Below are 72,089 nucleotides of genomic sequence, written 5' to 3'. Positions count from 1 at the left end.
CAGTCGCAAACGAACAAAAAAAAAAAAAAATCAGAAAAAAGTCACTTTTGCCAACAGTCTGAATAAAGCCCTTAGTTTTTCTAACCATATATGACCTTTTAACCAACAGCTCCCTAAGATTTTGTTACTGCCCAATCCTATTAATGGTATTGGGTTAGTGCCTATGGAATCTTAGTCAGCAGTACACCAGCACTCTTTAACTCTGGGTCACTGAAGGGGCATGTGTACAGTCAAGTACATTAAGCAACAAACAGCAGTAAGGTTAATGCTTACAGGGCAGGACAGAGCTGAGGGAGACACACATTGAGAGGAGCTTAGCGCTAGGCAGTGGCACGCAAACATACCCAGCATACCCAAAACCATACCACCAAATCTAACAGCACAGTGCAACAGAACCACACACTGCACCCCCGCAAAAATAGGTCACGCAAAAGTGCAAACACCCCTAAAATAAACAGTGATAATGACAATGAATAGATGTAGTAGCCATAGGAAGCTGGTATAAGATGTCAGAATTAACAGAGTAAACCTAAGATTATGTGAGTATTAAGCACAAGCGGCGTAAGGAGAATGTGACCTTTCATACCTCATGCTAGAGGTGTCATGAGCAGAACAGTTTATAAGCTGGCTGTTTTGCAGTCAACGTCCAAAAAGCCCCCCCCCAAACAAAACACCAACTTGAGACTTGTTTATGTCCTGCTGAGGATACAACTGCAGGGTGAACGGGGTCTCAGACGGCTTATTGTTGCCCAAGTTGCTGACACTGAATGCTTTCTGATAAAATGACCCCTCACTGACATATTTTATCCATTTGTATTCTTAAAAAGTAGGTAAACATTTAGACAGCACAGCCACAAGTGCCACATGCCATCGAGCCAGGGAGAGATAGTGAGCAATGATTGTTTGTAAATGAGCAGACTGTAGTTGCTCATGGGATTACCATAAGTGCCAAGTGCCTCAGATTGGCACCACATGCTGAGGGCCAGAGTCCCCGCCTGAGGAAAGCAAAATATATGCTGATATCACACAGCAATAAACAGAGCGAGTACACTGTTGATTTATTAATAGTCCCAGTGCATGCATTAAAGCTACTGTTAAAGTAATTAAACCTGCCCCGGCGTAGTACACAATAACTCATCTGAATTAATGCCTTTGTGGTGAAATAAAACCAAGACCATATGTTGAAGATTGTAGTTACCAAGGGACATTACAAATTATTATGATATTGTGTTTTGTGATGTTATACTTGATATGCATTGTATATTGCATATGCATATTGTGGAAAACAATGGTTCATTTTTAACCTCCAGCTGATACATAAAAGCAAATTCAGAAAGAGAAATTTAAAGCATTGCGCCAGAGGCATTAAATGGTCATATTTTAAAGATAATTATGATATACAAAAGGTTTGCACTTAATATGATACTGGTTCATAAGTGGTTATAGTTTCAGTTTGAGAGTGCTGATTGGTTGGAGAAATATCATGTGAGGAGAGATGCATTCAAAGACTATTTTAGGCCCTGTCCACATTAATATGTTTTTTTTTTTCGAAACAGGTATTTTCCTCCTGTTTTTTTTCATTAATTCATTAATTTTCCGAACACTTTAATCCCTAAGAGGATCAATGGACATGTGGGAAGTTCATTGCAGGCCTAACATATACAGATGAACAACCATTCACTCCTACTTTCGCACCTATGGGTGATTTAGATTGACTAGTAAACCTATTAAATGGTGGGTAAGTTCTCTCTGGGTACTCTGCCTTAGTCTTTTTAATTTTTTTTTTTTTTTTTTTTAATTCTGTCCACATAACCTTCACTTTTACAATGCAGTCGTGGAAAAAGTTATTAGACCACTCCTTGTTTTCTTCAATTTCTTGGTCATTTTAATGCCTGGTAGAACTAAAGGTACATTTGTTTGGCCAAATATAATGATTACAATAAAAACAGCTCATAAGAGTTTAATTTCAGAGCTGGTATCTATCCATTTTCCATGGTTTTCTTAATAATTACTAAAATCACTTCACTTCTTACATCAATAGCTATGGCATTGTACTGCCAAAAACAGTGCTTTTAGGCATTCCATGTTTTCTTTTCTGTCTGTTTTAGTCACATGATACACACAGGAGTTAGTACTTGATTACATACCCATTGTTTTTGATGACTTTTGATGGTCTAATAATTTTTTCCGCGACTGTATATCTCTGTCCAACCTAACACACAAAAATGACTATAACCTGCTGCTAATACTCAAACAAACCATCGCTTTTGGGGGACGTTAAACTATGGATAGCTGATAATATTGGACACAACACATGCAGAGGCTAAAAAAAAATGTAGGTCAAGTATTAACTATAAATATAAAACTTAAGTTTGGATTATCAACATACATTCTTAACAAGATATACATTTTGCCACAATACTGGTATGTCTGATAGGTGCAGGTGATACACAGACTTACACATCTGTATGACCTGTATTTGACCTGTATTTGATGTTTCAGGTGTATATTCATTACACAAAGCAACAACAGGCAAGTGCAAGCTGCAATGTGACACTATTGTTTTCTAATCTCTTCGTTTTCCCTGTCCACAGAGTTACACACAAACCGGAGATTTCACTTTGCAAGGAGTTTTAAGAAAGTGACCTAAAACCTCTTCAACGCATGGACGAGAAGCTCAAGCATAGAGAACAATGTAAAATATGTGTATTAGTGTGAACAGTGCATTAATAATGTTGGGAAATTCATTAAAATGTGACTAATTCTATGTACAAATACTAATGTACTAAATTTGGTATTAGTGGTAAAACATCATGAAGAGGGGAAGTTTATTGTACAAATGTGATAATTATCATATATCTGGTAACACTGAGAACATTTGCATTCACACTAATATTCTGAATTTGACAAGTTTCATGTAAACAGCATTTTCTGATTCAGACATGTGGGCTATGCTGATTTTATTCCAGTTTTAAGAGGATACTTTGGATATGTATACAGCACATTTACAAACTGAATCTAATGTGCCTCTTTTACTGCAGGTTGTGAACCAAGATCCAAGATCAAGACCAAGACCCACTCTGGTAGAGATGTCTGCTCGAAAGGAAAAAAAAAAAATCAATATTTGTGGTCGGGAAAAAAAAAAGCACTTACAGTTAAGGTTTATGACCCAGGATATCCACAGGTTTATGGAGGATTTATGAGCAAATACCAAAAAGCCAACCTTTTTTGAGACTATGTTTGATGAAACAAAAGGAGGAGGCTGAGCTCATATAGTAGAAGATCTTTGAAAAGACATCATTTTTAACTTGGTGTGCATGGATCCATGAAAACTAGAATATCAGATGAATTCTAGTTTACAGTTTATTATATTAACCCATAAAGACCCAGTGCTACTTTTGTGGCAGTTCCCAAGTGAAATTTTCTCTACATCTAACCATTCTTAAGTGACTAATCGCCATTTATTATAAAATGATCCTCTGTATTTTGCATTTTATCAGTATAAATCATGTATTTTACTGTGTTTAATTCACTGATCATGTAGATGTTCATAAATGCTCCGATTAAAGTTGAGTTATTATGTCAAAAACTGAGAAAACTGAAGAAAAAGTGACTTTTTCAACAAAATCTATCATTAATTGACCATAAACCAAGTGTGTCCATCCACTGTCATTGATCCAACTCCATGGGTTTTACTGGTGAATCAGTGTTGTAGAAGATGAGGGTGCTTCCACATTCATTGCGGAGCCGCTGAACATCCAAATGGGTCATATCTGATGATCATGAAAAGCTGACAAACTGCATTTTACACCATGTATTGATAGGATAGGTGGATCAACAGGTATTAAACAGTTTAGATCAGTAGATGCTTTTGTTGGTGATGGATGTTTGGGTCTTTATGAGTTAATGTGCATACAAACAGTCACTGATCCAAATTCACACCCAACTAGTACTGCAGAAAACATACACTTTTTTTTATCTAACATTTGTGTACAAATATGATTATATGTTCAGCATATTTTTCTGTCAATCAGTTGTGATTTGTGTTGTGCTACTGGCTACATAAATAAAACTGGCTTGACTTGGCTTTTCAATGACTTCCCTATGCTCAGCTAAAGTCTGCTGCATTAGGATAATGCAACAAATAGATTAATAAAAGTGAATAAACATCCAGTAATATAACTACAGTTCAAAGCTCAGCACGAAGGACCAAACTCCACTGCTCACCGTCTTGGCACCATTTCTCAATTTCAAATCCAGGTTTGTTTGACCCAATGATACTGTGGTGTGTCATAACACTGCAATGTGGCTAATTTGAACATTATGTAATGTGTTGTTTTGGAGAAGAGCTATGCACCTTAAAACACACCTGGTGATAAATCAGTATATCAGGTTGCATAACGTGCACAAGAGGGTCTTATCAAGCTCTTAGATTCATACAGAATGTGACGATGTTACAGTAAACAAAGGTGACGGAGTTCAGCAGTGCGATTATGGGCGCGAACAGCCAGGGATACTGTTGAGAAAGTGTTATCAGTCAACAAGTTCAAAGAAAACAGCTAATAAGTGTGTAATGTACAGCGCTGTGTAACTGCATGGTCAATAATGGCACTTTACAGGTTGAGAAGCAACATACAGCCACGGAACAAATTATTAGACCATCAAAGGTCATCAGAAACAATGGTTATGCAATCAAATGCTAATTCCTGTGTATTGTGACTAAAACAGAGGGAAAAGAAAACATGGAATGCCTAAAAGCACTGTTTTTGGCAGTACAATGCCATAGATGTTGATGAAAGAACTGAGGTGATTTTGGTTATCAAGAAAACCATGGAAAATGGATAGATATCAGCTCTGAAATCAAACTCTTATGAGCTATTTTTGTTGTTATCATTATATTTGTCCAAACAAATGTACCTTTAGTTGTACCAGGCATTAAAATGAACAAGAAACTGAAGAAAACAAGGGTGGTCTAACAATTTCTTCTGTGACTGTAAACTGGATCAGCCCAATGGTGCAATCACATGTCTGAGGACACAGGAAACAGTTTGACCACACTACTGAGTGCATTTGAGGCAACGTCAAAATCAAGTGGCTTATATTAGAAACTGTAACAACGGATTGAAATAGTTTCCCATAGAAGGAATTCCTGTCTGCTTGTTTTCATTTAATTATTCCATAAATAACAGCATTGTTTCTGCACTTCTAAAAAGTACGTAAAGAGCTGTATGGCAATTTTTGGCTCATACATCAGTATTGTCATGTTATGTGTGTATAATAGAACCTATGCATCACACTGCACAGGCCACATTTACTAATAAAGATGTTTTCTTGGAAGGAGGCAGTATGTTCATTTTCTATCTCAGTTTACAAAATTAAATTACCCAAAGAGATTCTGATTTATGCTTTTTCCTCACTGATTCCCTCTTTCTCTGCTCTTTGAAAAGAGGATGCCACATAATCACTCGTGGAACCTTTCCAGTTTGAGCCAGTGAGACTCTGCACAAACAGTACAGATCTGACTGATGCTGAACGCCCGCTAGGATAACATGTTTACCTTGAAGACGAGTCATTCTGGTTTGTACGTGACAATGAGCTGACAGACTTGACAATGGCTCATTCAAGTTTCAAGTGTCATATATACATTATGTGCTACTTGGTAACCTACAGCAAGTGCTGGGATTATAGCAAGTGTTTCAGGCCGACGCTGCTGAGATGTAAACCTTATGATTGTAACCGATGTAATGTGAACCTTCCTATTTATCTGTCCATCTGTCTGTCAGCAGGGTTGTGTAAAAACAACTACGCCAATGTTATGAAACCTGGTGAGGGGTTTGAGTATGGGAACTTACATTTTGGAGCAGATCCATAAAAAAGGGTGAAACTGATAATGTCTTTGGTACAATGCTAATACTGTCAACATAATTAACTAATCGCCTAATTGTAATTATTGAAATTGAAACTGAAAGCTCATTCAGAACTCTGCTGCTAGAGTCCTCACTAAGGCCAGAAAAGCGGACCAAATTAGTCAAACTCTGAGGTTCTTCCACTGGCAGCCTGTCCATCAGAGGATAGACTTTAAAGTTCTGTTGCTGGTCTATAAAGCTCTGAATGGTTTAGGACCAAAATACATCAGTGACCTCCTGATCCAGTATGAACCCACCAGACCCCTCAGGTCATCTGGATCCGGTCTTTTGTCAGTTCCCAGAGTCAGAACCAGATATGGAGAAGCTGCGTTCAGCTTCTATGCTCCACATGTCTGGAACAAACTCCCAGAAAACCTCAGATCGGCTGAAACACTCATTTTATTTAAATCCAGGTTAAAGACCCAACTGTTCTCAGCTGCATTTCAATAGAGTTTGTATTCATCAGTTCAGATCTGCACTGTCCCTATTAAGCTAAAAGTTTGTATGTTTTATCTACTTGTCTGTTTTATCTATTTATCTGATTTTTTTGTTTGTTTGTTTTTCTCATGCTTATATTTATTATTCCATGCTGTGATGCTTTTAATGCTTTATGTAAAGCACTTGGAATTGTCTTGTACATGAAATGTGCTACATAAATAAACCTGCCTTGCCTTGCCTATTGAAATTATTTAACCTAATAATCAAGATAATCATATTTCCTTTCACCTGTAGAAAAACAGCTGCATGAAACAAAGAAAACTGTATTTCATCATTTCATTTCAACTTTGCGTATTTTCTGTTTTTACATGTTTGCTTTTTGGGCTTTCTATAAAAAAATGAAAAGCTTAAACAGAAATGCACTTTTTTCCCTACTTTTTGTGTTCCATTGTCAATAAATGTTCTGGCACTTCATTATCTGTACAATATATGTATAATAAAGCAGATCCTGTAAAATTGACAAAAAAAAAAAAAAAAAAAAACCTTACTGGTAAAAGTTAAAAAATGTCTAACTATGTATGATGAGCGTACTACACGAGTCAAGGCACAGAACAAGGTCATAGGGAAGCTTCTAGAAAACATGACAGAACTAAGAGCAGAGCCCTGAGGCCTACTGATACTCAGAGGAGATAAACAGTACGGTTCCCACCAGAGATCACAAAGTTTATTTATGAACAATTAGACCAAGCCAATCAAAAGCAGATCCTAATGTTGAAACTAGGACTGGATGGAAGACCAGAGAGAGAAACTTTTTCTCCAAGCAATGATAGTACTGTCACAGGAAAAAAAATACATTGCATTGATCTGCTCTAGGTCGGGCATTTTTCTCATTTGTATGTATTCTTCTGTTTCAGTTTTCTTTGGACATAATGACATCCGGGTGATATGGTGGTGCAGTGGATAGTGGATAGCAGTCGTGCCTCACAGCACGTTCGATTCCAACACCAGTCGATGGGGGTGGGACCTTTCTGTGTGGAATTTGCACGTTCTCCCCGTGTCTGCGTGGGTTCTCTCCGGGTACACCAGCTTCCTCCCACCATCCAAAGACATGCACTGATAGGTTAACTGGTTAACCCAAATTGCCCATAGCTGTGAATGTGAGAGTGGTTGTTTGTCTCTATGTCAGCCCTGCGATGAACTGGTGAAATGTTGAGGGTGTACCCTGCCTTCACCCATAAGTAGCTGGGATAGGCTCCACAGACCCCTGCAACCCTAGTGAGGATAAAGTGGGTTCAGATAATGAATGAATAATAACATCCATGAGAAGTCGTCATAGACCAGTGAAGAACTGCCTCCCTGTCAAATCATTTCAACCATAATAGGAGGGTAAATATCATGTCAGTACATATTAACTGGATATTTGTGTGGCTATGGGCAGTTGGGTTCAACAATCTAAAAGCCCTTTACATAAACTACAGTTCTACCTTTTTCTTAGATGCTCAAAATATAACCCTGACCTTCTTTTTAAGTCCATCTACCTCACATTTATTACTGTAGGGCCTGTTATCTCATGGTTTCCAGTTAAACCAAGGCCAAGGCCAAGTCAGGGTCACTGCAAGGATGACCTCTTGACACCCTTGGACTATTCTGTCACATAATATAACCAGGCAAGACTGCCACACAGGTCAGCTGCTTGTCCGGGCAGTCTGAAGCCAGAAGGACTGATGAAAACACAGAGCACTCAGGGATTTTAGTGGAATTTCAATTTCATAACAGCGGCGAGTCAGAGCAAGGGTTGTTATGACACAGCCGCTTATAACACACAGAGACAGACGGTTATTAAACAGGTATAAAAAAGAAGTCGGGGCAGGACAGAGCGTGGATTGGCAGTGATGTGTGAAGTCTATCTAATTTTAGTCGAAGGTCACTGGGTGCTGTCTAGTTTGCTCAGTTAGTTGAATAAAAGTCCAGTATAATATTTAGTATTCTTCAATTTAGGTGAACAGGATCTCCCTGTGCTCATCTCTCCTGACATTTGTGTAAGATTATGTGGTGAGGAGTTCAATCATGCCTTGAGGCAGCGGTGAATGAAAAGGCGGCTTTGGCAAGTGCGCAGCATTTTTTTTTCACTGTTTATAAAACAACTGCTGGGAACACACATTAGGCACTGTATGTGAGGGTACATACTGTACTAAAAACACAAGCTCATGCGCACATTGTGTTTATGTTTGTCAGTATGCTACGTTAGGCCACAAATCTGCAGCTGGTGCCTTGTACAACTTACAAACATGTCATTTTGCAGCATTTTGTGCTGAATTTGACACTCAGTGACATTGCATGTGTTTACTTCCTCCTGTGTTATCTAATAAGCACCATCAACAATGGTCTGAGAAACGTTATATTATCATTTTATGAGATCAATGGGAAGCCTTCTGGCAACCAGCAGGGAACAGGAAGCGTCTAGAACTGTCTCCAAAGCCACACATGATCAACAGCTCAGTCTGGACCAGGACACTGACGCACTGTTTAATCATCAGCCGTGTCGTGGGGATTTTAGGGTCTATTACTCTGCTCAGTTCACTCGTTTTCTGTCTATGCTCCAATGCCAAAATCTCACTCATCCAAACGCTAATACACTACAAACACTTTTCTCCTCCACCTCTACTCCTGCTGCTCTCTCTCTCAGTCCCGATGCGAGCTGATGCATGCCACGGAAGCAGTGACGTCAGTTGTTTACTGTCTTGACGGTCGTTGCAGTGCAGCAGCACATCCAGCAGGGCTTATGTAACTCCTCTGCCTGCTGCATGACAGTATGACAGGCTGTTTACTGCAGGCTGGTGGTATTGGCGGTAGAGCTGCACCCTGCTCAGCATCACCCACTCCCACAATTGCACACACTCATCTGAGCACAGGTGCATGCAAATACAGTACACAGACGTACAGTAGTTTCATCCAGTCAGCGTCCCCTCCGCTGCACTGAGCTGTGTGCGTGTGCAGAGGGAAAACACAGCAAGTTCAATGCAAGAGCACACAGTAGCTCCAAATGGACCTCCTCCCTCCCCACACATATCCCAGGATCCTCCACTGCAGCAGCAGCAGTAGCAGCAGCAGCAGAGAAGTAAACAACTCTAGCTGGCGTGTGACCGGGGATCCGCTAATCCTGCACAGGCAGAGGCCGCCCCCTGTCGGCAGAAGGAAGCAGCACACTTTAATGAAAAAGTGAGATGAGCAGCCCCATAGTACTTGACAGTCCCTTCATCAAGATTTGCTCTGGTTCAGTCCTCGAGCATTGTTCCCCTGTTTTCTTTTTTGCTTTCTTCTCTAAATTCTATTAGTAAATTCCTCCTTGTTTTCCCTAAAAAAGCTTAGACGTTGCAGCATCCAAACACTTTGGACAGCACCTAAACCAAATTAATGTAAAATCATGAGTGTGGGGAGCATCAAGAATTCTATTATTATTATTATTTTTTATTTTTATTTATTTTTTTTTCATTTTTTTTTTAATATACTCTATAAAAATTTTAATTGATTTTCTGTACAAAAATGAGGTAATAATGGTCCAAAATGATGCTAAGTAAGATATTTTTTACTCAAAAACTTTCTTTGCTCCACATAGACAACAATTTATGGAAAATGCAAGAACCTACACACCACCTAAGCCATCTAAGAACCTAAATACCCTGCAAATGTCATATAGTGTTTGTCTATCACCACGCTTCTGTAATTTAAAGTGAAAAAACAAAAAAAAACCCCAACACATCAATTTCATAACATGTTACCTCTAACTATAGTTGTTTTTCGCTGATTCAGTCTCTTTAAATTTCAGATGCCCAAATTATTCTTAATGGTTCTATGGTTTTAACAGTTAACTCACTGTATTATCCCTGTAGGGAAATTTTACCCATCCTAATACACACACCATCATTAGCATTTGCAATTTGCATTAGCACATGTTAATTGTTATGTTCATTTATTTTCCTCCATTGCTTTTTCTTAAGTATCCCATGTTCATTATTTGCTAAATTCATTGTACTTATTGTGACATTTTTCTGTTTTCACAGTTATACCACTATTGAGAACTTTACTGTCACTGTTACAGGAAAAATAAAAATCTGATTAGCAGTTCTGTTCTGCTCAGCAGCAGATTCTTAAAGTGCAAAAACAAAGACTGCATATAACAACTATCACACAAAACTATACTGAAAATACATATTGAAAAATACTGATGATGTACAAAACTAAAAGCAATACTGAAATATACAAAAGGCCAACTCTATACCACAGAAACAAGAAACATATTCAACATAAAAAGGACATATACAAGGTAATAAAATGTGTACAAGGCAAAATTTTAAAAAGTATTGCAATGATGGGGGAGTATAGTGTCTATATTAAATTTGTTTTAGTCCTGAGATAATGAAATAACTGAAATTAAGAATACTAATGACTCATAACAAAATAGAGTCCATTCACTTCCTGTTTCTTTTAAATATATTATCGCCTCTGGGACTTTTTCACATTTCCGTTGTACAGGATGTTTTCGTTCTTCAACTAAATTTCCAGTGATCTTTATTGATCCCTGTGGGGAAATCCTCTCTGCCACACACACACAGAGGTCAAAGGTTTATGTGTCACTGACAGAAGAGCACTAAGGGCCCGGAAAGGGATGCACAGACTTTCAATCGACAAAAGTAGTCAAAGTCAACCCGTCAAATAAATGTGGACAAATTTTTATGAGCGTGAAAAATGAGAAAGAGGCACTGGGTTCATGTTGAGGAAGGAGCGCTGCGTGGGTGAGGAATGTGACCTGTGTAATGTGGAACCTACGTTGGTACAAGCCTCAGATACTTTTGATTGAGAACAAGATGTCACTGGAATTATTTTGTATTACTTTACAAGTAAAGGCATGTACTTGGCATCAACACAACTACTGACTAATAGAGTGAACATCAAAACAAGTGTGAGATTGAAACCGACAAAAAGGTTAAAAGGTATGAAACCAATTAAGAGTGTGAGATGTTTCTGCCATCATGTATCTGCACATGCAAGAACTATCTGAATATTTGTCATAGCACATGCAAATATCCTTTGTAAAATATCACTGGTTACTGCTCGAGGGAATCCAGGTGTTTTCGACAACTCCAGTTATTTTATGAAAAATAGACAGACCTTGTTGGTAAAGAATAATCTCTGATGACTAGCCGTAGCTCTAATCATCCCCACATTTTTGCTTATCTGCTTGTTAAATACTACGGTACATGAAAATTGCAAAATCATCCTTGAATAAAATCCTTGTATACAAAAGAAACGTAACTTTTTAGTTTAGTCTGGAAATCTTTAAATATAAATTGAAATCATTTGCTATACAAGATATGATTCAGGAAACATAATTTGTATTCACAACTAACAAGTCTCATTGATCTTGGTAAAATACAGGACTTCCTTTAATGTTAATATAATAGTTTTTTCACAGAATCCATGCCATATTAAAAAGAGTAGTACCTGTCATAAGAGGAAATCTAGGTTTAGATGTAATTTATGGTTACACTTTAGATATTTTCAGTATTGTTTCTGGTCATAATTTTTGCAACACTTAAAAATGTTATGGTTTACTTGAGGATATCATACCATCAGGGTTCATTTTTTCTTGTGAAAGTCTAAATCTAATGAGAAAATCTATGATGTGTTTTTAGACTAAATGTTGTTATGATATTTGTTACTTATTACATTAAAATGCACAATCTTTTGGTCAAATAACAACATCCCCATGACTGACTGCAATGACAGAACCTCCCAGAAATCAAGGGAAAACTCTGCATGCTAAATCAACCTTGAATACAGTCCTTATTATCACATGTAATACTTAGTTTGGGAAAATATCTTTATAAATCTTTGAACTGCTTTGATTTAAGAGGTAGTGGACAAATTCTACAATAATACATCACAATCACTTACCTGGATAAAGTGTAAAGAAGCTGAAGAAAACTCAGGAAGACTGAACATGAACCTCCCACACATCTCTGAATCCCCCGGACTTATTTCATCTGCAAATTAAGACCACAGGAGATAAAATAACACAGATTAATGGACTACCTCCTGTGCAACTGTGTTATAATAGCATTACATGAGTATCTTTCAGTTCATCTCAGGTCCATCTGGTTTACCATCATAATAATCATCAGCGTCATTATTACCAGTGCAGGCAGACAACACATAAAATAATTACAGTCTGGCTAGGGAGGACTAAAGTGATAACACTGACAAATTCTGTATGTTTTATGCGATTGTGATGAAGGTCAAACATGCATTCATTTCACTACTACAGTTTACTACTTACTCACTGGCTCCAGACCCAGGACAAACCACTTGACTGTGCCTCTTCATCTTTGCAGTACTTCAATGTCTCCCTCTGCTGGTATAAAAAACAAACAAGAATATTATGGAAAGTCTGTCTTTTCGGCTGTTTTAATCTGGTATCCGTGAACTACATGTTCACTTTTGCTACCTGAAATATATTAATGAAACCCATTAGCTACAAATGGGCGATAATAATACAAACAAACTTTAGCTGAAAAGGACACAATTCCGTGGGCTATACAGCTACATAACAGTCTCAAATATTTTTTTGGAGTCAACATTCTGAAACTCACACCCTTTAATTCTATAATTTATTTTTTCCTGGTTAATATTACACTTAGCTTAAGCAGGCTAATGTTTACTTGCTTATAACGCGACCAAAAAGTAAAAGGAACAAAAGTTCTGCTTCTGTTTCCAGGGGAGAGATTATATTGAAACACACTGGACTTTAAGGAAGTGTTTTGTGAAAGCTCATTCAGAAAAATGTGACAATCCATCTCTTCCAAGGATACAAAGAGCAAGGTACTGCTTACATTTCATTTATATGAACATATTTAGCATACTAGTATCGATATTTAGCTCCAAATAGCGCTGGAAGATGACACAGTACATTTGGGTTTGTTTTCAAAATGAAAGCAGGGGTGGTTATTTAATTTACCTTTATTTTGTATAAACAGAATTTAAAAGACAAAACACATTTATTGCATGGAACACCGTTTATCGGTGATGGTCCGAGTTAATTTTAAACGCTGATGTCATTCAACAACAATGACTTATTTTGAAGCTGTAAAACAGGAGGTGGGATCCTGTGGTTTTCTGTCTTACGCCAAAATGTTTTTTCTAAGATCTGTGGAAAATGATGTGACAGTATTGTCTAGTATAGATGCAAGTCAAATAAGTGTTTACTGAATATCATATCCTCTGTAGACAGTTGTCCGTGTGCTGTCAGATATTTTTTTGTCATTCACAGACATGTCAGAACATGTTACAGCCTGACCTCATCTACAGGACATCCGGACAGTATTCAGCGGTGCATTTTTATTTTTTTTTTTAAGTTCCTTTATTCGTAGCCTTATTCCAAATCAAATTAAATTAATTTTTCCTCAAGCTCTACGCACAATACTTAATAATGACAAAGTGAAAAAGTTTGTTTGAAACTTTTACAAATGTATTAAAAATAAGAATCGAAAATATAACATGTACGTAAGTATTTAAGGCGTTTGCCCTGTACTTTGTTGACGCACCTTTGGCAGCGATTACAGCCTCAAGTCTCTGGCTGGGACATTTAAGGACGTTCACAGAGTCGTCCTGAAGCCTCTGCTTTGGTATCTTGACTGTGTAATGAATCTTCAGCCCCTTCCCAGGTCTAGAGCTCTGTGGAGCAGGTTATCATCAAGGATGTCTCTTTATGTCATCTTTCCTTCAACTTTGACTGGTTTCCCAGTTCCTGCTGTTAAAACCATCCCACAGCCTGATGCTGCCTCCACCATGCTTCACCGTAGGATGGTGTTGGGCAGGTGATAAGCGCTGTGTGGTTTCCTCCAGACATGACACTTGGCATTCAGGCCAAACAGTTCAAACTGTGTTTCATCAGATCAGAGAATTTTGTTTCTTGTGGTCTGAGAGTCCTTCAGGTGCCTTTTGTCAAACTGCAGGCAGACTGTCATGTACCTTTTACTGAGGAGGGGCTTCCATCTGGACACAGATCTCACATGGACAGGTGTATGTGTGTTTCCAAATCATGTCCAATTAACTGAATTTACTGCAGGGTTGACTCCAATCAAGTTGTGGAAACATCTGAAGTATGATGAGTGGAAACAGGATGAACCTGAGTTCAGTTTTGAGTGTCACAGCAAATGCTGTGAATACTTATGTACATGTTACAGTTTTGTTTTTTATTTTTAATACATTTGCAAAAGTTTAAAAAAACACTTTTTTCATTTTGTCATTATGAGGTGTGTGGAGAATTTTAAGGTAAAGAAATGAATTTAATCTGTTTTGGAATAAGGCTGTAACACAAGAAAGTCAGAAATTAAAATAAAAATGTAATCTGTGAATACTCTCCGAATGCACTGTACATGTGAAGATTAGGTTAAAAAAAAAAAAAGAACTTAAACTGCTAATTACTTTTCCATTTTAGTTTGATCCATTAATCAGAAACAGATTCAGCCTTAGTAATAAGATATTTTAAACTAAAAAAATGTGTCCATTGTGTATCTATTTAACAGACTGCTTTTCTTTTGTTTGGGGCTATGATTTTCATTGTCATTTCTTCCTTTGAGTCTTTTTAAGGTCTTCAAATGTATATTTCAAGATTTCTTAATCTGTTTCAAGAAAAAAAGTTTTGGGACTCTGGGCGGCAATACCATGATATAAAATATAGGTAAATGAAGGGATAATGTTTTGTTTTGTTTTTTTGTTTTTTTTACATTATTTAACTATTACATTACACATGTAATTATATTAGAAAAATCTATGTGATTTTAATCAGTGATAGAGAAATATATATTATTAAATTGCATTTACTATTCAAAATGTTGGTGATTATTACATTGTATTACTTCTGTATATAACAACAGAGCAGATCACCCGAATTTGAGTGGACAATACATTTCAATGTGGAAATTCAATACTTTACTTCTAAAATTTTAGCAAGTCAGTAAAATTACTCTGCAGTGTTGGATTAAATTTGTTTTTAGGCATTTTAACCTTCATTGACCAGGTTAAAACATTTAAGTAATCAAGAATGTATTAAATTGATGTTTCCCTATTTTAAAGTAAATAAAATAGTTGCAGTACTTTTGCATTATAAAATGGGTAACTACTAATCCATAACCTAATAGATTTACAAGTAACTGTCCAACACTGTTTATTGTTTTGCAGATTTTACCATGGAAGGGACTTCTAAAAGTGGTGCCTCTGGTCAACCATCTGTTGCTGCTCAAGTCCCTTTCCTTCACCTTTGCACCACATTAGAGAAAATCCAAAAGGCCAAAACTCGTCCAGAAAAATCCAGAATCCTTGGGGATTTCATTGAGTCATGGAGGAAGTTTCATTCTGCCCTCCACAAAGACACCCCCAAAACAACAGACTCCTTCTACCCAGCCATGCGTCTCATTGTTCCCTCTTTTGAACGAGAGCGGATGGCATATGGCATCAAAGAAAACATGTTAGCCAAACTGTACATAGACGTATTAGGCCTTCCAAAGAATGGCCCAGAGGCTAATAAACTGCTGAACTACAGAGCTCCAACCACATCACAAGGAGAAGCTGGAGACTTTGCCGGCATGGCATACTTTGTTTTGAAGAAACGTTGCAGTGGCCAAGGAAACCTTAGCATCAAAGAGGTCAATGACTTCCTGGACTCTGTCGCCATAAACAATGCTAGCAAGCAGAAGGATCTTGTAAGGAAGAGTCTGTTGCACCTCATCACCCAGAGCTCAGCTCTTGAGCAAAAATGGCTCATCAGGATGATTCTGAAGGACATGAAGCTAGGGATCAGCAAAGAAATTGTTCTTCAAGTGTTCCACCCGGATGCAGCTGAGCTCTACAATGTTAGCACAGACTTAAATAAGGTTTGCCAACAACTCCACAACCCCTCTGTGTCATTGAGTGAAGTCTCTATTGGACTTTTCTCTGCTTTCAAGCCTATGTTGGCAGCTGTGGCCAACATCCGTAATATTGAGAAACAGATGGGTAATAGCCCTTTTTACATTGAAACCAAACTCGATGGAGAACGCATACAACTGCACAAAGATGGGGATGTGTACAAGTACTTTAGCCGAAATGCCTTTGAATACACACAGCAGTTTGGAGGGTCACCACTGGAGGGCTCGCTGACACCTTACATCCACAATGTTTTCAAAAGCCATGTTGTGAATTGTATACTTGACGGTGAGATGATGGCATACAACCCGACCACAGAGAACTTCATGCAGAAAGGGAGCAAATTTGACATCAAGAGGCTGATGGATGACTCTGAGTTACAGACATGTTTCTGTGTGTTTGATGTGTTGTTAGTCAACGATCAGAAGCTTGGAAAGGAAACCCTGAAAAAGCGCTATGAGACTTTGCAGACTGTTTTCACCCCAGTCAAGGGAAGGATGCATTTGGTACCAAAAACTGAAGTCCGAAGCACACAGGAGGTGGTGAATGCCCTCAATGAAGCCATAGACGGCAGAGAAGAAGGAATCATGGTGAAGGATCCTTCGTCTATCTACAAACCCGACAAACGTGGGGAGGGATGGCTGAAAATCAAGCCAGAGTATGTAGATGGCTTGATGGATGAGCTCGACTTGCTGATTGTTGGCGGATACTGGGGTAAAGGCAGACGTGGTGGTATGATGTCCCATTTCTTATGCGCTGTTGCTGAAGCTCCCAAACCTGATGAGAAACCTTCAGTTTTTCACACTATCTGTCGAATTGGCTCAGGCTACACCATGAAAGAGTTATATGACCTGGGGTTAAAGCTAGCAAAGCACTGGAAAGTCTACAGGAAGAACGACCCACCAGCGTCCATCCTGTGTGGCACAGAGAAACCAGAAGTCTACATTGAACCCTGCAACTCGGTCATCCTCCAGGTCAAGGCGGCTGAAATTGTGGGGAGTGACATGTACAAAACAAACTGCACCCTACGCTTCCCCAGGATTGAGAAGATTCGCGAAGACAAGGAGTGGCACCAGTGCATGACTCTGGCTGAGCTGGACCAGTTTCGCAGCAAAGCATCTGGGAAACTGGCCTCGCGACACGTGCGTATTGATAATGATGAACCAGAGAAGAAGAAGCGCAAACAGGCGGTCAAACCGAAGAAGGTGGTTGGGGTTATCGATCACTTCAAGCCTCAGGACCTGTCTGGGGTTACCAAGGAGACAGACATGTTTGAAGATGTGGAATTCTGCATCCTGAACGGCACTGAGGATCATCCCAAGGCGGAGCTGGAGAAGGGCGTGGCCAGGTAAAAGATTCATATATGGAATGATGAGAGAACTGTAGTTAACATAGTGGAAATTAAAGGTTCAGTTGTGAAATTTAGGAGAGTTTTCATCTGAAATATTATATTACAGCTATTTTAGATTAAGTACAACAATGTAAGATATAAGCAGATAAGGGAAAGCCCTGATAACTTCTCCAGAGCTTGAGAATGGGGGTCCTGACACCAAGTAAAATAACAGATATAGATTGATTATGTTCGTCATGTCTTCCATTTTTTCTTGGGATCAGACAAGTAGAATTGAGGAAAGATTTTTTTTTTTTTTTTTTTTTTTACCTGGTGACAGTTTTGAGTGTAGGTTCAGCCTTCATCAGAGCTGCCAAACTCTTCACAGTGTGATGTGTCTGAAACAGCTGATCGAGACGGGAAACTTCAAGATTCCGGGAAATCTTGAAAATTTTATCTTGAACATTCCGAACATTTTCAATATTATCTTGAAAAGTTTCCCGACCCGATCAGCTGTTTTTAGACGTGTCACATCAGGAAGTGTTTGACAGCTCTGATGAAGGCTGAAGCAACAGCAAAACTGTCAGCAGGTTAAAGAAAAACAAACCCATTTTTCCTCAATTCTACTTGTCTGATCATAAGAAACATCTCTAACTAACATAAAATAACATTTGCTTACACTTCTAGGTTTTGAAGAAATATACACAGCCTAGCAAAAAAAAAGCACTTCATTAGGATTTAACACAGTAAATAGATAAGAGCCTTCCATTGGATTATTACTACAATGATTAACAGCAACAAGTTCTTTTCTAACCTTAACTGATGCAATGAGAGCATAAAGATTGCATACTACCAGGATTCATCAGGCTCAAATTGTGAGAGTAGTTCAGGGAGTATAACAGTCCACACCTGAACCACATTGAGAACCTTTGGAATGTGCTGGAGAAGACACAGTGGTCCAACTCCAAGATATTGGTGAAAAAGTAATGCAACTATGAACACAAAGCCAGTGACATTCATTGTGAGATTGACCAAGTTTTACATGGCATAAACATTCATAATAAATGCATCCTGTAATGAAAGCTAAAGGCGTTCTAACCAGACTGTATTCATGTATCTTCTAAAACTAACAAAAGACTGCAAAAGGACGAACCTAATCTAAACAGAAAACGTACATGTAACCCATGATAAATGTTTGATTACTAAATGATCCCAAGACATTTGTTCCATCAGTCTAAACTTGAGTTAAACTAAGACACAACAGACATATATGAAGAAAAGAAATAACAGTAAATGAAAATAACAGTACATTTTAAAAGGATTCCAGTTGGTGTAAAATAGTTTTTCTGTTTTATGGTGAGTATCATCCAGCATTAAGGCGCATCACTGTCACCTACCAGGTTGGAAAATGGAAAAGAGTTAATATGCCCTCAACCAAAAAGACAAAACAAACACTGTCTCTCTTGAGGGACTATGATATATTTGTGGCTACAGCAGGGGGTGGTAAGGGGGGTGTTCAGGTGTTTGCAGCATGTAAAATGAACCTTTAAAATCTGTATTAGAAAAAAAATCAATAAATATAGCTGGGTGTTTATTTTCTTTTAAAACATATTCACAGAAATCCTTATACTGAAAATTAACTTATTCCATGTGTTATCTCCATGTTAGATGCGGAGGTATTGTCGTTCAAAACCCCGGCCGAGACACCTACTGTGTCATTGCTGGTGTGGAGAACATGCGTGTGAAGAACCTGATTTCCTCCAACCAACATGATGTGGTTTGGGCAGCCTGGCTGCTGGAGTGCCTTGACCAAAAAGAAGTGGTCCCATGGCAACCGCGCCACATGATTCACATGTCTCCCTCCACCAGAGAGCACTTTGCCAAGGAGTACGACAGCTATGGCGACAGCTACTTCGTGGACACAGACGAGCAGCAGCTGCAGGAGGTGTTCGGCCGGATCGACTGCGCAAACGCTTCGACTGCTGTGAACGTGGGTCGGGTGGAGGAGCGTTACGGCTGGGAGGACCTTCCAACCAGCATGTTCCGGCCTTACAGGGTTTACCTGGACCGCTACGCTGACATTGGAGATCCCACAAGTGCCATACCTGCTAGCTGCCTGGATATCAGGGCACTGGAGTTTCGCTACCATGGAGGAACTGTGGAGCAGAAACTAGAGGAAGGAGTCTCACATGTCGTCATCACAGAGGAAACAAGACTTCTGGAATTACGCACTCTGAGGCGGTGTTTCAGGAAAAAGTTTAAGATTGTAACAGATTCATGGGTAATTGATTCAATTAAAGCAGGGTATGTGATGAATGACAGCGAGTACTTGGTATAAAGGTGAAGATATCCTGGATGAAATTGGCAGAGGAGGAAAAGCCTCATTGTACATGTTGTAGCATTAAATTTTAATTCCCCATTGAATTAGCTATTAATTATTAATAAGACATTTAAAAGCAGCTGATATCAGCACTGAAGGGGCGACAAGAGGTGTCATTTAAATGCTGTTTTAGAGGGATGTCAGAGATCAGCCATTCGATTCAACTTCTGGAATCACACACGCTGTGGGACTGCTTTAGGTGAGAGATGCTGATTGATTCAGTGAAAGCAGGGAATGGTATGAGTTGTAGTTGAAAAGCAAAAGGCAAAGTTCTACTGGAGACATAGGATTAAAGTTTTACAAGAGGAACAAATTTCTCAGCATTTTATTAATCCTAATGTTAAAATCTAGTTGTGAACTATTAATAGCACATTTTTAACAATGCCAAAATCAGCACTGATGGGGGGATGTATTTAAAGCTACTGCAGGGATGTCTACTGTATCAGGTATTACCGCTCAACTTTATGAGTGTTCTGTCCTGAGTAATTGCTGTTTTAAATGAGGCCTCAGAAAATAACCAAAAAGCACTGACTATTTTTTTAACTGTTGAATCACATTTTGTGTTATTTTTAGAGAAGATGATGCATTTCACATTTAATCTAAAATGACATTTGTAATTGTAACACACATGTCTTTGAATCTCAGAAAACAGCAGTAGTGTAAAACTGGAATGACAGTACAGAGTTTTTAAACACACTGTCCATTTTTGCAGGTCATTGTTTCAGTGTTTTTAAAATGCCAATTCTAATAAAGATATGGACGTGGATAAAAATATGGAGACTATTGTGCATGATTTATTTCTAAAGTTGGTAATTAAGATGAAATGAGTGAAATATGAAGTGATGGCCTTTGCTTTGGTTCCTCAGCATGCTCTCAGCTGACAGGGGGAGGCTGAGGGCCTTCAACAGGGGTAAAACCGGTTCAGTCAGGGCCCTCCAACAAAGAAGTCATCATGTTTTCCTGTCTTCAAAAATGCCACCCAAGTGCCTCGGGATTCATTCATATGTTATAACCTTCATTACCATCGCCTCTAGGGTGCAGGTAGCTGCCTGTGGTGTCTTGGGCATTGTTGCGAGTAAATGCCGCATGAATACATTGTCAAAGTGAAAGTGATGAGCTGCCTGTTCCTGGTGATATACTCAAGAACATCTGTCATTAAAATGTGATATTGTTTTCTGAAGGGTTTTAACTTTTGCATTTTTCATGGTTAAACAATTTAATTGGATTATTTTTTCACTTTTAAGACCTGTTTATGTAATACATGAAATTTATCAGGAGAAATATCTTCATTTCTGTGCCTCAGTAAGAAGTCTCCAACCCTCGCCCACTCTGGACTATTTCCAGGTGGTGGAGCATGAGGACATGACTGACAGTCTTTAATTAGAGGTCCTCAACTGCTGCTTATTCCTCTGTGCCTTTGTGCATGTGCTGCATTTTGTCACCGCTACTACTGCTGCTGCTGCTGCTGCACAACTGTTGCTTTTAAAGAATTTCGCTGCAGGTCCCCTGAAAGGAATTCACTACTGAGGGCTGATGGGAGGGGGGGCAGATCATCAGTCCTGAGGATCTAATAGCCTCTGAAAGCCAGCATTGCAGAAATACCATGTCCTAATGGGATAAATGCTCTAATTTGGCCAGCACTAGCTATTGGAGAGATGGTAGCAGTGAGCGTGCTGGACATAAGCAGCAACAAATGCTTTGGAATCAAGCCCCTAGACAACCAGCAGCAGCACGCACTCGGCTGAAATAAATGAGCTCCTGTAGAAAGCGAATATGCTCATGACTGCAGGGTGTTTGTCTGCAGCAATTAGCACATCCCACCTTCAATGAAGAAACGCAATCAAACACAACAAAAAAATCATGCTCCATTTGGCACCTAATGAGCAACTGGTCACAGAGTTCATAAATGAACCACACTTACCTGCAAAACACAACTGAAAAAAATGCCTGTATCTCATCACATCTTGTTTTCTAGAATGTTTTAAAAAGCATCCTTGACCTTTTGAACCCATAAAGATCCAAACATCCACTGGCGATCAAAACTATCTACTCATGTAAAATATTAAATAACTATTGATCCACTTATCCTATCAATACATGTAAATAATTGGTGTAAAATACAGTTTGTCATCTTTTCATGGTCATTGGATATGACCCATTTGGACCATTTGGAAGACAGAGAAAAAAATAATTTGAGAATGGCCACAAGAGTAGCATTGGGTCTTTATGGGTTAAGACAGTGGAGGAAATAAAAAATACAACTCAAATTATCTAGATGTAGGAAAACTGATATCAGGACTAAACAAACATATGCACTGTGTAACGTGGTTTGAATGCCTAAAGTTATGCAGAAAATGGTGGGAGGACTATAAATGTTTAAAACCTTAATTAATAAAATATATAGTGCAAATATGTGGGTAAATAGTAGTCACTGGGCAATGAAATCAGCACTTTATATACAGGGTGGGTGAAAAGTAACTAGGCATTAAAAATTGGTAATAAAATCCATATTTCTTTTACAAATGTTTGTGAAATAAGTGGTACATGTTCTTTATTACATGGGAAAATGAAAGTAAATCTTCATCTTCTATCTTCAACCAGTTTCCTCAAACAGCCAAGGATGGAATGAACAACCTTCTGAAGGACGTCTTCTGGGATATCATTGAGAAACTCCTGAATCCGTGAAGTAAGAAATCCCCATTAGTGTTGTATGTTTAAAAAATGTTTTTGTCTTGACTTCAGTCATACTAAAAATTCTACAAGCAACTTCTAACACCTATAGTTACTTTAGTTTTCACCCACCCTGTATATGTTGTTTTTGGGTTCACTTTCTAGCTGCTTTAATGTGTGCATATATTGAAGTTACTGCAGCAGATGTTTAAGGTTGAACTCATTTGAACTACTTTACAGTTCACTTTAATCTACTTATTTACGGCTTGAAAACTTTTCATGCGCTCAGAAAAACAAGCCCATTTTGACCTTTATTTACAGAGTTTAGCTTAAGAAGGAGAATTTTAAACATCTAATCCTTCAGTTGATGACAAACGTGAATATAACATGCATGGAGTTTTCACAGGAAGAGGATGACAAACAGTAACTAAATGAATACATTCAAAGTATGAATGTATGAATGGAAAAGTATTAAAATGGATATAGATGTTTTCTGACTGACGGAATTGGGTTGTGCTTTGAAGGAAAATTGTTGATTGCGCTTTTTAGTACCTTTTAAATTATTGGTGGCATTTTATTTGTATTGTCTGTATCACATTGTCAAGGTGAGGACACTCTTCCAAAAGAGATTTTTCATCTCAAATGAGTCATTTTTTTCTATTTAAATAAAGGTAAAGGTTGTCAGACACTTGAAGTGGAGCTAAATGTACCATTTTTACCTCTGATCAAGTGGAGTAGAAGAATAAACTGCAAATCACAAGTGACACTCCAACACTGGAAACAGAAAGCTGAGTATGGTTCTCTGTTTTTGGTTTTAAGCATATGTATAATATGACTACAGGGCAGTTTTGTTAATGTGCGATCCATTACAACAGAGAGAATGTGCTCTTTAAGTTTGTCTGCATTATACCGAGTAAGTCCTTGTGATATAAACATCTACATCTGCATGAAAAAATAAGGGCGGGCATGCAGCTCAGTTATGGATGGTATAAGTGTTTTCTCAAAGTATTTATCCAGTGGGAATACAACAGCAAGGCTCAGTGATTTTTAAGTGTACAATCCTTGACATTTTGGCAGTATTGTTCAACTGAAATTCAGGAATATTGAGTAGAGATGAATTAAATTACAATATAGGCAAGTAAAACTGCAGTGATGTCAGCTCTGAAATGAGCCAAAACCTGCAAAGCTCCTTTAAAGAAGAAAAAGTAGCTTCATTCTTTTCAGTAGGAACATCTGTTTTGGGGCTGAAACCAGGTAACAGTGTCAAGTCAGTTATAATGCACAGGAAAACAACTCTGCAAGAGGAAGTTTCACAATACTGCATCTGTCTCCAGCTCCTCTCAGACGATGGTTTTCAATGCGTTCACTTCACAGCTGCATAGTTTCACTGTTTGGATCCTTCTGCAGCTGTTTTCTGTGTATACTATTCTACACAGCCACGGGGTGCTATGTTTAAGTCTGTTAGCATCAGTTACTATTATTCTGAAGTGACTGTCAGCACATTCCTGGTTGAAGTCTGTCTGACTGTCTGACCGAGAGATGCGGTGACCGCGGTGCGCGCGCATAACGTCAGAGATGGAGAAAGTGAGTGAAGTGCGCATGAGTAAGATAAGCCACACCGGATGTCCAGAAAACAAAATGTTATCATTTTTGTGGGGAAATTGACACTGAACAGAAAAGTATTGAATGGGTGTCAAAGAAATCACACATTTATTTGGATTATAATATAATATCAGCACAGTTTATTTATTCAGCTTATAAAAAATGGAACATTTTCCAGTTTTGGTTGCTCTAGATGACTCTTACAGATAGGCTACACATGTGATTTTTTATTTGATGAAACAGAAACGGTAGAAAAATGCGACAAGATGCATTTCACAAGGGTGCAGCAGCTGCAACGCAAAGAAAATCCAAAGGGAAACAACAGGCTGAGCCTTTATGCTGAAGGTTCTGATCGGGTTTGCGCCTTGCTGTTGCCGTGCGCTTTACGCAGCGTTCTGCACACACATACACACACGCACCGTCTTTAGGCGAACATGGCGGCAACTTGATAACGGCAGCGAGATGAAGACGGTGAGGGCTTGAAAAAGAAAAGAGGTCTGTGACAGGCTTTTAGGCCCATCCGCCGACACAAAGGCAGACAGCTCCGCCATGCTGGAAGAGGAAAGCGCCCTTGTCCCTGCACGACCGAGGCCGGGGAAAACGTAAACGCGTCGGTGAGTGTTTCTAAAAACGGAGTCGAGGCTACGCAGAGGAGCGGAGCGGCGCGGAGCTCAGGGCGGACGGGAGGACAGCGGCTTCACCGGTCAGCCATGGAGGATGCGGCCCGTGGTCGCCAGCGTCTAATTTCCCATCCAGCCCACGCTCATTTTAATGGGAATTACCGCTGATCGCAAAAGCAAGCCGGGACAACCCACCACCCGACACTTGAGGGGAGGAAAACGCGAAGCGGACCCCACGTCAATGACTGTTGCGGCAGAGGAGCCCCCACGGTGGAGTCGGCCGGTTCCCAAAATATGACCAGGGGTGCTGGGACGTGTTGGCAGCAAGAAGATGACGACGGCTTCCAAATCTGGCTAGAGCCCCCCCGCGACAACCAAAAGCCATTCACCGACTCAGAGAGGGCGCAGAGATGGCGACTGTCCTTGGCATCCCTCTTGTTCTTAACCATCCTCCTCTCTGATCACCTGTGGTTCTGCGCCGAGGCCACACTGGCCCTGACCCGGGATAAGTTCGCATCCTCCCACCTCCTGTCACCCCAGACCCACTCAGCACAGAGCAGCCTCAGAGGAAACCCAGATGATATTTTTATAGGAAACTCTACCAAACCTTGTGGCTTGAAACTTGCCACCAGGATAGTTTATCACAAAACTGCTTTACTTTCGCAGATGCCGACCATTTGTGCAGGGGCCTTTCCGACAAAGAGGGGACGCGGGCTGTAAATATGAGCGATTTGTACCTTTCCTTTTGTAACTCCTACTCTCTGCTGGATTTGTTTTACGGGTCGACAAGTCCGGACAATTTGAACTGCAGCCTCGACGTGCTTGACGATGGCGACACGACCAGATGCAGCCTGTGCGTCCAGGCGTACCAGCGCTACGACCTGCACGCCCAAGAGAAATACGAGGACTTTGAGCTCCTGACTCAGAAATATGAGCCGGGGGCATATTCAGTGAGGACGTGCATGGAGCAGTGCAAGGTAGGCTGAAAGAGGGGGGCTGGGGGTGGGTGTATGGGTGATGTGGTGGCCATCTGTTGATTTGGGCCCGGATAGATGCCAGTTTTGGTCCTCCTCCTCCTGTCGCCATGGAGACGGATGACAGATTCAAGGAGACTCCCGGCTCCGGGCCTCATGTTCATTCATCTCCTCATTGTGTTTAGGCCCCATGCTAATGTGCAGATGGAGGCCCAGCTACTGTTTTTTTCCCCAACATCTAGAGCCATCTCTGTGTCAGCCCCATTAGTTCACGCTCTGTTCTTTGACATTGAAGACCTGCTCGCGCCTCATCAGGTCACAATCTGCCTGATCAGCCATCGATAACCTGGACAGGGCTGTTTGAGCTGCCCTATTGGCTGAGCTTCATAGCCTAGCGGGTTTAACACTTTAATGAGCAGGAAGAGGGGTGCTGGCATATGCAAACAACTCTGGGAGCCTGTGTGTCCTGTGTGTGTTGTCGCAGTCCGCCAGGTGTTCATCATGGCCGCCCCACTCCATATCGAGAGCGTTTCATTAAAGTCAAGAGGTGGTTTCCCTGCTTAATGTGGCGGAAGGCTTTTTCGCTTCGACTTGTGTTTGCCCATTAATAGGCCTTCACCTAGGCCTCATTTCGGTGCAGACAACAAGGCCCGGGCTCGCTGTTTGATTGCCATGCACTGTTTGCCAGGTTGTAATAAGCAGAGGTGGACTAAAGGAGGCTGTAATGGGTGTCCGAGAGACGCACAGGGGCCGGCCTGAGCCGCCTTGTGTCCGCTGAGCTCATGCAGCCTGCTTTCAGCACCGCGGACAGCTCCATGGTAGCGCGGAGCTGTCCGCGGTGCTGAATGGCGCTACCCGGCTCCATTCACAGAAGCCCTGGCCAATCCCAGATGGTCTCCATTCACCCAACCAGCGGCAGAGAAACAAGCTTAGGCGTCAAAACGCGGATCTAATCAGGCCATCTGCCTTTTTATACAAACCGAATGAGTTCTGAACTGGGACTAGTTTGAAAAACAAGCGTACATTTCCAGGATTTAAAAACAAAACAAAAAAAAAACACCGAATATCTGCACCTCTTTTCATCAAACAATAACTCGGTTCCTTTTATTTTCCCTTTCTTTTGTTTTTGCTGTGTGATGTCTTAATCCTGGCAAAGACAACAGAGTGCTTTTTGGCAAGATTATTTCAACATTTAAATTGTTGTGGACCTCACATTCCCACTTATATAAACACACAAAGGTACTACAGACTCTTCTACTTAATCCATACTTACTTGTAACTTCATGATTTGACATATTAAATAAGTGTTACCGTTGCAGTACAAAATCTATTTTATAAACTATGCGTACTTTCAATTATAATCTGTTCTTTAATAATTGTTGAAAGTTTTAGGTTTCATCTGCATAAATGTTCAGCTCTTTGTTTATGTCAGACTATTCATGATAATCATCATCAGTTAAGTATGATCTAATTTCTTTGTCATATTTCTTCAAGACTGGTTCACTGGGTTCACCGACCTGTTGTTTGACACACTTTAGTGTCACAGCATACCACTGACCCAAGAAAAAGATCACAACTTTTAAAAAATGCAACTCTCACTCACTTCACACTTATGGTCTGAACTGAGAATTTCTTTTACACGTTGTTAAATCCTAGTTGCCAGATTAAGAATATGTGAGAAACTGTTTGAGAGAGGTAATGGCATGGGCACATGATGAGAACACCCTCTAGTATAAGTTATTAAGGAATTCTTCTCCTAACATCCACTAAAGATGCCTTGCTATCTTGGCAATGTACATTGTCCATCTGAGATACATTCACATTCTTTCTTTTCCTCTGCTGGATTGAAGCCAATGCATGATTTCTTAGTAACTGTCAGTCTCATGCTATAATGCAAGGCCGAGGCATGCCATAGTTTCCACATTCTGTGAACATACCTCTTGGCATTTGGAGGGAAAACAGTCATTTAGTCAAGCTGCTAATTTCTTTAACAATGACCCTTTCTCCATCACCTTCTTGATTATAGGTTTGTACAGCCCTTATGTGGTCCACGGCACTAGAGAAAGAGCAGAGTGACTCAAATGATAATCTCAAGCTCTTGTTGAGTTAATGGCTACCTGCCTCTGAGAAGCCCAAGAAGTTGTGTGCAGACTCAGGCAAATGTATGTGTAATCTCTGTAAACTTGCCGTAATTGTAGTGTGCACTGAACTAACACATAAAGACATTAAACGAGGAGTTTGTGAGCACAAAATCATTGCCATACTTCAAACAGTCTTGGCAGGTATGAGTGGTGTTTGGTTACCTGCAGCTAAGAGGAAGATCTCTGACATTTCAAGTGAGGATATTTGACATGGTGAGTAGCCTTTGTTGTGCAGGACTGGCTTCTGTGATCCGCAGGTGGTGCTTTGATTGTTAGCCTAGCCTGAGGTGAAACATCACACAGTGGACATGAGCAGTGTGGCACTCCTCACAATGGGATCCTCCATCATCTGACTCTTTGAAAGCCCTCCATTCATGTTGACAGCAGGGCCGAGCTCTAAACATTTAAACCTGGGCCCAAGTGTTAATGCTGCCTTGAAAGCAATAATGTGTGTGTGTGCTTTTTAATCGCGAGTGTGAGCTGCAGTGTCAGAGTAACTTGTAGTTTCACAGTAAACAGTGAAACCAAAACAATCCTGTATGGTGACGGTCATTCATAACAAAGGGCCTGGGGTCTCAGCTCTATGATCACTTCATGTTAGCTACCAGTGATTCCAAAAGTGATAACTGGCTCCTGTTCACATGATGCATTTGGAGCACCTGTTGTTCTTTGGCAGTGGAGTGAAATGAAATTGAGTAAACAGTACATTTGTTTGGGACAAGATTTAGTAGTGAGTTAGTGCTAATTTGGACACACGTAAATGTGCAAGGAAACTAAATGATATATGAAGGAACAAGTTAAAACAACAAAGCCAAAATCTGTCATAGTATATATATGGTTTATAGCATAATACAGTGATTATTGCATGGATTAAATCAAATCATTTTCTTCCTCTAACTTCCCTCAGTGTTTTTTATGCAAATTTCCTGCCTGTATTTGCAAAGCTCCCAAATGACAAAAAACCATGCAGGACAGATTTGCAACACCAGCACAGCATTATATCAAGAAACATTATGTTTTTGCCTGTCTCACAATATATACTGTATACCATCATATTGTGCAACTCTCGCCTCCAGCAATTCATCAGAATAGGAAAATGCCACACAGTGCATCAATGGTGTTTGCTGGTGAGTAGAGATAGAGGACGGCAGAGAAAGTCAGTAGGCTTTACAAACAAGGTACCAACAGAACTTGAGATTTGTTAGAGGCTAATATTACACTGCTCATTGCAGAGTCTGAAAGAGTTGATTAAATTTGAGAAGTGTGACTAGGTTTTGACTTCAGCTTGCTTGTCCTACACTCTGCACACAATTGATAAGGTAATACACAAGTAATATTAAATGGTATGAATTTATTGGTGGTTTTATGCTTTTACTCTGCATTCCATTTACCTTAGAAGTTAAGAGTCGAAGTTGTGAATGTTGTACAAGTCATGATGAACAATATCAGTTGGTAACACAAACACTGTAGTGCAGAGGTGTCAAACATGCGGCCCGCCAAGGGTTCCAATCCGGCCTGTGGGATGAATTTGTGAAATGCAAAAATCATCATCATCATTTTAATTCAGGTTTCACGTACTGACCAGTAAAATATTATCATAATAACCTATAAATACTGAATTCCAAATATCTCTTTGTAAATGTAAACATTTTCATGTAATTTTCCTGTATTTACACTAAAACAAACTATAATTTCACAAAAAATGTAAATAATCTGAACAAACATGAACAACCTGACATGTCTTAAGAGAAGTGCAATTTTACCAATATTCTGCCGGTTATTAAATGTTTTGTGTATTTGTAGATCCACTGTGATCTGTAAGTTGTAATGAACATGTATAAATGATAAACTGAAGCAGGGTATTGTTAAAATTGCACTTATTTTTCTAAAGAAATTTGAGGTTGCTCATGTTATTCACAGTGTTTTAAAAGATAGTTTTGAGATGCAAACATTTTCATCATGTAAGGAAAGTTTGGAGTTGACATTATTTATATGTAATTGCTATTATTTTGTTGGTCCGGCCCACTTCAGACCAAATTTGGCTGAATTTGGCCTCTGAACTGAAATGAGTTTGACACCCCTGCTGTAGCGGATGTTGGACAGTGTTTTGCCTACAACTGATTTGATTAGACAAAAAATTAACAGTATACTGGTGAAGCTTTCTCTACTGTTGATGAAGCTATCTTGAATTTCAAAGTGAAGTTTAGTGGAGTTGGTTTTCTGACTTCAGAGCACATCCAAACTCGGAAATTTCAGGTTCTCAATTCAGACACAAGTCTAAATGAACTAGTTTTTTGTTGTTACTGTTAAGCTGTACAACCGTGTGGATTACATTCATAAAATTAAGTCCCTGTCTGATGATTTCACTCATCTGTGAATTTTAAAGACACAAAATCTATTCATTAACTCTACATTAGTACAACTTTTCATCCTAGTGCTTCAACTCTGTGCTTTGGCTAGTCTAAATATTTCTGCTACTTGACCAGAAATGACTCCATTAATATCCCTTCTTATTACTACGTGCTACTGATGTAAATCATAAACACAGTCACTAATTCATCTGTGCACAAATGAAGCTCCTCCATCAGCTCCTCCATTGCTCAGGTCCAATTGAATGTCTAATCTTAGCCGGTGTTGTGTGTGAGTGGAAAGGAGGACAGCAACCACAGCGTCCTCCCTCTTTAGATCCTTGTCAACCGCACACATCTGCATTGATCTGTGCTCTTTTGAGCCTGAGGGACGGGTGGCAGCGATACCAAGAGGTTGATCCCTATTGATTTGCGCTGAGCCCTCCGTGTTCACTCGTCCTTCATTTGATAGTGGGCAGCTTCTCCGACCGAAATAGGGCAGCTCAGTGAAGACATCATGTCATTTGGACCTGTTCGATTGTGTCTTAAGATCTGGTCGTGAGACTGCATGCCTGTGTTGTCAGGTTTAAGATGGTTAGAGTTAAAGTTACTCTTGTTTCATCTCTCAGTATATGACAACACAGATATTGGTTCTCAGATGGGGGGGCCTTCCCGACCACAGATGGATCACATAAGCTGATGTTTTTCTTTTTAGGTGTTTGGAAAGGCTTACGTTCTACATGTGGAGAAAAGGAAGTTGTAATCTCTATCAAATCTTATCAAAATGTTCACATTTTCTAACAATTGTGTTTAATGGGAGATGTGGAAAGATGGTAGGTTCACACCAGGAATATGACGTGATGTTGCAGTTAACATCAGCAGCTTCTTACACTAGTGCCACTGGGCTACATCAGTGTCAACGCACTCCTGTTGCAAAAAGTATTTTTTTTAATTTCATGAATACTGAACCACCAAATGAACATAAGGTTTAGTAATAAATGTGCAATTATCATTCAGCAGCAGTATGAGTACTAAAACTTTGACTAAATAAGATACTGCTAAACATATTATAATAATTTAAGCACAATTTTGTCTTGTCTTTATGGAGGTTTTTAGGGCTGTCCATTGGCAAGCATCATTATACGCCATTATATATTGTGATATACCGTGGTATAGGGCTGCATGATACTGGAAAAAACTGACATTGCGATTTTTTTTTAACCCTGCGATATATATTGCAATATGAAAAAATACTCAGGACGATATAATAGCTGCGTTACCTCTTGTTGTGGCAACAGGTGCAAGGCACTATCGACACAAACCACATTTCAAAACCATCCTCCTTTTTAGCTGAAATAATTCCAGATAACTGACGTTGCTTTTCTTTTTGGCACCAAGTCTTTGTTTTCGGTGATTTTCTCTTGTTCGTTTCTCATTTTTCAATGTTGTTACCATCGACTCACTCCAAACTGATTAAGAACGATTGCGATTTTTGGATCACTGTGTGCAGTGTGTGTCAGGTAGCCCTGAAATTAGATGAGAACACGCTGAGTTCATTTGCCTCCTACATTGCAGAACCTGCGATGTGACTATTGCACACACATACATCGCGATGTCGATGCTCAAACGACATATTGTGCAGCTCTATTGTGGTACTATCAGCACGATAATGCATTTTGATCTTGTTAAAGTAATTTTGTGGAAAAATTACCCATCACCACATGCATAAAATATTAGTAAAAAATTACTTTTTTAAGCAGGCAGAATGTCGGGATCTACATTTAGATTTATTATAATCTCTCTAACATCCACCAAACTTGCACAATAATGTCTGCTGTAAATCTTTTTGTGTAAACTGTAAAAAAAACTAGCAAGACCTTCAGCAACACCAGTCCACGATACTATTAAACTGCAAAATATGACCACTGTTTCCTCCCCTTTGTCAATAAGTGCCACTGGTTAGTTTCACTGTTAACATGATAACAAAGGTTAGTTAGATCTGAGTCGTCATTTTGTTTTTTTACTTCAACTGGTAGTCTTCTGGAACATCCAGGGTATTAACATCGCCTTCACCTCTGTGTGGCTGGTATAGGCTCCAGTACTCGAGTAACCCTCCTGAGGACAAAGTGGTTTGGAAAATGAATCAGTGAATGGTACTCCTCTAGGTTCTAAGTTAACCTGAAGCTCTCTAGTCTTAAAGGCAGCTTCCTACAATTTTTATGGATCTGCTTCAGAATTTAAGATTCATCCTTGGCTCATTCCCCACTCCTCTACTAAGTTTCATAAAAACTTGCGCAGTAGTTATTACAAACAGACTAAAAGATAGATGGATGAATGGACAAGCAGAAAAGAATGTTGCATTTCTGAAAATCCCTTTACTACCACAACTCATTGCAGTGCTCACATGTTGATATCTTTTTAAATCAGCATATTTTTACAACAAAGTTAAAGATTAAAGGTTTAAAGTAGAGGCAAAATACTGTATTACTGCAGAAAGCTGATAAAATACTGCAATAATCCTTTAATCTGCTAATATAGATTTGAAATCTTAAAAGTTGCCTTTCCATATTAAACAGAAAGAGCAAGAATAGAGTCCTGTTTGTTTCCTAATAATGAATCTAATGCAATTATTAACAGTGGTTTTTCTCTCCACCAACTCTTGAGATTGGCTAGAAAATGTTAGATTTTGTTCACTACAATAACTCTGTTATTAAGATAAGGGTAAGGAATGATTATACCAGTGGCTTTTATTGGGTATAAAATAAATTTAAGTAGTAAGAATCGAAATGAAACCAATATAGGATTATATAATTAAAGCAAAAACAATCCAACTATACTGTACATAGCATAGAGGTTGTAGTGAAATCCATTTGTATTTGTTCTTATTGACACACCATGTGTCATTGACCATCCGTATACTTAATATGCAATCAATCAGAGAGCAACGCGTCTATCATATCTGAAGGACAATATCTGATATCCTTTCCTCAGCAAAGGGCCAATAGTGGCGTCCAGATACATCAGTCATATACAATCTGATGTGATCTGCGTGTAGGGTTTCTCCTTGATATCTTAGTCCAGTGTATTTTTGCTGTAAACATCAAACCAGCAGTGATTATGACAACTTACTGAGTTGAAGAAGCTCTCATAGGGCGCTACTGTAGCTCCAATTCACTCTGCTGCTCGTCACTTGTACATAAAATACACCCTCCTTTTTTTCCCTCATCCCCAAATCTGGCAGTTATGATACAGTGCTAATATGGTTTATCTCATCTACGTGAATATCCAGTGATGGCTCTGCTTTTGAGGCCTTTGTTAGTCGTTCATTCATTATTAGCTGACACCAGGAGTCTATATGTGTGTTTGCTCCTCAGGCTCAAGTGCACTGCTCAACAACATATTGTTGCAGCGCATTACATTGTTCACCTTCCGGGTTGCACAAGAGCTGCACACATGAGCGCTCACATGTGTTTTCGCCTTTCAGTCTTCCCGCAGAGGTTGCAAATGGTGACCTTGGAGAGGATTTTGTCCCTTGAAGATGCCTGGCCCACTCCACGACAGCCTTTTATGAATGGGCAGATTCCTGAGCAGCATGACAATGAGCCAGGAAGAGGAGAGGAGGCTAGCTGCTGCAGTGCAAGGCAACCAGTGCTTCCATGTTGGATTACGAGAGAAAAGCTGCACAGAGAGCTGCTCAGATCAGATGAGATAACGGCCAAGGGGAACTGGGGGGGAAGGAAAACCTCACATCGCAGAAGGGGTTAAAGCAGGTTATGCAATTAATAGGCTTCATTTACCCTCTGACATTTCCATTATAAGTGGCATATGGAATAATTTGTCTGACGTACTGTATTGTTGTCAATCAAAGGTGAAAAGTGTAATTGAGTTAAATTATCTCTATGCTTTTGGCTACACTAGGACTGTGTGATATGACCCAAATCTCACACCAAAATCAGTCATGACTTTCATGTCCTGGTAGAAATACAGAAGAAAAATATTATTTAATATAACCAAACTGTCTTGTCTTAAGCAAAAGGCTTGGTTAGATTCTAAAACGAGAATAAATCTAGCCACTGAATGACCAAATGCCAACATTCAAGCCTTTTGTGCTTAAGACAAGTAAAATGCTTTAGGTTTTAAAATATTCAATTAAGCAAGTTATGTAGATTAAAGGGGGGAAAAAAGTTACTTTGCTGGGATATAATGCAAGCCATGACTATAGCTTGTGACCAGTTAAATGTACCTCAGTGTAAGCGGAATGTCAGATGTTTTTAACTATAATGAGATTGCTTTTCATTTCCTTAAATTTTTTGAGGTATAGTATCATTTTTTTAAAAATAAATTCAATGAATGGATATCTATTAAAATACAAAAAAAAGAAACCATGAAACGTACTGAAGTACGGCAAAGTATGGCAGCAAAATAAGACTAAAAAATGCAAATAAATCACATCATGAGCACAACAACGCTGACATTGACTTGCCAAAGTGATGAAAAATATTGCAGTTAAGAATGTGATTACCGACAACTAATACAAATGTTACAGCATAACATTAAAATTATAGACATTTTTCTATGCATCTGACACCCCTATTTTTACTGAAACACATATTCACACACTAACATATGGTGTAGTGATTTAAAAAAAAACATGTTGTCCCAAAGACGGTGCACAGATGTGTTAAAACAACACGTTCTTTTCAAAACACAAGCCTCCCTGGAGATGCATTGTATTTAGTTGCCAAGCTGCTCTTCTGTTGATGCAGTAATGGAACAACATGAAATTAATTATAGTAAAAACATTCATTACTTTCCTACATAATTGTGAGAAAATGAAGATGTTGCAAGCAGGATGTTTTTTTACTGTGAAACACCTAAGGGTCAGACTAATACCTCCATCCATTTATGGGCATGACATCAATTAGTCTAACAGTGCTATTGTCTGCATAGGTATTTGAATGGATTATTCTTACAAGGACGCATATCCCAGCAGCTATGTGCCATATTGCATTTTGTTATTTAACTAATGTAGACAAGTTTAAAGTGCCTTTTCGGAGCAGAATGGAGATGTTGTACCTTTGCTTAAGGGGTGGCTGGCCGATGTTTGCAGCCGTTGTCAGATATGAAAAATAATGACTCGGTAGCCGTGCTATCCTGTGTGCTGTCTTAAGATGATGATATCTAAATTCCCTACTACTTGGCTCTAATGGGATTATCTGCCTTTTCCCGGTTCGCCTGTAAGGAACCACTCTTCGTGTGCCCTTTTTGAAAGCTTTTTTTACTCCATCCTGGCCTGCATGTATACAGGGAAACCAGGTAAAAGGTGATGCTTGAATCTCTGTTAAGCTCCGTGTGGCCCATTAGGATGATTGAGGATGATGTTTGTCCTGTTAAATGAATTGTCAGTCACTGGACATGAGTTTTGTTTATGAGAGCACAGTATGATGGTTTGCCTAACAGCACTTTTTGTTCAAAAGCAAAGAAAACACTATGCTTACAGTTCCTTCCATTAAATTGCTCAGTGCGTGATGTATGACACTGTCTTGTGCAATAAGTTGATGTACAGTATGACTGAGTGTACTCACTGCAAAAACAGTGTTTAGAAATGAAAATGCATCCCTCAGTAAACTATATTCTCTGCACCGACATAATGCATAAGACTATGGTTAAGAAACCATCAGTTTTCATGCAGTGTTTTCAGATTTACACACTGCAAATTTTAGTCTGCCAGAGTTAAGATGCAAGAAAGGATTGTGATTATGAAAAGATAATAAGAACAGAAGGTCAACAAAGTAGCCTCAAGGTTTTTCAATTGTATTTTTTTCTGTGTATGGGACTGTCATCTTCAGCTATTTTGTCTTCTTTCATCACATTTTTCAATCTTTGCATTTGAGGCACATTAAATGGGTGTGAAAGCTGTTTTAGGGAAACATCTGGACAAACATTTTCTCTGTACGCTATCCAAAACAGTGCAGGCCATTCATTTTAATTAAAGCTGCCAATTTTAACCAAAAATAAATAATTAAAAAAAAAAAAAATCTTGGCTCATATGAGTTTTTGCTTTTGATTTCAGTCTGCTGCAGAGCACAGTTATGTCACAGTCAAAAGTACAAGGTACCTGAGTTGAACCCTGGTGGAGGTTTTTAGCAGTGTTCTCGTTGCATTTGGACTTTTGATCTGCAGTGTACTGTGGCTCCAGCTGAGATAAGTAGATGTGACACTAAACCTAGTTGACAGAAACATGCAATTTCCTACAAATTATACCAGTCAATTTCAGATAACCCATAATAGCGATCAACTTCCTTTGACCTGTCGTTGATGCATTGATGTAAAGGTTGATAAACATGATCAGGACCAGCAATGTGTATGACGGTATATGAAGATTCTGGACATATGACTGTACACGACCAGTCAAAAGTTTGGACACACCTTCTCATTTAAATGACATGAGGTGGACCACAGATGGCCAACAAGTGCTCAGCATCACTGGGAACTCCTTCAAGACTGTTGGAAAACATTTCAGGTGACTACCTCATGAAGCTCATTGAGAGAATGCCAAGAATGTGCAAAGCAGTAATAAAAGCAAAGGGGGGCTATTTTGAAGAATCTAAAATATAAAACATGTTTTGAGTTATGCCACACTTTTTTAACTACATAATTCCATATGCGTTCGTTCATAGTTTTGATGCCTTCAGTGAAAATCTACAACGTAAATAGTCATGAAAATAAAGAAAAACCAGGTGTGTCTAAAGTTTTGACGGGTAGTGTATGTGTTTTTGTATTATTCTGTTTACAATTTAAGCGAAACCAGCTGCTAGCTATCATGCTTCTGATGTTATTTTCCAGAGGAATTAACATGGCACTCTTGAAAGTCAGTCAGCCCTAGTCGACACTAATATGGAGATCTCACAATACCTCACTAGCTGGGTTTCCATTATCCTCAGACATGCCACAATGTAAAGTGCGCAATAGAAAACTGGTAATGGAAACACCAAAATGTTGCAAAAACTGTCAAAGTTCACAATAAAGTATTTACGCTCTCATGAGGTGGTTTTTGAGACGTTTCGATATAGAAGTACAATCGAGGAAAAAATTATTAGACCATCAAAAGTCATCAGAAACAATGGTTATGCAATCAAGTACGAACTCCTGTGTGTACCATGTGACTAAAACAGACAGAAAAGAAAACATGGAATGCCTAAAAGCACTGATAGATACTGATGTAAGAACTGAAGTGATTTTGGTTATTACCAAGAAAACATAGAAAATGGATAGATATCAGCTCTGAAATTAAACAACTATGAGCTATTTTTGTTGTTATCATTATATTTGTCCAAACAAATGTACCTTTAGTTGTACCAGGCATTAAAATGAACAAGAAATTGAAGAAAATAAGGGTGGTCTAATAAGTTTTTCCGCGACTGTATAGTGCAAAAGTGTAATGGAAACACATTTTGTGCATTTTCACACATCTGTGCATGGTGGTTCTGCTCAGGCCAAATGTCTCACCCATGACCCTGTACTCAGAACAGGTGGTTCTAGTTTGTGTAGGGCAATAGACACTGGCTTTTGTGTAGGTGTGACAAGTCAGGTGCCATGAGAGGTTCAATAGTATCACACAGTTCATTAAAAGTTGCCCAGGTCGTTTGGAAATTCTGGATCCACTACTCGTTGGTGAATTCCTGATGTACAGTTCTCTCCCAGAAATCCATGCGTGGCCGCTGCCATAAATAAGGACTTTGCCTTGGGACAATTCTACGTTCCCTTCTTTTATTTAAGACAGTCACTGGAATAGCAGTAGATGAACCCACACTACAGCGCCAACACTGTGGAGGGTTTGCATGAAACTCAGTGCATCCATCTTCCTTAAGTGAGCGTCTTGTGAGCATAATACAGTATTTTACGAGAATTACAACTTTACTAGAATCATGCATTCGAAGCTAAACACTCTTCAATGGAAACACCTACAGAGTGGCAATTGTACTTAGTCAAAATTGTACAAATATCGCTTTTATTTTGTGGAAAACTGTAATGGAAACCCAGCTTATAACACTATTTCTGAACAAAAAAAGACTGCAAATACTTACACTGTGGTGCCAGATAATATTGGATGTAGGAGAAGCAGAGGTTTTTACACATACAAACATACCCGCATCAGTAGGATGTTTTAGAAAACAACAGTTTTATTAGAACATGACACCAGTCGTGGCTGAAGATTAATATTAGATTTCAAAACAATGGAGAAATGGGGGAAATAATACCTCAGAAGATAAAAATCACTACCACCTACATTTATTTTATGGTTTGTTTGATGATCAGTTTGATGTGCATCGATTATTACGCTGAATATGATGCGCAGTGATCCAAATTAATGTTTTTTAGGCCTTTATTATTTTGACTTAAATGTTCAGGATATCTTGTCTAATTCTACGTTCAGACAGCAGGTCTTAAGGCACAATTTGGATATTTGGTGAAATCCGAATTTTGTGTGTGCTCCTTCATATTACACATTAAATGCGACTTCTATCAGTTTTAAGTATGAGCTGAATGTGACCCTGAAGTAACCCGCATGCGCAAAAGAGGTCTTGATGTAATACATGACCACAGTGGCATGAACTGTGTTTACGGAAGTATGTTTTTCCTGCCGCTTCTCCTCCTGGGATGCAGAATTGCGATGTTTGTTGCATTTCAGTGACGTCAAGGTCGGATAAATGTAACCTGGCTGTTCAGACTGAAGTTGCATTGCAAAATATCAGCTACATATTGGATTTAGGACCACATATGAAAGTGGCCCGGGTCGGATTTAAAAAGATTTGAAAAAAATTGCATTTGTGCTCTTCAAACTGTCTTTAACAGATCAGATACAGGTCACACATGGGTGAAAAAAAATCAAATTTGGGCCACATTTGCCTGCAGTCTGAATGTAGCCTTAGGTACATGGCTTTAATGCAATGAATAGCTGCTCATATGTTAAACACCCATCAGTTTGTTATAGAGCATAAATACTGGACCATGTTTCAATGGTAAAAAATCATGTGGTCTGATGAGTCCAGATTGACCCTGTTCCACAGTGATGGTCACATCAGGGTGAGAAGAGGTGGATGAAGGGATTACCCATCATGCCTAGTGCCTACAGTACAAACCTGTGGGGGCAGTGTTATGATCAGGGGTTGATTCAGTTTTTCAGGTTTAGCAGTGTTTTGTGCCCATAAAATGATGGAAATTAATGATGTGACATGACTAAAAATACTGCGAATGTGTGCTGTAATCCAAGTAGATTTGTGCAGTTCAAACCAACTTTAACAGATCGGATTCAAGACGCAATAGGGGCAAAAAAAAAAAAAAAAAAAAAAAAATCGGATTTGGGCCACGTTTACCTGCAGTCTGAACATAGCCTAAGTTTGTTTCAGGCACACACAGTAGTTTCAGTGTTTAGGATGGGGGTGCGCATTTTTTTGGTTTAATTTATCATCATTTCCCTCCCTAAACATATCAAATCAACCCTTGAAAACTGAAGTAATGTCATTGTTCCCTAACGTCTGTTTAGTAATGACAGAAATGAATGACACAAGACTACAAATGTGTGCTGTAATCAAAAAAATCTTCACTATGGAACATCTTTTAAAAGTGTAAGTGTAGAGTTAAGTGTTAAATGAGTCAGATGCTGTTGTATTCAAAAAGGCCGAACAATGAGCTCTGACATTCAGAAGCGTAGAGTGAAAGTTCTTTAACGTTATCATGGTACTTAAGGATGTTTTTATATCATGTCAAGGCAGTGGTACAGTACTCAACTTTGATATACCCTATAGAGGTACTCCAGGATTATGAGGGCCACCTTGTGCACCCGTTCCTCAGCAACCCTCCCTCTGAGTCCTCCCATGTGATCAGCCAAGTGTCCACCTGCTTGTCTGCTGTACTTGTGTCACAGCGAGAGCCTCTTTCTCATATCTTCAGTTTCCAGTCACGACAACTACATGCGACTCCACCGCTCTTTCACAGGAAAGTGAAAACCAAAAATAAATGGCATTTATATGGGATAGATTAAACAATACAGTCCCTATTGTAAACACCGAAGAGTCTTTCCACACATTTAGAAACCCCAGCTAACTGATAAATCGTACTTTCATTGCTATCACAAGATATGCATGTATAATAAATGACTGCTTAAACTGGATGAATAAGAAAGATCATTTTATTTACACACTGTATGCATACATATGAAGCAGACATCTGACCTGAATACATGGACTGTGCATTCACACCATTTATCCAACCAGATAAAGCCCCACCTGACAGATTATTTGGGTCAATTTGGTGGCAAGCGCAAGATTAGTATGTTATTTATTGCTTGTCTCATCATTATCATAATATTAAACACCATTATTGCACAGTGCAGATGTTCTTGTCGTGCATACGGTGGCCGACAAGAGCCAAACACATTGCAACGGCCCAATGCGTCTCAGTTAAGTGAAAACAGCTCTAAGTGCAGAAACGATGCAAATTCACAAACTCAAACACAAGTCTAAATGAGGTACAAAAAGAGGGACATGGTGCAAATGAAAAAATGCGCTGCGAGAAACAAAAACAAATGCATAATCATCAAATGCTTTGCAAATAAAGAAACAATGCAAACGAAAAACGCTGCATAATCAGTCACTACAACGGAAGTGCTCCAAACCTGTAGGGGGCAGCATTTATAGACAACAGACTAGTGTCAAATAGAATCAAATAAAAGCCACATTACCGCACTATAACTTCAATTTGTTCCCACTGTAGTTTGAAACACTGTCAGTCAGCTGTTCTCAGTCTCTCTCTCCATCCTGTGTGTCTCTGCATTGAGTTGTTCTGCTGACAGCGCCCCCTACAGGTTTGGAGCACTTCCGTTGTAGTGACTGGTTATGCAGCATTTTTCATTTGCAGATATTTTCTTGGTTTGAATCATTTTGTGCTTTGCATCGTTTCTCTATTTGCAGAGCATTTGATGATTATGCATGAGTTTTGTGTCTTGCGGAGCATTTTTTTCATTTGCACCATGTTCCTCTTTTTGTACCTTGTTTAGACTTGTGTTTGAGTTTGTGAATTTGCATCGTTTTTGTACTTGCAGCTGTTTTCTCTAACTGAGACACATTGGACCATTGCAATGTGTACAAACCGTACGTGCAGACCTCCAAAAACATCCTGCAGTGTCCACACTTCTATAATTACCTGGCCAAGTTTCTGTCAACCTATTCTAGATGAAGTTGAGCTTTAGTTTCACTCATATTTTATGATGAATATTCAGCTGTGAAGAATGTGCACCAGCTAAAAATTCCTTTGGCGTCTCTGGTAAGCATCACTTGTAAAAGCTATTTCATTAGCATAAGGCATAAGCAGTGGGCTGTGGAACATTAATGTAATGTGCATGCTAACTTGTATGTAGCGGTTTTGTGCGGCTTTAAAAATGTACGTTCAATGTAATGAGAATTAGCTTCTGTATTCTCATAGGGGTTTCAATGCATTGCTTTTTTAAACATTTTCCTAATTCCCCAGCTATACCAGACCCAAAATGTTATCAAAAAAGACTTGTGGGTTTTATGAAGGCATTTCTGGTGATCCTCAAACACATATATTTAAGCTTTGAGCCTTAGAAAAATCACCGCTTTGCTGTGATACACACACTGGGAAGGTACCTCAGACATGAAGCACCAAACCTGTTCATGGTGTTCACTCTGCATCAACTGCCAGCAGAGGTGGAGGTACCAGATGTGTTCAGCTGGACCAGATCTGCACAGGGTCTTGTGTTTACAGATCAGACAGACCTAGCGCATCTGACACCGTTTTATTCCAATGCATTTCCACAGCAATAACTTACTTATTATAAATTTTTTAATTTATTTTTTTTCATATTATGCTGATAGGAAGCCGTTTTGTGGAGAAGGGGTGGGATTAAATAATTTATACTTCCTCCCACTCCTTTCACTGAAAAAAATCTAAATCTTACTAAGTGCATTTTTCTCATTTCTAGTCAAAATATCTCATCACACTTAAAATAAGACATAATCACCTAAAGAGTAACTTTTCAGTGAGATATAAGAACTTATTTTTAGACAATAGATCTTGAAAATCTTATTTCAAGAAATCTCACCAAGATAATTTTCACTTGTTCCATTGGGAGATTTTTTTTTGGCTTGAATTAAACAAAAAAATCTTGAATTAAGCAAAAACACCTGTTTTTAGTTTGTTTTGTTTTCTTATAATCTGTTTCATTTGTAAAGACTAAGAAGGATTACTTTGTTTTGTTGCATATTCAAAATAAACTAAACTAATTACTACTTGCTGTAGTGCATTCTTTATTTTATTAGTATTTTTTATGAACAGATTTATAGAATCTCTCAAATTATTTTCCTTTTCGAAAAATCTTCAGGTTATTTGACTCAATTAATCAATTAATTGGTCGTTCTATTAAATATCAGAAAATTGCAAAACAATGTTTACTCCCAAAGCCAAAGACGATCTATTCCAAAGTTTAGTTTCATGCACATCACAAAGGTTTTCAGTCACAGGGGAGTAAAGAAACAAAAAAAAACAGTTGGAATCAGAGTGTATTGATTATATTTCATGAACATTGCTCAAACAGACGAATTGTTTTGTAAAATAGTTGGTGACTGATTTAATAGTTTACAAATGAACTATTAATTGTAGAAGATCTGCACAAAACTACAAGACTCTTAAAATACCCTCAGTAATTGTAATATGATGATAATCAGATGAGTGAAACTAACAGGAAGACCACATTTTATATTTACATCCCCCCCAAACCCCTCTGAATGATGCTGCTATAATGTCATCACCCTTGTTGCATCATGTTCTTCTGTCATGAGTTCACTGTAGAACTACAGGCGTGGTGGTTTATTTTGATTATGTACCTTGGTTGAATATCCACCGAATATCCAGATCCACTGTTCAATATTAAATATTTTATCTGCTCTATTTATTTTTTTAATTATGAGTTTTTGTCCATAGCACTTGTTTTTTTTTAGACAGTTATTTGATTTGATTCAACTTTGTCACTGCATATGTCACAAGTACAAAGCAATGAAATGCAGTTTGCATTATATTGGAAATTACAGTTATCTGTATGACAATTAATCATCAACTCAAATTTCCTAGTAACAACTGTAATGAACAGGAGGAAACTCCAAAATCTTGTTGGTGTTATCAGGTATTAAAGTGGCTCAGTGGACGATTCCTGCCATGATATTTAATGTTTGTGTGACATGAAAAAATGTGTATAATGTGAACAGAAAACACTAATACAAATCATATAATGTCTTTTTTCCTCTGTGGTTCACTAGTCAACTCTATCTGATCCATTTTACAATCAGTATGTTTATTTTTATGTTTGTGTCTTATGTTTGGTTTTTTCCTACTTTTTCCAAAATTTTGCACACAGATATAAGGGGCTTCCTTTGGTTTTCAGAGGGCTTTGCTGTTTGGGATTACTGTTTGTTTGTGGAAAACACACACACTTGCGCTCGTTCATATTACACATTAAATGCGACTTCTATCAGTTTCAAGTATGAACTGAATGCGACCCTGAAGTGACCCACAAGTGCAAAAGAGGTCCTGACATAATACGTGACCACGCAGGCACGCACTGTGTTTATGGAAGTAAATATATTTTTCCCGCTGCTTCTCCTCCAGGGACGCAGAATTGTGACGTTTGTCGCATTTCAATTATGTAAAAATGGGATAAATGCGACCTGGCTGTTCAGACTGAAGTCGCATTGCGAAATATCACATACGTAACAGATTTAGGACCACATATGAAAGTGGCCTGGGTTGGATTTAAAAAAATTGGATTTGTGCTGCTCAAACTGTCTTTAACAGATCAGATACAGGTCACACATGGGCAAAAAAATTTGATTTAGGCCACATTTACCTGGAGCCTGAATGTAGCCTTAGGTGCATGGCTTTATTGCAATGAATAGCTGCTCATATGTTAAACACCCATCAGTTTGTTATAGAGCATAAATATTGGACTATGTTTCAAAGGTAAAAAATCTTGTGGTTTGACGAGTTCAGATTGTCCCTGTTCCAAAGTGACGAGCACATCAGGGTGAGAAGAGGTGGATGAAGGGATTACCCATCATGCCTAGTGCCTACAGTACAAGCCTGTGGGGGCAGTGTTATGATATAGGGTTGATTCAGTTGTTCAGGTTTAGGTTCAGCAACATTTTGAGTCCATAAATGATGGAAATGAATGACGTAACATTACAAAAGCACTGCGACTGTGTGCTGTAATCCAAGCTAAAGGTGGTCAAATGATATATTAGAGTGTGGTGCTTTTTTGCTAGCCCAACACCACAAAAAAAAAAAAATAAATAAAAAAAAATTATATATATATATATATATATATATATATATATATATATATATTCTCAATATTTAACATATTAGAAAAACTGAGGTCAGCTGACTACCTGAATGACCAGGTCTGAACATCAGTGGACTTTTTCTTCTCTGATGACACAGACATATTCCAATATAACAACACTTGGATTCATCAGGAACAGATTGTGAAAGACTGGTTCAGAAGCATGAGAACATCATTTTCACACATGGATTGGACACCACAGAGTCCAGACCTGAGACTTTACACTGGGGTCTGACTCTACCATCATCAATACAAGATCTCGGTGAAAAACAAATGCAACTCTTAACAGAAGTAAATGTTGCGACGCTTATTGTCACATTGTATAAGCATTTTATGGCATAATGTTACAGCAGAAGGTGGTCCAATGAAATATTGCATGTGACTTTTCTTTGGCGAGGCAGTGTATGTGGAAAAGCACTCATTACATTGGAAAAACTCTACTTGGGTACAATTGTAATCATTATATCTGGGAAAAGCCATTGTAGTTATTTTAATGTTTTGTGTTTTTTTTAGCATGTAACAGTTTAAGATAATGTTGATTTAAACTATAAAAGAAACAAAAAAACAACTTACCAAAATACATGTAAAGACCAAAAAAACTAATAACGTGCATGGGAGAGGCAGAAGCCAAAAAGGCTCATCAAACACCATGCTCATAAAAACTAAACCACGCTCATAAAAACAAAATTTGTATGCTCTTCATATTACATAAAATGTTGTACCTAAGCCTCAGAATAGTTTGGAAAACCCTGGCTCTAGTAATAAAAATGGCCCAAATTGATGCTGTAAAAACAGAGACTATTCTTGAAAGAGTAAAGCACCACAAACTAACAGAAAATGCTGATATAATACGAATAGATTCCAGTAAATTCCAGTAAATATTTTCAACTTTCTCCACAACAATGATCAGAATAGTTGTCCATAACGATGTGAAAAATCTCAGCTGGCCAGCAACAAGAAAATAACATTTATTTATTTGCAATGCTTATTTATTATGTGTTTTATGTAAGTGTTTAGTGTGGATGTATGACACAAATTCCTACTTTCTGTAATTTCTGCTGCTGCTGTCTAGGCCAGGAAAAGAGATATTTTTAATTTCAATTAGTCATTTTTCCTAGTTAAATAAAGGTTATTAATAATAAAATGTGAAAGTTGTCTAGTATTATTGCTGGATTGTTCTTTCTTTATTTGTTTGGACTTTTGGCATTTTAAAGGCTCGTTTTAAGTTGGAGTTGGTCTTAAGATTTGACATTAAGTGCAGTTTTGTATTTTTACTGGAAGGTATATTGAGTCCAGATATCAGTTATTGGTTTCCTCAGTGACTAATAATCATATTGAACCTGAAAAAAAGAACAACACATTTTTGTCAATTATTATTCCTTTGGGTAACTTAGTTTTACATTATTAGTATTTTAATTTATATTTAAAAAAAAATCAAGAGGGTAAATGTTCTAAGTCAAAGCATGAGGCCTTCTGTGTTTTCGTTTGACACCGGCAGAGAAATGTGTAATCTGCTGACAGTTGAACATTGAGTTTCTGGTCTTTATCAGACTGATCTGCCCTGCTGTCACTCACCCGGTGACCCTTCACATTTTCACTCCCTTTCAGGCTCATAAATCTATATGCTGATTGCTCTCCTCCTCCTCCAGCGATCATTCCTCCTCATTCTCCCCACTTCCATTACTGCCAGCACTTGATGATAATGATTGTCATTTATTGTATTTACCTTGAAAAAGGGATCGTAAAATGACGTCACTCACCTCGTGTCATTTTCTTCGAGCGCTGAATCATACAAGCTCAGCACACACACACACACTGGAAGGATAAAAACTATGAAAGTAATTCATTTAATTAAGAGCAACATTAACTCAACATTTCCATTTCCATGCCTCAACCACTGAACTGATAATCATTCATTACATTCATATTGTCTCAATATTATCATCTTCCTATCTTTTGTTCCAACATCACTTGAATTAGTTGACGATCATCTTCTCCAAATTTAAAATATTCACGGATGTTTTGATATAGGCTGGTAGTACATAAGCCTTTTTCATGCAGCACTAACAGTGTTTAATTCTGTAAATAAAGGTTATTTGAGCAGTTTTGTGTTGACTTCATCAGTGAACAAATTTATTTCATGCTACTTTGAGCTATTTTAGAACGATCTAACAATATAGGTTCAATATTGTACGAAAATGTATAAATTTAGCCAAATAACAGAAAAAGTTACCACTGTGCTAACATTATATCTAATTTTAATGGTCATCACATTCAATTTAAAGTTTTGTTCTTAATGCCAGTAGCGCAGATTAGAAATAAAGTAAAAATTGAAAAAAAATTGGTGGTCTTGAAGATTATGTGAGAGCATTTGTGCCAAAAAAGACGCTATTAAACAATAAGATACAAAGCTTATGTGATTTTTATGCTTCAATATCAATTATTACTAGCTTTGGTCTAGAAAAACTGATCATTTGTCATGACTTCCTGCAAAATTTGTAATTATTATGTTCTGTTAGCTGAGCACAGCACTAACAAAGCCTTGTTTCTGGGATAATGGTGTTCAGCATGGTTTTGATTTGAATGAAATAACCAGTGACAAACTAAAACAATCTATATCATAATGCTGGAAGGTATCAGAGTGTGTGTGTGTCTATGTGTTATGGTTCTGAGAAATGTAGTTGTTTTTAACTGGCCAATTTGGTACCTAGAGGAATAGTCTCATCTCCACATTAAATATCTCGGCAAGTTGATAGGACCAATATTTGGGAGATATTAGTAATTTTGGAAAACAATAGCCTTACATTCATATTGTGTTGCCCATGATGGTTGACAGGAAGCACAGTACCACACTGCATGATGGAAAATGAAGTTAAAAACAGCAACAGTGCATTTACTGACTTCAGTCCCTAGATATCAGTATTAATGTGATTGAATATGCTAGTGGTTTGTATAATATCCCAGTGGAGGAACAAATTCTCTTTTTTCTAAGAAGGTAGAATACCCAAGTTTTCAGGTCTATCATATGATCTTAATTTGTGATTAATTTGTCATGTGCCTACTGTGCAGCGGGGTTACAATGATAAAGTATTCATAAAGAAATAACAGCACTGCCAAAACTTTCCTATTCAGCTGACATTTGTTTTCAATAGCCTGTTTATTTGAGTAATTACGATATTTCAGAAAAAAACATTGCACTGATCTATGGGTTTCTAGCACCATTGTCACTAAGGTCACCAGGCTAGTGAGTTTAATTCAGTCCCTGTAGCGATAATTATGTGGGTTTAATCTACATTAACTTGCAGAATTAGTATAATGTGTTGTGCAATTATCAAAAAAATAACAACAAAGAGTTACTCTTAGTTCATCAGCTACAGGTTTGGGTAGTTGGTGTTATTTTAGTGATATTTAGAGTATTTTTGATTCATTAAAAACTTTGGAGGAACAAAATTAAGCTACAATCTAGGTATTTATATTTACTAGAAATACTGCAGCTGCTGCTACATGAAAGTTTGGACTTCATGTACATGTTGTCAGTATTGTAATTATAAATGACGCTAAATGATGTAAGAATGCAAAGTTTCCAATCAGATACATCAACAGAAAGTTATCGTGCACAGCCTGAGCCACCAGAAACCAAAGAAAACTAGAGGAAAACCTGTAATTTGGTTGTGACTCACCTACATTTTGAGGTGGGAAGATTGCGATTCACATTATGGATCATGATTCTACCTCAAAAGGACCCATTATCTGTCTACTTTCACTGGTTAGACTTTTATTCTGCTTTTAAAAAAATTCAGCAACTCCTTCAGTTTTTTTTTTCCAGAATAAAAGGTAATGGGTAAAGAATATTTGGCTTGTTTCCTGTTGTGTTTTTGCAATTTAGTGTTGTTTTGGTGCCTTCTTTTGTGTCGACTTTGCAATGAAATGATTCAGAATCACAGATGCAAGCAGGATTCAGAAACTATACGCTTTAGTCGAGGTTCTAAGCACTATGGCTGAGTTTGGTCCGATATATATTGCTTCTTGTGTGTCAAAGCGTCAGAGCCTCTGCTCAGCATTTATCCAGCTGCGTTCATCATAGAACGACATCTCTCGGGTGTTTTAGTCAATATGTCCCAGGCTTAGGTCGAGCCTCCTGCGGTCAGCTGGCCTCACGTCGATACAGAAAAGAGAGCCACACTGACCTATTCAACAGCCTCCCAGAGCTGTGAACCAGCTGAAAATGAATTCTTTAAACCTTTGGAGAGGGGAGCTGCAGCGCCGGCAACGAGCCAACAGTGATCCCACGACCAGTGTGGCTTAATCTACTCAACGTGAAACCAAACCTGGGAAACCACTTCATATCTACTACAAATCGGCATGTTTTGTTGGCCACAACAGACAGGCTTTATTGCTTATTATTTTATTTTAACCTCACCTCTGCAACAGAAAAGCTAATTCAGAGATTCCCCCATTTTATAAATCTAACATCTGTTGCTCAAACCGTTGCCTATGTGTGTTAAATCCAGCTGAAAACAAATCTTGCCATACACATTCACGATCATGTTTTCCCCGAACTCATTTACAAAACATGGTTCAGGGAAATGGATGTCATCTTTGTGGTGACGTACAGTATGGACCCAGAGGATCAGGTTCACATGAGCTGACACAGTTAAACCAGATCATAAAGACTCATGTCAGTCAGGTCTGTCAGATCCCATAATGCCTTCTTGTGCTCTGTGGGGCATTTTCTGTTAAAAGGTTCACATTTTCTAGAAGCCTCTGGAAGCCTGTCAATAAGATTGACGGCACACTAACAAAGGTCTCTGTTTTCAGTTTCTACCTTAAATAATATCTTTGTCAGATGTGCTTCTGTGCTTCTGAGTAATTGACGTTGCATTTCCGGATCGTTACAAACATGTTATGTAAGAGATCACATGTTCATTACACTGTATGAACTTAAATGTAATCATTTAGTGGAAAAATATCCATAATGTAAGGTGAGTTGTGTTTGTGAATGTGGTGCGGATTAGGTGTTCTATGAAGCACTGTTTCTCTTTGTCATGTTAGTTACATCACTGGTGCATCTACAAGGAAAAAATGGGGCTCTGCAACCCTATAGCTGGTTTTTCCCTTCCATTATAGGACTCAGGCAAAGCACTCAAGCCATTACAGGCACCAGCTAAACCAAATTCATTTAAAATCAATGTGGAGAGCATCAAAACTAACAGACCTGGGTCTAATGGTCCCTTTGGACTTCTTTAACGAATGTTCTCCACAAGCTTTGTAGGTGTTGTTTATCTATTATCTGCGCTAGTGTTTCCTTTTTTTGCACTAAGATAAAGATAATGCAGCTTCTTATAAAACAATTTTTTTTTTTTACAGATTCAGATCCATCCTTCGACTTCTGCTTTCATTCGTCATTGCATCTTTTTTTCCCCAGCATTATGATGCATTATTTTAATTGATGTCTTTCTGTCTGCATGAACTTGAAGCAAAAAAAAAAAAGATTTAAAAGGTCATTTTCTTTGCTAAGACTATAAGACAAACAGAAACTGCAAGAAAGTAGCACTTCAATGTTCAATATTTTAAGTAAAGCGCATTAGAGAGGCAATTATTAGAGAAACACATTCACGATGAATATATTATGACAAATCTTGAGTGAGCAGGAATCTATTTTCAAATTTAGCAAATTTTCATGATTGTGAAAAAAAAAATGTAATGAATTGATTTGATATATTGACCAGACCCAGGAGATGGTCAAAAATGGTGTGAAAATATTTCAATAATTATAGCTTCAGCCTTCAACCATTTTGAGCCCAAAATAATGTGGGCTCGAAAGGGTTGAGAAAAAAACTCTACAAATAGTAGGTGGACAAATATGGTCACAAGAGGTGTCCGGACAGACCATTAGCACATTGTACAAACTCTTCAAAAAGACCATATATGTTTACTTTTCCTTTTACAGAATCAGTAGTTTGTTTAGCACACATAGTGAAAATTTAGACATAAGATACAAATATCAGTTCTCTGATGCAGATTGTTATTTATCTTTGATGCAGTCCCTCTGTTTAAAACTGAAATAGGTGCTTTATTAGTTTTAGTAGTTGTTTAATTCCTTTCGAAAAAAAAACAAACTAAGTCACCATAATAGTACTGCAATATTACAAACTTCAGAGCTGATGTGCTTCAATGTAGAGAAAATTGCTCAGAAGTACAAACATTTTTTTTCTTTCACAAAGCTAAGCCTTACAACTGTGGATCCTCTTTTACAGACATTAAACATATCTGTTCACAATCTCTGAACAACATAAAATGTAACATTTATCATGAAATGGTCAAAAGTAACTTGCTTTTGAATAATAAAATTAGCTTCACTACCTATTTCTAAGCCCAAGATATAAGGTTGAAATTGTTTATTGTGTGCAGTCGGACTGGTAACATTATTTTCTGAAAGTATCAAGCTAAGTTGTGATGTCATTAATATATTCTGTAACAGTGATTTCAAGTGGAAATACTGAATAGTGGATTTATAAAGGCAGGTATAGTGAAAAAAAAAGAAGAAAGTATATCATCCATGTCTGAAATAAATCTGAGTAGTAAATCAATAAATGTAGACGTGAATATCAAACTAATCATAAGAAATGCAAATGGGACCGATTTTTATCTTCTTATTTAGTCAAGAAAGTTAGTATTTCCAGTTTTCACCAAATTCTACCATAACAATAAAATGTTCTAAGGCTAATGATGTCCAGTTTGTCTTCTGTTAATGTAATTATACTTTTCTTTTTCCTTTTGTTCAGACAAGGTATAGTTTTTAGATAATAAAAACTATAGATGTCTAACAACTATACATTGTCTGAATAAAAGAAAAAAGTATAAATAAAATGTTTCATTATTGACCTCTAGACCCATTCTTGCGACATGTACCATTTAAGAACCAAATTTTAGTGTTTAATTAAAAAAAAAAAGAAAAAAAATCAGCTTCTTCTAAATGTATGTGCGAATCTCAACCCATTCGTGTGCACAGTTTTGTGACGTTCCTCGAACCTACAGATTGTTAAGAAATCCTCAAAGGCCATCTGATGTGCTGGGCTGTTTTGTGAGTATTTTCTCCTTTTTCACTGTGTGGAGTGTCAGCCAGCCCTGCCTGTGTCAGAGGTGTCATTTATCTTTGCAGGAGCTGTAGCCTGGACCGAGTCCCTCTTCCAATTCCGAGCCCTTAGGCCATCTCTTTCTGGCAAAAGAATGTGATGGCACCAAAAGTTTGCTCTTTTTATGGGTAAAAAAGAAGCTGAAATGATTTCTCCACCTTAAAAAAAAAAAAAAAAAAAACAGTTTTCTAAACCCGGTTGCCACAGCAGCTCTTTGACCTTCTTTTTCAAAGGGAGCACATGTTGGGAGAAGATAACGTACAAACAAGGGTTGCACTGAAATTGCAAACCATCTAATTTGATGAGAACACTCTGCCTCATAGTTTCATTTTCCAGAAGCATACAGTGCCTGGATATGTTACATCACCAAGGAATGGGATGTAATAAGTATGGACATCAATGCAGGAGGACAGAAGCCCAAATGCATCCCTGTCTTGCTGTATTATCCAAGTGTTGCATCAGTCACCCAAGGCGGACACTGCTGGCTTTAAATGGACTTCGACAAATTAAGTTGCATCAAAGTCTCGTCAATAACATTTTGTCAGGCTTGATGGTGCTGTCCTTTTTAGCCGCAAATGAATATTCCCATGGGTTTCCACCGGGTGACTTTCCATTTCAAAAGTCAACAGACGAATATTACATCCCTCAGCTGAGAGTCTGCAAATGTCTGAAATGTGGCAGTGATATTTTGCAAACTCAGTACATTTCAACGCCAAAAAAAGGCTCTCAGCAGACGGAGAAAAAAAATAGCCCAGGTAGTGTGAGAACCACTTCCTGTTCCACCGCAGCTGTGATTTGTGCGAGTGGTAATGATCTGTGTCATTCAGCTTCTAACTGGGATCTCACTCGGCAGCTGACTCATATGCTTTTTATAGCTGTCACTGTCATTTCACTTTATAGCTGCGTGCATGCGCAACAACACCGCTGCGTTGAGAAAAAGGAGGGAGTTGATACCTCAAAGTGTGATGAGTTAAACTTTAAGCATTCTGAGCTCCTTAAAGCCAAGGCATGAGCAGTAAAGTTGGCTTTTAATTTGTCATAAATCTATCACCTTTAGATGATGTTATAAATAAACTCAAGCTTCAAATGCTTTTTTAAGTTTTGCATGGTGTTTAATGTTCAGTGGTCTATAGTGTCTATGCCTGTTTCTACATCTGTATTGTTTGCCATTTTGATGATTTAATTTGGATGCAAACAAGTCTCCCCATTGGGATTAAAGCTAATCTGATCTAATATATTTCAAATTATAAACAGTAGTTATACTTTATATATAACCGTTATAACTGAAAAAATATTAGACCACCAAAAGTCATCAAAAACAATGGTTATGCAATCAAGTACTAACTCCTGTGTGTATCATGTGACTAAAACAGACAGAAAAGAAAATATGGGATGCCTAAAAGCACTGTTTTTGGCAGTACAATGCCATAACTATTGATGTAAGAACTGAAGTGATTTTGGTTATTATCAAGAAAACCATGGAAAATGGCAAGACATCAGCTCTGAAATTAAACTATTATGAGCTATTTTTGTTGTTATTATATTTGTCCAAACAAATGTACCATTAGTTGTACCAGGCATTAAAATGAACAAGAAATTGAAGAAAACAAGCGTGGTCTAATAATTTTTTCCACGACTGTATTTGTATTAGATTTGAACTATGATGCAGCTAAATTGTTTCTCATTGTATTTTAACAATGGCAAGAAAATGTCTATTCTATTCTATTCTATTCTATTCTATTCTATTCTATTCTATTCTATGTTTCCCCATTGGGGTTAAATCTAATTAATGTATTTCTAATCATAAATAGTTATATTATATCTAACAGTACTATATTTTATTAGACTTGCATTGTGATGCTGCTAAATTGTTTCATTTTTAACAATGTTGAAACATTTTTTGAAAAGTTCCATTCTATTCTATTCTATTCTATTCTATTCTATTCTATTCTATTCTATTCTATTCTATTCTATGTTTCCCCATTGGGTTTAAATCTAATCCAGTCTAATGTATTTCTAAACAGTAGTTATATTATTTGTAACTGTACTATATTTTATTAGATTTACACTGTGATGCTACTAAATTGCTTCTATTTTTTTTTAACCATGTAGACAATTTTAAGAAGAGTTCTTTCCCCTCCCCTCCCCTCCCCTCCCCTCCCCTCCCCTCCCCTCCCCTCCCCTCCCCTCCCCTCCCCTCCCCTCCCCTCCCCTCCCCTCCCCTCCCCTCCGTCTAGTAATAACAATGGCTATACAGTTGGCATGTATTACAGTTAATATGCTTTTGAAGTCTTAAATCTTACTGCCTGTGCTGTTTTTCCTTGACCAGTTTTGTAAAGTAGCATTCATTCAAATAATTTTAATATTTTCGCCACTGAAGTGGACCTTGTACCTACATTATTTTCCAATGTTTGACTGGTGCTCTTTTAATGACAATAAGATCAATATATTTCATTATTGGTTTTCTATATTAAAGTCACATCATTTCAGTATCTGCCATGTTCTATTTTTAATTAACATAAAGCAAACAAATTCATTTAATATGTGTCAATGTTAACTTTTTTTCCATAAAGAACTTACGCCTGGTAAAAGAAAAACAAAATTCTGTTTGTATTTTCGGCTTTGTAAACATGTTACTTGTTTCATCAGGTTAATGGGACATATACAGTGATGATCTACAAGTAAGAGAACAGACAATGATATCCATAGTAGAGGTCGACCGATATGGGTTTTTCTAGGCCGATGCCGATTTTTTCAAATTTGGTCAGCCAATGGCTGATATCTACAGCCGATTTTTGAGGTCAATATTTAAGGCAGACTTTTTTAAAAGCACATTGACCATAAAATACAATTGAAACACTCAGATAATTAAGATTTTTATGCAGCAATATACATGAAATTATTAATGCATATACACATAATATTCTTTTCACATTTATTGAAGCCGATAGCCAATATTGAAAAAAAACAAGATATCAGCCCCAGTATATTGGCTGGCTGATTCATTGGTCTACCTCTAATCCACAGTTATTTGTATGACAGTTGAGGATGAAGAGATAATTTTCATTTTTTTTGTCATTCACGTCACATTTCATCAGTATGTCCAAATCATTTTCCACAGATGCAAATTTGTCTGACGCTTTTTACTGATGTCATCTTGTGCTTAATCTATTGGGATCTGTCATTATCAGTCCTTACTTTGTATAGTTATTATTCCTCTATTATTGTTTGTATCAAATCTGCTTTGTATAATATTTATTTACAAAGTCTAAAATGCAAACACAAAGACCATTTTTAATTTTGTCTGATAGTGTTCAGTGTCTATTTAGTTCAGTTCAACTTTCTACTTGTTTAGGTGGACTAAGTGAACTGTGGATGATTTTACAAGTAAAATGATCCAGTACAACAGAAAAAATGAAAAGGCTTTCCATCAAAGTGAACTAAGGTAAGCTTGGAAACTGTCTTTAATTTCCCTAGAATTCAAAGCAAAGCTAGTCAAGAACTAAACAGTGTTGTGCAGCATTTATCTGTGAAATGTGCCTCAGTTTGATCCCAGTCTTAGTCAAGGCCCAGCTTTATGAAACCAACCCTTTGACATCTTTGTGTTTCAGTGTTAGACCTTGAAACATCAGGGCTAAAATCTCAAACTCTTTATACTTTTCAACGCTAACTTGTGTCTAAAGGGGCAGAAATTGGCAGAGTGATTCTCTTACTGCATATTTGACGTTTTCTTTGGTCATGGTGGTAATTTCCCTGCAGCCGTGTGCGCTGCTTCTGAATGAATATTGAGCAAACACTTATATTTTTGTGCAGCTCAGTGGTTCCTCTTGTCTGCAGACAAGCTCTGCTACAGACCTCTGTGTGTCAGTTGACAGGCATGTGAACGGTGAGGGGAAGCCCTGCACCAGGGTGAAGCAGAGTGGAGGACGAGCTGCTTTGCATGTCAGATTTACTGGAGCTGTCAGCCTGAGACGGCTGCTTCCTGTGAACGGCTGGATGCTGCTGGAATGACCAAAACTGACCCACTTTTACAACACACCAGTCACAGGGGTTGTGTTATCCACTGGGCTGAGCCATGAATCCCCCTGAAGCTGAGCGGCTATTCTGCAGGATTAAATGACGGTCATCACATCAGCGTCATAATCGAGACATTTCTTTCTCTGTGGTTTGCTAATTTATATATTTTTTTAGCACTAAAGGCGCTTAATGATTCTCCCCGTCTCTTTATTGGACATTCAATTCATTACCTGCTGATTCAGACAAAATACTGTGACTGCAGCTTCAGTACATCATTTGAAGCAGCATTTATGTCTATTATCTAAAATTATAAGAGTCCAAATATTCAATAGCCTGAATAATTAAATGAAATAAATGTCATACTAGGTTTTACTGAACAAATTGTGAGAACTCCAACTATTAAACAGAATTTTTTTTAAAACAAGATGATGTATCTACAACAACTTAAACTAAATTTTCTTCTAAATTTGAAATAAACACGAATGTCTGGAAAACCACTTAAATAGTTATTTCCATCATATCCATCCATCCCGTCATAGAAACTGGGTATTGGTACATATCAGGAAATTACATTTATTGCATTACAGACTTTTGTGTTGTGTTTGTAGAAGTGGTTTATATTGTGGTGATGATGATGAAAGTATGGTTTATAGGACAGTGGAAGTGGAAGAACTCTGCTGGAATAAGAGTGAATATATCCATTGTGCAGTGGCTTGTCATTCTCCTTCCTTCCTCTATCTGTGTTTTATCACTTTGAAACGCCTCCTCTCTAGGTTTTTATTGTCTGTAAGGTGACCTTGGGTGACTTGAAACCAAATAAAACGTATTATTATATTATTATTAAAACAACCACAACCTTCTAGCAAGTTTTGACAGAGACACATATCTTTTAATGTAGCATTTAATCATTTTAATACTGTATGTTCTATCCAAACAGTCTCACTCCTGACACTATTTTGCAAATGCCCCATGACGGTGATCAGCATTGAAGAACTAGCCAAACAACAAAGATAACTTTTACCCTTTTTCCAGAAGTGGAATAGTTAAGGATGCCATTTATAGCACTGGCAAAGTGCAAACCAAATATAGAAATGGATATGGATATGCAAGACTTTAGAAATCAGGTTTTAACAAGGGATTGAATAAGTAGTGTTTTAAGCTGATCCTAAACAGAATAAATAAATGTCCTTATAGGATATACATATTCTAAATGTTTTCAGAGCTAACAAACAGTGCAAAGGTAAAAACCCTTGTCTGAAGCCATCAGGTGCACAGTTTCAACCTGATCATGCAGAAGCACCATGTAGAAGCATCAATAACATCATCTTCAGATCACATTTGTTGCTCTGCGTTTAGGCAAACATGACAATTTTGTGTTGAAAAAAAGAGTTGCTCTCTTTGCTATCTAAGTAAAAATGCGAAGGGTGTTTTCTTCCTGGTGTAGAAGCTTTCATCGGACTATAAATGGACCTGTTAAAAACTGAAAAGATGCAGTTTTCTTCTTATATAATAGTAATCACTGTGGTGAGATTCACATGCCAGTGCTGCTGACACTTATCTGCCAGAGCGTCAGCATATGAATCTTAATTTTTTAGGCTTTAAAACATGATCATGTAAGGACTGGGAGAGAAAAATAAACGTAGATCCGGCATATCAGCTTCTTTTTTACTGACAGATGTAAAATACAGTGGGGTGAGCAGTGTTTTGCACGTTGTGTGTGCAAATTAACCAGACGGGGGCTGAAATGAGCTGCAGGAATAAAGCCGTGGTGGGAACGGTTGCCAGCTTGGTGTGTTTCCTGTCTGTGTCTCTGGGCTTCAGTACATTGTTTGAAGCAGACTAAGCTGCATGGCGACAGAGGCTTTTTGAGTGCCAGGTTCCCATTCACACTGATCACACATTAGACTGATCGAATCAGACTCTAGGCCTGCTTCCTGACTAACTTGATTTGCTGTCCGTACGCTTCCCTTTTCACGCTGAGCACACGTACGCACACATGTGTTTTCACACACAGACCGGGAGGCACGCTTAAACCTGTACTTATATGCACACAGACACACACACAAGCAGAAAACCACAGAGAGAGAGAGAGAGAGAGAGAGAGAGAGAGAGAGAGAGAGAGAGAGAGAGAGAGAGAGAGAGAGAGAGAGAGAGAGAGAGAGAGAGAGAGAGAGAGAGAGAGAGAGAGAGAGAGAGAGAGAGAGAGAGAGAGAGAGAGAGAGAGAGAGAGAGAGAGAGAGAGAGAGAGAGAGGAGAGAGAGAGAGAGAGAGAGAGAGAGAGAGAGAGAGAGAGAGAGAGAGAGTGTGGGGCAGTACCCATTGAGCTCTAATGAAAAGCAGAAAAAGCCGTTACCGTGGCAACTGCCAGCATACATCTTCAGGAGGACCCAGATTTCCTGTCTGACTGCGATCGTATTGTTTTGGTTCTCTTTTGATAGCTGCGGCATCCCTACATGGATTATCTCACCACTGGCAAGAATTTATGCTAAATCATCTTAAATTAAACAACAGCATTTGTGCAAACAGGAAGTCGTCATGCATTTAACACCTCACACTCTGACAGATTACCCTTAAAAACACAAATGTAATCAGTGATGGAGTGATTTTATCTTTGCCCACAGCTAGATTTTCCATTCAGCCTTAGAGACCCTCTACAGGGAGAGCACAGCTGCCAAAAGCAGAGGATCATGGGAATTCAACTGTCAGTGAGATTCATCCAAATTACCCTCTAACATAGAAAGAGAGGTAGCTGCCACGGCTAGAATTAACATGTGCATTAGGACAGAGTGTATCCACAGTAACCTGGATTAAAACAGAGACAGAAGTGCCATCAAACCAGACTCTGTTTGGAAACACAAGCACATTTCCTGGAAAGCAGTTTAGGTAGCACGGAGGATTTAACCCATAATGTGTGTTTCATGAGCATGAAGTCATATTACGTGTCTGGTATAACTTTGATTTTTACAAAACACACACACATATGTAAAAAAAAAAAAAAAAAAAAGAAAACATCCAGACCCACACTGCTCTCATCATTATCATTCTCATCACCATCACGTTAATCAGATTATTATAATTATTATAATTGCCTTTGCAGTGTTTGTTATCTCTGTATGTCTGTCTAAACAGGAAACAAATAAGACCCCATGTGATTTGACAATGCACAGGAGGTTGTAGTTATGGGGCAGAAGATTTACCTTTGTAGCCAGCAGGAGTTTCTAAGTGTAATTTAACCAAACATCACTGACAGGAGGAGTCTGTTTGAAAACCACAATGACAGTTTGTTATCCCACCTCCAAGCCAGAGATGCTCCTCTGTGGTTAAATAAAACAAGGGATAATTAAGTGTGTGTGTGCAGTGCGCTCTCTCCTTTGACATCTTTCTCTTTAGGTTTTTACTTTGCGGGCTCCATTTTTGGCCTCTGATTAGACACAGTGGCTGATTTGCATGATAACGTCAGTGCAGCAGCAGTTTTGGGTCTTTTTTTAACCTGTTTTCATACTTTTTTTTTTAATAGTGTTGACATCACTGAACTACAGTTAACCCTTTATAGGGCACTTGTAGAAATACTCTGAAATTCATCATCTCAACCTTAGTGTGTTATTGGAAGACATAACAAGACTTAGTGAAATTTTTCCAAATTTTTTATTGTTATGTAGAAAACCAAGGGCTGAATCCCAATTCACCCCTTGGCCCTCCCCCTTACCCTTACCTCTACCCCTCCGTTTTGCGCGTACACATGAAGGGGTAGTGTTGTTCTGATTCTCAATTAGTCAGAGGGGAGGGGCTAAGGCGGAGGGCTGTATATCCCTCGAAACGCAGAATTTCCAGGACCACACTATGAACGGAGGGGTAGGAGAAATTTCCCATAATTCTGTTCGAATCATTGGCGAGATGGAGGTAAACACAGCCAAAAAGTGCAGCAGTGTGATGAAAGAAACACACAAATGTACGTATTTTCTTCATAAACAACTTAATCATTTGATCGACAGTTTAATGCCATTTCAATGTGTTGTAGATTGCATTTCTGTGGTTTATAGCTGATGGCCTCAAAATAATGATCAAAGCCCACCAACAGAGATGGTTGCAGCTACTGACAGCATGAGAAATTCTTTCGGAAACAAAGTTTTTGCATCTGTTAATAGTGGCATCGATGACCGCTGATGACGTAACAGGTCGTGAAGGGTTGTCCCATTTCATAGGGGAATGTTTCAACCCCTATGCCTTGCAGCTCCGTTTCAAGGGGTAGTGTCAAGTGCAAGGGAAGAGCCAAGGGGTAGGGGTAAGGGGTGAATTGGGATTGGGTCAAGATCAGTGAAGTTACCATATTTGGTTCCTTACCCATAAGTGGCATAAAAATTAAAGAAAAACCCATGTAATCTGAAAGGAACATGTATTTGATAACATTAGAACGTGACTTTTCTAATATTAACCCAACATCAGTGCTGATCCACACACCTGTCCACATCCACATGATCCCTTTGAACATCTTTCCTTACATTAGTACCATTACTTCATGGTACCTAACAAAGCAGGTCCACTCACTGTCCATGCAGAGGTGGACCTTACAGACCCTGTAGACCACATTGGACCTGAGATTGTTGACTCACTGTAACTGTCACTGTCTTGTAATTTATGTGGAAATTACCAAAAATAATCATTTGCCTGATAAACAGTTAATGAAGCACAAATAAAAGAAGCAATGATTGACAAGACATTTCAGAAGAAGTGTGATGCAGTGTCATATAAAATACAAATTCTTTTTTCCTGTTTTTCAAGGATTCTAATTTGCAGAATAACCTTGTTGGAGCCTCAGTTTTTTAAACCTCTTTCAATTCTATTTTTTGTGATATTAAAATAATGGAACTATGGTGCATTACGAAAACATGCATTTTAAGAATTTGTAAGAATTTTAAAATCTGGTTAAAACTACCAGATATTTTAGAAAAAATATTTGTATGTGCTTGCAAATAGAGCTTTTCTCCATCATATCGTGTCTTTCTTTCCTGCAAACACGATGCAAATTTTGTTCTTTCAGTTTATAGTTTAGGTGGATTATACTGATAATTTGGAACATTTCTGTATCTTACTACCTGCTCTGTTCCTGCAGATGGTTTGTACTGCAAAAAAGGAAATTCCAACTTAAATGTTCTAAATTCAAGTCAGTTTATCTATCTTGAAATATATATATATTTTTTAGATGTATTTACTTATTGAGACTGAATCTTGTTAAGATTATTTGACTTGTTCCAAGAATTTTCATCTTGAGCTACCCCACTTAGATATTACAACTAATTTTAAGCAATATTTATCACAAAACAAGCTCCATTGTTGGGGGATGAGTATGTTGGACACAGTAACTGTTTACCCTCAAGACATTTGAACTTTTTTGTGAAGTTTCGCCTATATATACTGTATATATTGATTTATTACATCTTTATAAGACCATAAAAATCTTACTATGAAAACTTGAAACTAGTATATTCTGCTTAAAATAAGAACGTTAGCAGTCTAAAATCCTTAGATAATCTTTTCTTATTTTAAGAAAACTTGATAAGTGCAATTTTCTTACTGCACTGGCAGATAATTTTACTTGAAATAAGACATTTAACCCAATAATGAGTTAAATTTTCTTATTTTTGTACAGGCCGTTTTGTCTTTAGTTCATTCCTGTTTTACATCCACCACTTAAAACGTGTCAACCAGTCAAATGGCTTTCTTAAGACCACTGATAACTTACTAGCGGTATATTTATTATATGTTTAAGGGGCACATTTTCCATTCTTCTCTGACACAATACATTTCTGTTCAGTTCACGTAGTAACAGCAGAGGCGGTTGATGGATTGGTGCAGCTGTGATGGTCCGGTTTGTTGGTGGTGACAAAGGAGTAACCTTGTGTAGGTTGCACATAATGAGACATGGCTGTGATGTGCATGTCTCAAACATGCCACGTCTGATGACACAATGTGACATCGAGGTGTTATGTGTGCAGTTAGTTAGCAGAACTTTGCCTAGCATGAAGCCTGGAAAAGTGGAAACTATGTCAAAAAGTAACATCTATTAGCACCTTTAAAGCTCTTTTATTAACGTTAGCTTTATATTTGTTTTACTTTTGAACAGACATTTCTGCATATTGTTGATCATTTCATTGCAACAGTACCTGTCACTGGTTGGATATATTAAGCAGCAAGTGAGAATTTAGTCCAGTGTTTTTCAACCTTGGGGACGGGACCCCACGTGGGGACACCTGGAATTCAAATGGGGTCGCCTGAAATTTCTAGCAATTGATAAAAATAAAAACTTACTAATAAAAAATATATGGTGAGTTGAGAGGGACAATCACAATACATAAAAGACAAACTGTGAAGCTGAAACTGAAGCACTGTGGTTCTGTTTATCTGTCAAATGTTCATTGTGGTTGGTTTCAGATGCTGCAGCTCTTTCATAATTCATAGTTTGAGTTCTTGTTTGTTCAGTATTAATTGTCAGCCTTGTAAATCCAAGCTGGACTGACTGTACATATCCTGACCAAGGAAAATAAAATTCTCACTTTGTGCAGCAATATCCACCTGGCTTTTCTGCCTCCGTCCATAATATACATTATATAGACTAAATGTCATCTAAAATTAACATTTATTTGCAATATAGTACAGCAAACTATTACATGATCAAGAACAAATTAATTTTAACAAAAAAATAAAAAAAAGTCTCCGTTTTGATTGTCAGGGATCGCCACAAATTTGCGATGTTAAAATGGGGTCACGAGCCACTGATTTAGTCATTTAAGCTGACGTGTAACTGCAAAAAAATGGATTAAATTAAAGTTACACCACCATGAAGCTGATTTTTCTATTCAATGTTTGTACTTGTACTTACTTCAATACTCATTAATGTGAGATGATAGATTTCATCAAGGATTTTTTTTTGTACCTTTTGAAGCAGTTTTGAAGTTTGTAGGGCTATACCACACCGACATCTTCCCCAAATAATGAAAAATTGGTTGAAAACTAAAATTTTAGGCTCATAAATCATTAAAAAAGAATGCATGGAAGCAACTTGGAAGCTTATTTTAACATTGTAGTTCTTTAACAAGTCATCTAAGTTAAGATGCAAAAATGCATTGACAACCAGTTTAGATTGCAGTGAATATTTAATCTAAAATGCAATATGTAAGTTACTGAGTTGTTAAACTGTTTTAAGTTATTTTAAAGCAGGGGTGTCAAACTCATTTTAGTTCAGGGGCCACATTAAGCCAAATTTAATCTGAAGTGGCCCGTACCAGTAAAATAACATAATATATAAATAATGTCAACTCCAAACTTTCCTCTATGTTTTAGAGTGAAAAAAGTAAAATTATGCGATGAAAATGTTTACATCTACCATCCTTTAAAACAATGTGTATAACATGAACAAACTGAAATTTCTTAAGAAAACTAAGTGCAATTTTAACAATATTATGTCTCAGTTTATCATTTACACATGTAAATTACAACTCACAGATCACAGTGGATCAACAAATACACAAACATTTAATAACAGGCAGAATATTGGGAAAGTTGTGCTTCAGACATTTCAAAATATCCATATTTGTTCAGGTTATTCACATTTTTTGTGAAATGATAGTTTGTTTTAGTGTAAATATAGTCAAATGACATGAAAATGTTTACGTTTATGAAGAGAAACATTTGGAGTTGTGAGTATTTATAGGTTATTATGATAGTATTTTACTGATCTGACTCACTTGAGATTAAATTGGTCTGTTTGTGGAACTGGAACTAAAACGATTAATATCTTCAGTGTAATTTTTGCATTTCACAAATTCATCCCAGGGGCCAGACTGGACCCTTTGGCGGGCCGGATTTAGCCCTCGGGCTGCATGTTTGAGACCTCTGTTTTAAAGCTTGTAAAATGTCCCATCATCGTCTCCATTAAGCCAACTGTAATTACTTTGCATAATCATGATAATTACCTCCAATCACCCCCTGGATGAAGTGAACACAAATATCATATTTTATCACTTTGTTCCATCATTTTCACCATTTGTGATCCGACTGGTGCTCTTCCAGTGGTTTCAATCTCATTCAAATCTCCTCTCTTCGACTGGTCTCTGTCAATATCAGTCATTTCTTCGTATATTTAACCATAGGTTTTTTTCTATTTAAGTTTGTCATATCAGCCTTTTGCAATCTTTGTTTATTAAGCCTAAAATGCAGACAGAAATACAATATTATTCGTGCACCAGCCTTCATTGCCAATGAGCATGTTATGTGTGTGTATGTGTGTGTGTGTATAAGTGATCTACTGTTGGCTCATTCAAGACTGATGGTTTAAAATTAACCGAAAAAGACAATTAAGTTGTTCTCTGCAATTATTTGTGTGACAGTTATCAACTAAAACTTAATTATCCTGACAGTCATACTATAGAGATCACTGTTTGAGTAGTTTTAAAGTTTGTTTTTTTTCTTCCTATATTCCTCTCCTGTCAGAGTTCATCCTGTGTTTAATTTGTGGTTCTTTGTATTAACTTAAGCCTGGCTTTTTGTGCGGCTGTGTAAACACATTTCCAAGTAAACCAGTCCATATAGAGAAACTCACATGCATTTATTATACAGTATTTGTTGGATGGTTGTTATGACTTTTCATCTCACCAGGTTGGAGATTCTGGGAGCAAGGGTGGTCTAAACAAATCCGATTAAAGTCTCAGTGTGATGGCTTGTGTGAGCTTTTTGCTGTAATTTCCCTTCTCTTGTGTTAATCCCAGTAAAAAGCACACAAAAAATACCGGAAAAAATGAGAATGAATCCAGACTGCAGTTTGCCCTTGGTTCATTTTGTTTTGCTAAGCTTTCCAAGCTTCAGGCTTTGGCTATTCTATGTCACCATCTGTCTCCTTATACACATAAGTCTGTGTATTTTGCATTACTATTCTGCCTGTCAGTGAACTAAACTGAATTTCACTTCTTAGAGATATGCATTTGGTGATGCTGCTTACTGCCACTTCATGTTGAATAGTATTGTTCTCACCTGCCAAACATACCAAACCACTTCACATTTGAGTTTTTGGATAAACTGTGTTTCCTGATTAATCTAACATAATAAGCTAATAATAACCCAACAGTATTTGCACACTAATGCACACTGATTGATTGGACAGTGGCTCTGTAAACTGCAACCAACTGTAGACAAAACTCCTAGTAAACATGATTTATCAAGTTCGGGGGGGGGGGGTTCCCTTGTGTTTTGATTTTCTTTTTGTCTTCATCATCATAGGCCATATGTAAAACTGGGCTATTATTGATGTGTGATTCATGCAGACGGGTGATTCATCATTAATTCACTTTAATAAAAGATACTGACATGCATGAATTGTCGCCATCAACATCATAGCCTGGCACCACAATTCCATAAATTCTATTCACTTCCAAATATCAGAAAATAAACTTTCTTGGAGCCTAATGTAAAACAATGAAGAGCTTACCGCTGTTTTGTTGTCACAAGAAAAACAAAGCAACTTACTGATATAAATTTGGTGATGCGCTGCAGGCAACAGCAGCTACGTTTCGTTATTATTAATATTTTTAATGATAGAAGTGATAATTAAAATCATGTGCTTTGTAAATGCTCTGTCTGTTGTTTCTGGGTATGAAAACATGCTATAGTTTGCACATTGTTTCTCTATACATGGAGTACAAGCTTATCATTTTCATTATTTTCCTTTGTATGTTCATTCTATAGTGACAATGCATACTGATGAACATCTATGTAAGAGTAATACAACATGTAACTATGCTAGATTACAGGTAATTTACATCCAGGATACCATATGAATAGTGTTGAACAAATATGAATATAAAACAGATTCAAGGTAATCACAGATCTAGTTTGCATTAGGCTATTGTTTGAGATGGGTACTGTATGGAAAGTACTCCCTTGTTTCAATGCTTACTACCATCAGTTTCCCATCTGATACTCACATGCAGGTACTTGCATTACTGAAAGAAAAAGATGACTTGTACGTGTGTGTTTTCTAAAAAGCCAGCACAAACAACTCCTACTAACCCTCAGCTGGACCCTGAACCAGCATGTCCAGTATTCCTAACATCCCCTCTCTGTTCTCTGCCCCTCAGACGGCCTACAAGCCCTGGCTGTGTGCCCACTATTTCCCTAACACCCTGCAGTCTTGTCCGAGGAAGGTACCATGCCACCAGTACTGCCTGGAGGTCCAACAGAGCTGCCCGTTCATTCTGCCTGATAATGATGACCTGATCCATGGCGGCAGCCCCAGCTTCATCTGCACAGGTAACATAACAGACCGGATGTTACTTCCTGTTTACAACAGATGACTGCCACTGATGTTTACAGGCGTGGGTGTTTATGTGGCTGTGCATAATTCCACTGCTTCAGAGAAAACCTGCTAATGTGATTTGTCTTAGTGAAAAGCTTTTCATGAAGGTGCGTACAGTATTAATTGATTCACAATGTGTTTCTCCATATTAATGCTGTCTGGATGTGGTATTCCTCCAGGAAAACAGAGGTGCTTTTAAAGGTTTTCTGATGACACCTAGTGGTCTGAGGTTGCATAGCTGAGCTCACAGAAGGACATTCAACAATGCATTGACAAATCAAATTTAGCCTGTCTGTCAATATTTACTGCAGTTTATTTCATATTAAACTCTAAGCAGTCTCCCTCAGAGGAGCATCAGCTGGCTCTGCACCAACAAACACGTCATATGGACCGACCACAAGTTCTTCCACCTTGTTATGAGCCGTTTATGCAACAAAACAGGAATTTACACAAACTTAAAAAAGCCTCGGTAATGAGAAACGAGTCTTATTTTTTCCCTAAAAAGACATAATCTTGCAGTCTGTTTTCATGAATATCTAATTATTTTCAGAAGATCTTTAGCTTGCATTCAGCAGAATTTAACCTGTAAAAAGCTAATATTTTGGTTTGCCCAATATTAGCAACAGAGAAACAAGGCAGTTTGTTTTATTTTAAGTGTTTTAAGTCTGTCACAAATAATTGTGCTTGTTGCTTGTAGTTGTTTGCTGAAATTTGGGCCTTTTTTGGGTACTTTTTAAGATTAATTTTTATTTTAAAGAAACAGAGAAGCATAATTTCCTTGGTTTTTGACTTTTTTGTGTGTTTCCCTTAATAAATACAACAATTTATATATACAACAATAAATACAACAATATTTTCTGTCCATGCAACATGATTATCTTCCACTTGAATAATTGTCAAAATATTTGTGAGCTGCATGTTTAGTGGCTTAATCCTGACTTCATCTTGCGCAGAGATCTGTGTTGGTGTAAACTTTCTAGCTAAGCTTTATCCACCAGAGACCTAAATCTGCTCTCATCATCCATCGCTGCTTTTTCTCCCCCAGCTTCAGTTCAGTGAGTGGGTTTTCACTCAGCACTGTGGCTTCCCCCCACCCAGATAACGGCTCTATTTACACATTGGCAAGTAAGACATCCAGAGTCATCAACTGATGCAGCGATGCATCACTCCCTGTATGGTCACAGTCTTTAATTTGAGTTCAGATGAGGGTCACTGTGTCTAGTCCTTGTGATCAAGGGTTTCATCCATCTCCAGGATGGAAGGGTGGCCAAAAGGAGGGCCTTTGTTGACAAGATAACCATCACTGTGCTGCAATCGACCAATTCACTGCTAATTAGATTAGTGTTATTGAAAGATCCCTTTTCACTCAGCTGTTTTTAAGCTTCTTTTAGGTGCACAGATCATTTTTAATCCTCACAATTGGACCAATATTCAATACCATATCTAATATATCATACTGTTCATTTATCAGTGCTTTTGTGATTTTAGAAGAACTTCGTAGACATCCTTCAACTATATTATCATCCTCTCTATACTGAAGTACCATTACCCTGTTATCTGTGGTTGTATAATGCTGCAGTAGAATTATATAGTTATATTTTGTATTTTTCTTATATTTTTATTCAGTCCTTCAGTTATTGAATTATTTTTAGTTTCAAGGTGTAAGTACGTCACTGATTTTATGATGAAAACTTCGCTCTTTAGAAACTCAAAGGGAGGATGAAAGAATACATGACATATTATTTACTAAAGCTCTCATATTGTGCATCATGTGTAATTATTTTTTTGGATCCTTTTATTTGGACAGGTATAGCATCATAGCTAAAATAAAAATGAAGCTAATTTTACCCACAGTTCAATTAACATTCTGTTGCTTTGCCGATTCATTTATATATTTTTATCATATAAAAAAATAGGATTTAGATTACTTTTCCACTTCTAGTTTTAGTCTTACATTGTGTTAACTATAATAGCCTGAAAAACAAAACAAAAAAAACACCACACACCTTTTGGTAGTGATGTATTTTGATTAAATACCTAGGACTATTTATGTGATCTCTTCCGTATGCATCTTTTTCTACGTTTAACAAGTGGTTGATCATTATTTATTATAATATTGCCTTGTGCATTTTGCAATTTTCATGTTTAATTTACTCACATTGTAGACGTTCAAGTCAGAGGACAAGCTATTTTTTTCCACCCTTCCCTCTAAACTGAGCTGAAATCACAGTCGCTATATCTAGAAAGAATAATTTCAAGATGATTTTTATTCATTTTATTCAGCCTTAACTTGTCAACTTGTTTAATATCAGCAGTTTAATAAAAAGCAGTTTAATAAACAAAAATGAATTCAGATACATTTGCATCACAGCCTTGTCACTGTGCAGCCATAATGGGGCTCCCCATTATACATTTGTTTTATTCTGCACTACAGATGGTGCAGAAGCATCTACTTAAACAATACAGTCTCATTTGTTATTTTTATTAGATTGCTGTTGTACTTCTCTTATTTCATCAGATGCAAAAAGGAAAACATGAACATCTGCATTTAAATGTGAGCAATACATCCAAGATCAGCTATCACATAATGTGTTATCCATTCTCCTCCATGTCTGTGTTGCTTTCATGCTAATATCCTCCATTCAGGTGCAAAACATTGTCCAAACTTTGCACATAAAGTTAAAAAAGTGTCATTTTTCTGTACCGCAAAAAACAGTAAAACATAATATGAAACTGTACATAGAGAAATATCATCACAAAACACAGTCCTATTGGTATCACACAAAATTCAGTGAAATAATGGTTTGAAATAATCATACTATACTTCATTGTATTTGATTCATTTTTTTAAATCGGAAGCTCATGCATTCTGTGTCATGTCCATTCTCTTCTATGTGTGTGCTGCTTTTCATGCTAATATCCTGCATTCTGGTGCAAAACATTGTCCAAACTTTACATATAATCTAAAAGATGTGATTTTTGTCTACCACAGTAACCACTGAAGCCCAATGTGAAACCGTATACATATAAATATCATCACAAAACAGTCCTATTGGTGTGTGTACAGAAATATGTATGGTTAACATTGAGTTTGTTTCCTGTTTCACAGAATTTTGACTCCAACAACAAATTCACACACTCAAAACCAGAAAGAATATGCCAAAAGCCTATTCCATAAGACACAGCATGTTGAAAACTTTGAGTGCTTTTACAGGCCCAAACTTTCTTTTGTTCGGCCATCTTCCTCTCTAAATAATTGGACATGAGTCACTGAAAAACCTGTATCAGTCGACCCCTAGTGCAAGTGACAAGGTTGAGTTGAGCCTCATACTTCGAAGACATCAGGGTCAAGAAATGCAAAAAATAGGAAAATTAAATCCAGGTTCAAGTTTGCAGTCATGGTTAAAGAGCTGCTTAAGAACTTTATAATGCTGCTACTGCTGTTCCGAGTCGATGACGCTGCTGAAAACAACGATCCATATTCATGTATCAGGATGTTTCGTGAATGTGCTTTGAGTTCTAAAATCTAAAGCAGGATTACACTGACACTTTTTTTGTCTTCTCATTCTCAGGGCTCTTGGGAGATCATTCATCAGACAGTGAGGCGGAGTGCTGCGATGTCCGATGGGACTCCAAAATGGACAACCCTTCAGGCGGGACACTAAAAAGGACTGCTTCTTCCTGCCACCCGCAGGGGGCCTCAGTCACCTCTGCCGCCACCCCAAGACTGTGCAGCGGGCGACTGAAGATCTGCCTGCTGGCCCTCGTCCTCCTACACACTGTCATCATCATTTCAGCCTCCCATAATTCGACGTTGGTGGGCGTGGCTGCCATTTTCTCACCAGAGGAGAGCGCGTCTAATGAGGAGTGAACCTTGGGGTTGAATCAAGGCTGAAGCTTGTAAAGAATGATGTCGCTCAAGAGGTTTAGTTTCCTTATGGCTTTTACAATGACATGGCTGCCAGGGACACGTCTGGCGTGACACGCTGGAAATGCCTCTACAATCTGCCGCCAATGAACCATCAACCCCAGGAAGTGGGAGAGTTTTAACCGGAGCTAAGGGTGCTGGGACTGGACACTGAACGAACCGAGATGTTTGAGAACCAACCCCCTAAAGAACTGACCTCTTGCCACTTGAAACCTGCTCATTGTTTCTATTCCATCCAAATGTTTTCTAGCATAATGTCCCTCCTCCTCCTCCTTTCCTTTCCTTTCCTTCCTTCCTCCCTCCCTTCCTCCCCTCCCAACTTGTTCCTGATGTTTTATTTTGGTGTGTGAATGAATGGCACGTCAGAGGAAAAATGGACATTGATGAAGTATGTGTTCTCGCTCATCACCCATTTTCAGTTTTTTGATGCGTATTTCAGGTGCCAGAATGTTTTAACATATCAGCTGGGTTTCACTTCTACCCCTCCATCCCTTAGACCGCACGGGCATATTCTTACTTCCTTGTCATGTGATGTTACTTGAGGGCCTGCTGGGACTAGCCAGATGTCATTCATGTGGGTCAAAATATGTGATTCTTATATTTTACTGTGTTCAGCTTTTTTTTTTTTGTCAAATTAGACCTTTTCTCAACCCCCTACGACGGTACATGCCTACATATTTTAGGACCTTAAGTGCTCTGAGACTGGCTCGCTCTCTCCCCTAACTTGTTGGGCCATTGAGCAAGTTAGGAGGGGTGCAGGTGCAAAGGTAGTGACGGTTTAGCTTATTTTGATTTCAGGGTGTTGCAGGAGTTGATGCTGAGTTCAGCTGTTTTGAGGGACGAGATAAAAGTGTGTGGTTTCTAAAGATTACCTCATGTGGTAGTGGTGTAGAAAGGCAGCAGAGTTGTTGTACATGAGACTGCAGGGACATCCCAGTGGTGCACTCACTACCCACTGAACAGAAGACAGTTGATTGAAGCCAAAACACCAGATCTTCGAGTGCCTCTCTGCTGTGCGAAGTCCAGTGAGGCCAATACTGGAGCAATAGAGAAAAAAAAAAAGCCAGTGTTAGAGTCCTAATTTCTGGCATCTTTACTGGCTTGGCTTCGGTGTCAAAGAGCTGGTGCGAACGACCGGTCAACCAGCCAATCAAACCATCCGTCGACTCTTAAATCACCCTTAGATGAGCTGATCAACCGCTATCTTTCGCAGACTAGCAAAGGGCTGTGTTAGTGTCAGCATGTGAGGAGTGTGAGGAGTTTTCAAGGGCTGATCCATCTGATTTTATTCTGTTTTTGCATGGCTGCTCCTAGTAAGTGTACATCCACACATGGACGGGTCACACAGGGATTAGGAAGAGCTTTGATCCCCCCCCCCCTTTTTTTTTCCCCCTCTTTGACTAGGAAAGCACTGATCTGGCACCAGAGGTTGGACATAGAAATTAATAAATAAATGTATCAGGGAGTTTACACTGATAATAATGAGCCATTTACCAAAAATTAAGTCATGATTTGCATCCACATGGCAGTGGAAGGACAGAGTTGTTCCTACCAGGCCTATTACTCACAAAATCCTATCACAGTATTGAAATCAGCTGATGTTTCACCACCCAGTAGTAAACTAGTTAAAAATCCACTACTGAAAATCACCAGCCTTTAAAGTAATGCCAAATGACATTCGTTTACACGTTAGCTAGCATTAAACGACCAAAATATCCATAGTAGGAACTGATCAATTCATTTTTCCCAAGTGTGATGCTAATTATGGGTAATTTAGGAGACTGGAACCATCTGAGGAAAAATGTATAAAAGTACAATCACATCACAAGTTAAAAAGCAGCAAACTGATTTCTTTCTTTCTTCTTTATTTAAGGA

At 38.1% G+C, this 72,089-nt stretch overlaps 2 protein-coding genes across 3 annotated transcripts; both read left to right on the top strand.

The window, feature by feature from the left end:
- The first annotated feature begins 13,132 nt into the window (after positions 1 to 13,132).
- Positions 13,133 to 20,788, top strand: lig4 (ligase IV, DNA, ATP-dependent). 2 transcript variants are annotated; one of them, XR_003937748.1, is made up of 4 exons: positions 13,133 to 13,223; positions 15,585 to 17,655; positions 19,306 to 20,254; positions 20,288 to 20,788. XR_003937748.1 is itself a non-coding variant. In XM_030158527.1 (3 exons), the coding sequence occupies exons 2-3, from the start codon at positions 15,593 to 15,595 to the stop codon at positions 19,973 to 19,975; spliced, it is 2,733 nt and encodes a 910-aa protein (XP_030014387.1). In that variant the 5' UTR covers positions 13,133 to 13,223; positions 15,585 to 15,592; the 3' UTR covers positions 19,976 to 20,788. The 2 variants fall into 2 exon arrangements, 1 of the variants encoding a protein (XP_030014387.1); XM_030158527.1 differs by having other exon boundaries at positions 19,306 to 20,788.
- Positions 20,789 to 24,696: 3,908 nt separating this feature from the next.
- On the top strand, positions 24,697 to 71,714 carry LOC115433845 (transmembrane protein FAM155A-like). Its single transcript, XM_030155401.1, is given in 4 exon segments — positions 24,697 to 25,516; positions 25,519 to 25,886; positions 66,069 to 66,240; positions 69,859 to 71,714. Coding segments are annotated over 4 exon segments (1,152 nt in total). The 5' UTR covers positions 24,697 to 25,203; the 3' UTR covers positions 70,158 to 71,714.
- The last annotated feature ends 375 nt before the right edge of the window (positions 71,715 to 72,089 follow it).

Source organism: Sphaeramia orbicularis, chromosome 2, assembly GCF_902148855.1.
Source record: "Sphaeramia orbicularis chromosome 2, fSphaOr1.1, whole genome shotgun sequence".
NCBI classification, from domain to species: Eukaryota; Metazoa; Chordata; class Actinopteri; order Kurtiformes; family Apogonidae; genus Sphaeramia; species Sphaeramia orbicularis.
The sequence above is the reverse complement of the archived record's forward strand: the minus strand, read 5'-3'. Positions and strand labels throughout refer to the sequence as shown.

What these genes read in the sequence shown, in the direction of transcription:
- lig4 (XM_030158527.1), top strand. Translation starts at nt 15,593, where the DNA reads ATGGAAGGGACTTCTAAAAGTGGTGCCTCTGGTCAACCATCTGTTGCT. An exon ending in CTGGAGAAGGGCGTGGCCAG is followed by an intron (nt 17,656 to 19,305) that starts GTAAAAGATTCA and finishes TCTCCATGTTAG; the next exon opens with ATGCGGAGGTATTGTCGTTC.